General features: G+C 39.4%; 2 protein-coding genes across 4 annotated transcripts; both read left to right on the forward strand.

The window, feature by feature from the left end:
• The first annotated feature begins 1,572 nt into the window (after positions 1 to 1,572).
• Positions 1,573 to 49,238, forward strand: pcbp3 (poly(rC) binding protein 3). Of its 3 annotated transcripts, none has more exons than XM_061841877.1 (15): positions 1,573 to 1,618; positions 24,659 to 24,745; positions 26,789 to 26,913; positions 30,738 to 30,911; positions 32,044 to 32,067; positions 32,142 to 32,174; positions 33,023 to 33,139; positions 33,977 to 34,108; positions 36,483 to 36,611; positions 38,690 to 38,764; positions 38,958 to 38,999; positions 39,767 to 39,845; positions 43,744 to 43,796; positions 44,400 to 44,569; positions 45,510 to 49,238. In XM_061841877.1, exons 4-15 carry the CDS (start codon positions 30,837 to 30,839, stop codon positions 45,562 to 45,564), a joined length of 984 nt encoding a protein of 327 aa, XP_061697861.1. In that variant the 5' UTR covers positions 1,573 to 1,618; positions 24,659 to 24,745; positions 26,789 to 26,913; positions 30,738 to 30,836; the 3' UTR covers positions 45,565 to 49,238. The 3 variants fall into 3 exon arrangements, with proteins under 3 accessions (XP_061697861.1, XP_061697862.1, XP_061697859.1); XM_061841878.1 differs by lacking the exon at positions 1,573 to 1,618 and adding an exon at positions 3,891 to 4,144 and having other exon boundaries at positions 39,770 to 39,845; XM_061841875.1 differs by lacking the exon at positions 1,573 to 1,618 and adding an exon at positions 3,892 to 4,144.
• Positions 49,239 to 62,648: 13,410 nt separating this feature from the next.
• On the forward strand, positions 62,649 to 63,449 carry lrrc3 (leucine rich repeat containing 3). The gene has a single exon (XM_061842261.1). The coding sequence runs from the start codon at positions 62,649 to 62,651 to the stop codon at positions 63,447 to 63,449; it is 801 nt and encodes a 266-aa protein (XP_061698245.1).
• The last annotated feature ends 8,640 nt before the right edge of the window (positions 63,450 to 72,089 follow it).

Raw genomic sequence — 72,089 nt, forward strand, 5'->3', positions numbered from 1 at the left:
TCCATAGACGTCACATGGTGTAGAGGCCTTCAAGAGCTACTGACTAGAAAATATACGGGTTCTTTTGGGCTTAATAACTACCTATCATTGGCTACTAATTAGTTTGGAACGCTTCCAGGTCTCTTTGTTCTTGCACCAAGCACACGTTCAGTCGAAAGAGGATTTTCAGGAGTTTGGCTTTTTAATCAAGACATCACAAAAAGAACAATATAAACTTTGTCCCCGTATGCGGGGCTTTGCATGCTTTTGCAAGTGACAGGGAGTGAAGGTTTAGCTTACACTGAGTATTATTATTTTTAGCGAAAGAAAAAATCTTCCTTCCTTCCCTCCCTTCCATCCATCTTACTGGAGAGAATATAACATTGATAAAAGAGTCTGACTTATGAATCTGCCTGAAAACTAGTTTCATGGAGATGTATAATTACATTTTTATACTGCTTAAAACTGTCTACATAAAACGTTTGTGACATTTTGGGGTCAAAATACTCATAGGATAAGGAATTGCAGTCCACTTCCAGTTGCATACACTTTTCATGCCACACGTGAAATTACTCGGTCTCCGGGAGGAGTGGTTCTGTGTCATTTAACAAAGTCCAGATCTCTCACTTTTACCATGGTGACCATGGCAGAGCTCAGGCGTTGCAACTATGTGACTGGCTATTTGTTCTCAAGCAGAGCGAGAGACAGAAATATTCACTCATGGAGGAAGCAGTCCAGCACTAAAGGGTCTGTTTTTGTTGACAGCACATCTGTGGCAAAGTGCATAATTTGGCGTATCATGATTTTCTTGTAAACCCAAAGCTAATGGCACGTGTTTGATCATTTGGTGGACCAGTTTATTCCAAGTTTAGTATTCCAGCGTGGTGACGGTTTGTCCTTTGACATGTGTCCGCCAGAGAACCAACTCGGTGAAAATAAGTGGTGTAAACTGATGTCTGCTGGGACCGCATCCAATTCTTGGCGCGGCTGATCTGACAGGATTTTATTGAATTTGATTAGGGCAGAAGCAGAGCGATTCTGAGGTCAGTGCGGTGGATGTCAGACATAATCAATTCATAAATGTGAATCATTCTAGAAATGTATTAATTGGTCGCTTGATTGTTGTTATCAATATTAGTACACATTTTTAAATCTTTATTTAATCAGTCACTGGCAGATTATCGGAGGTGGGGGATAGTTTCCAAGTGCCCAGATCTGTCTATGATCTCCTCCCAAGCCAACATTTACGTCATCTGCCCATGATGATCTGCTTGCAGTTCTTCTTACTTTGCATGCTTCGACATCCTGCACTCAAGTAACTTAGTTTTTTTCTTCTGCCACATCCAAGAATTCAACTGCATTTTTAGCGTGCTGCATTTGAAGGGCGAGAGAGTATCCACTTTGATTGGAAGGGATTGGACAGGCTCTTTTGAGTGTGCTGAGGAACACGGGACACATCTACAAAATTCCCAACAGCAGGTCAGCCATACACCAGTCCATGACTGTGGATTTGTGCATGAGGGAAGCGTTATATTTCATCCACTGCCTTTCAGTTATTTACAAAAGTTGTACTGAAGACAACTGGACAAATTCTTGGTAACTCAATACTACAGAAGAACTGCTTCATGGACCATATACGGTATGATGTAATATTCCCGTACTGCTGCACTAACATCATGCTTTCTGCCTAGCTATTACTGTACTCTGTGATTGTGCTGGCTTACTGCCGAACACATTCCCCAGAGCATTCAGAGAAATGAAAGAAAGAATGGGGGTAACTCATGAGGAGCTTGGATGATAAGCTACTTAGGATGTCAACACTGACAGAGCAGAATGTCAACGAGACATTCAGTCCCAAGACCGCATCTCTGCACATAATACTAAAATAAAGAGGGCAGCGCAGCAAGCTGGATGTGGGGGTTAGAAACATCTGCCTCACAGTCAAGAGGTTCTGTGTTCAAATCCTGATCCAGGCTTTCCTGTGTGGAGTTTGCATTTTCTCCCTGTTTTTGCTTAATTATGAAGCCCAAGGTTAGGTTACCGAATACTCTGAATTTAGCCATTGGTGTAAATGTAAGTTTTACAGGTTTGTATGGCAACCAGTCTTGGGTGTACCAAGCTTCTCAAGTACTATTAGGATTGGATGAGTGGATAGATTTTTGATCATAGGGTGTCATTCAGTGAGATAGCTTTATCTTTGCGAACTGTGCACTTGTGATGCTGAATTTAATATTCTAATGTTTTTTTGTTAATTTTAGACATTGTATCTGGAAATATGATCCATATGTTTTTTTTTTCCCCCCACTTGCTGGAGACAAGCAGGAATTCGGCAGTGATGTGCTCTTCATTCTTCAACTTGACAGTTCACCATTGATCCTTCATCAATCTGGGGCTCTTACCAAAGCCATTGATCGAACTGGGTTGAAATAAAATGAGACATCTCAGAGTAAAATGACTTCTAGGTTAAGACGCGAGCTAAAATGACACAAAGAATTTGCACATTTTGTTTTTCCTGCGACTATTACTTGATATTCAACGATTTTAAAAACAGGTATTGGATAACGTGTTGTGTCTGAAGGAGATAGTCGTCCTTTGCGCCTGCATATGGAATACAGCCTTGCTGCGATCATAGACTGCGTTTCAAATTAATTAAGCACAGCAGAGGTTATTTTGATACCTTCAGGCACCTGGAAAAGCGGTCAAGTATCTCAGTTCCCAAGATTCGAGTTCAAGATAAAGAAGAAATATGTTTGCTTGCTGACTCACTTACAAATTTTTAACAGAATAATGATTTTCTTGAATTGGCCACCGTGTTGTAATTTCTTTAACATGGAACCTTTTCGACTGCTTAGATCCAAATCTTCTAAAGTAGGAGTTCACAAATGTTTGTTGCCAAGAATTCTTCATAATCCTGACACTCATTAAACATAAATACCATGTTTACCCCTAAATACTAAAGCAATTAAAAGTTGCCTCTTTCTCATAAAATAAATAAAGGCGGAATCACAAAAATCACATTGTTTACAGAAAAATAGCTGTAAATTTATGGGAATAAATCAGGAATTATCTTTTCAAGAACAAACATAATTTTGTCACAAAAAAGTCTTTTGTGTTCTTCCAAGCCGTAATATGAAAATGTCAGTTTTATGGAGGAAGAAAATATTTTGACAAAAGTGAGTTCAGAAGTACACCTTTTTTCCCGTGATAATAAGGCTTTAATTATGGAAAAGACACCTTCATTCATTACAAAAAAGGGCTTTGTATTATATTATAGTGACAGTACAGTATAATAAAATGTGCCTTTTGTCCTCCCCAGAAAAAAAAAAATCTGCAGTATAGGTTAAAAAACACCCAACACAATCTGAATCAGACTCATCTTTATTTGCTAAATATGTAAAAAATACACAAGGAATTTGTGTCCGATAGTTGGAGCCGCTCTAGTACAACAACAGAGCCATTTTGACTAAATGAATACCTTTGAGAAAGCACTAAAATGCACTACAGAGAGTCACTGAACAATGTAAAAATGCACTTTTTAAAAATGATTAGCCATAATCTTTTACTATAAATGATTTTGCGGAACCTCGGTGGCCCCAGTTTGAGAAGCTCTGTTCTAGATGTTTTGGCCAAGGGTATCAATGCCTGTTCTGTCCCAGAGAGGAGGAACTGACTTTCTCCTTGTTGCCATTATTCCAACTGGATATGAGCTATGGCACTTATTGGCCAGGGAAAGGCACCGGCTGTGCCCACTCTCGTTGGCTGCAGAGAGGGGTAGTGGGTGGGGGGGACACCTCACCGTCTGCTCCCATTGGCTGCCTGGAGGTGAGTGGGAGGGGGAGCTTGCCCCATCCTCCCCCCTGTGGCAGCGTGCGTAAATGTAAAGAATCTTTTCTGTGTCGGTGATGTGGCAACTCTGAGCGTGGAGATAAGGAGCAAGAGAGAGAGAGAGAGAGAGAGAGCGAAAACGAAAGAGAAGCAACGAGCACTTCTTCTCCCCTTTCCGTCTCCCTGCTCCTTGTCACTCCATCCTTCTTCCCCTCTCTCGGGCCGGCTTCGACGCAGGACCAGCAACCCTCCCCTCTCTCCTCCCCTCCTACCACCCAGACTGCCCCAGGACCCTTTGACTCTCCTCACTCCTGTCCCACAAACTGCCCCTTTAGACAAGGTAAGATCCCAGTTTTATGTCTAAAACTATTTTAACTCAGTCCATCTCCAAAACTGGATGTATTTAATACAGTTGGCAGTTTTGTCTTTGTTGTATGGCCTCTACTTTGTTCCTCCATACATGTTTCAAGTTCTTCTTCCAGCACCGGTGTTGTCTTGGTATAGTGTTTCAGGCGATTCTAATCAAGAAAGCACTCCTTTCGCAAACTACTATCTCTTCTTCCTGATCTCTTCATCTTATCTGATCCATGTCCAGCAATCCAGTAGCTTCTGGGCAAAGTAGTTTGCAAATCTTAATCCTTTGATACACATCCCGGAGCATAGGTGGACAAAGATAACACACCGTTTTTATGTACCATGACAAAATGCACCTTTAATTGATTTGTTATGCTCCAGCGGTAGTTGGCGAAAGCTATTTATAGATGCTGACAGGCCAGCGCGCCCCTCATTCTCCCCCCACCCCTGACTCACAGGTCACTTTCTTCCCCAACGCTGGGCTCAGGACAGAAGTGTGCCCACTGACTGGAGAAAGCATGACATTGCAGCAAGTGTAATGACTTTACAAGACATTGACCTCCTTGATTGAATCACAGGAAGGGAACTCAGCAGAGCCCATAAAACATTCCTGGTGATAGCAGAGGAGAAAACTGCTTAGTCCTCCATCTGCACATCCTGTACTTTACCAGGAAATGTGGAAGTGGAGATTGGGTGTGCGTGTGTGTGTGCGTGTGTTTCTGGGATCCATTCTGCTAAAGTGGCTGAGACATCAATACCGCCTGCCTTTAGTTTTAACGCCATTCTATCCGACAGTTGGGACTCACCATGTGTCAACAAAGTTTTTTTTTTGAACGTATTACTATTATTCTCATTATTTTGAGTAAAAAAAGTAGATATGCTGTACCCAACCCCTTCACTCCCCGACAGCATGTGTTGCAAAATCCTTCGGAAATATTTTGTCGAGGGATTAATGCATCCTTCAAGATCATGTTATAGTCCAACAAATAGAAGAGCAAATTACAGAAAATTAATTGAAAACTGGACTTTAAATTGTTCATAAGTGTGTGTGTGTGTGTGTGTGAAATGTTTTTTTCTAAATGTGGATTGTGATTGCGTGGCAATCAGTCCAGGGTGACCCCCTATTTTCTTGATGTCATTTTAGAGTTTTATTGAGAGCTCTAAATTGTTCGTAGGTCACGTTGTTCCACATTTGAGTTGTTATATCTTTTCTCAGAACTGACAAGTTCTCAACCAGCAGATGATATTTTTCATTTTTTTTCTTTTTTTTAATGCACCTACCACACACTCAGTCTTTTAGCAGAAGTTTTCAGATTGTGTGTACCAAAAATCTCCACCAGAATGAGATACTGTATTTATGAGCCTTTGGGGATGTATTTGCGTCCTCTTGCTGGTGGACTTTGGCACCCCCATAAACCCTTGTGTTAAGTCTGTTCGTTTGTGGACATGTTTGTTTGTGTGTGCGCGATTGTGTGTCAGCACCGACAATGAACGTGGCTCTGCTTCACCATGTCGTGCCAAGTTTTACACTTTCCTATCAATTGGTGCCACAGATGTGCGATGCTTGAAGATGAGGTGTGGAACTGACTGGAACAAAATTAATGAAAACACATCGCGTTTACACACTTGAGGTGTCACTGTGTGAAATGAAAGTAGACTTAGCCCCCTCCATCCCCACCACCACCTTACACACACATTCCTGAAAAATTAATACAAACAATGGTGAGTATTATTACGAGCTTTTATAGACATATGTGAAGTACTGGATTCAGGGATTATTTGAATTTCACTGGTTTGGTGAAATATTTGCACTACTTACTTTCAAAGCTGACATCAATTTGAGAGAAAACTGTACAAAGACTGTACAAATAACATACCAATAACATTAAATCTTGATTATTTTTTTTTAGCTCGTGCACATATCTAATCTTTGACAAATGTGTTGAATCAATCAATCAGTCAAAAGGTTTCATTATTTATTATGATTAGTCATCTAAGATAATGAGTGCTATTCAACAAGGTGCGTAAACAATTAACTGTGTGTTAAAATTTGCCATGGTTTGTTTCCAGGATTAAACCACGAGTTTTAAACAATATTTTAATACCATCCAGCTAGTTTAACTAATAAAGAAGAGTTTTTGGTTTTCATTGCAGTAACTACACAGACCCCCCCCCCCCCCCGCCTCCCGTTTATTGCCATTCACTTATTCCAGATTCAGTTATACCACACATAGTTCAACATATGGGATTTTGAGTGTATGCTGTATTTTTTTTGTAATAAAATAAATGCTTCCTAGCCTAAAAGATTAAATCTTGAAATACATAAATAATGTTAGTAATAACAATATTATCAAAACATTGCAAGGAAAAAAAATACTTGCAATGTTTTGATAATATTGTTATTAGTACTACTTATTATTGTTATATATTGTATTGTTATTATTACTACTGTGCATTACTCTGTTTAAGAGTTTTAAAGGTGTTTAAGACAATGCAAAGTGTTTATAAAAATAGGATTGAGCTCAATAGAAGTGTGAAGTAAAATGACAAAGAAGGTTCATATTGTCACGACCCATCGGTATGGAGGTAGGACCTAAATGCAGGAGTCGGGGGCCCAGCTGTAATTCGGGATAAACGTTTATTGTTCCACGGTCGGGGATCGGGCAGGCAGTCAGGTGCAGCAGCGGTAGTCAGGACGTCTGACGTAGAGAGCAGGTCAGCGGGCAGGCAGGAGTCGGTACACGGGAGATCGATCAAAGCAGGCAGGAGTATCAAAGGAGTCAGGCTTACGGGGTTGGTCGGAGGACAGGCGGAGGTCGGTACACACGGGAATATGATCAGAGATACGGGAGTGCTGGAACGGGGCATGACCCACAACGATCTGGTTCCGGATCCGTCGTCCCCATGGTCCTATATAAATCACCAATCAGCCAGTATGAGGCGCAGGTGTGTGCCTCCCAATCAGCGCAACCGCGCGGGCACCCACGCAGCCAGGGCTTGACCGGCAGGGTTATGACACATACATCTTTAAAATCTGTACATTAGCCTAAATACTGTAAATGTGGTCTCTAATTTGTGGATTTCACCTAGATTATTGTACATAATTTAAATCTGTGCTATTAATCTTGAATAATTTTATCTAGTGTAGCTACTGTGAGCACACAGTTGAGGTATGGTAATAATCTGGGGCTGCTTCATTACATCCGGCACAGGTTGTCTTGAATTTGTGCAGGGTACAATGAATTTTCAAGACTACCCAAGCATTGTAGAGCCAAATGTGCTGCCCAGTGTAAGAAAACTTGGTCTTTGTTATGTTCTGGGACTGTTTTTCCAACATTTGGGATTGGATGTTTGAGTCTTTATAGAGTAAATTGATTTCTCAAGATTATCAAGGCACGCTAGAGTGACAAAGGTACACAGATAGAGAACACAGTAAAAGCAGAAAATGTTTGAGATTGAAAATTCCCTGCTGCTTCCCTTGCATTCCTGTTACTGGTTATGTGTGGTCCTAAATAAGCGACCCTAGTGTGAGTGCTATTTTTGTACTTGATGAATGAATAGACATGGGCAAGCGGTAACATCGCCAGTGGTCAAGTGACAAGAAAAAACGATTGTTGCTCACAGGTTAAGTGTAGCGTTAGATCAATTTGCAGTGTAAGTACATTTTCTATGGCAAAATAGATGGAATATGTTAACTCCAGACGAGCATTTCTTCTTTTTATTTCAACTTGTCATGTTAGGGGTCGCCACAGTGTTTCATCTTTTTCCATCTAAGCCTATCTCCTGCATCCTCCTCTCTAACACCCACTGTCCTCATGTCCTCCCTCACAACATCCATCAACCTTTTCTTTATTTTTCCTCTTGTTCTTTTGCTTGGCAGCTCCATCCAAAGCACCCTTCTACATACATAGTCACTCTCTCGCCTCTGAACATGTCCAAACCATCGAAGTCTGCTCTCTCTAACCTCCAATTTTGGCTGTCCCTCTATTGTACTAATTTCTAATCCTATCCAACTGGTTCACACAAAGCGAGAACCCCAGCATCTTCATTTCTGCTACCTCCACTTCTCCTTCCTGTTGTTTCTGCAGAGACACCGTCTCTAATCCATACATCATGACCGTCCTCACCACTGTTTTATAAACTTTGCCCTTCATCCTAGCGAAGACTCTTCTGTCACATAGAACGCCCGACACCTTCCACCAACTGTTCCATCCCGCTTGGACCCGTTTCTTCACTTCCTTACCACACTTTCCATTGCTCTGTATTGACCCCAAGTATTTGAAGTCATCCACCTTCGCTATCTCTTCTCCCTGAGATTCAATCTTCCTCCTCTGCTCCTCTCATTCACGCACATATATTCCGTTTTACTTTGGCTAATTTTCATTCCTTTCCTTTCCAGTGCATACCTCCAGCTTTCTAATTGTTCCTCCGCCTGCTCCCTGCTTTCACTGTATATCACAATATCATCTGCAAGCAATATAGTCCAAGGGGATTCCAGTCTAACTTCATCTGTCAGCCAATCCATTACTACCGAAAACAGGAAGGGGCTCAAAGTGGATCCCTGACGCAGTCTCACCTACACCTTAAATTCTTCTGACACACCTACAGCACATCTCACTGCTGTTCTGCTGCCCTCATACATGTCCTGTACCATTCTAACATATTTCTCCACCACACCAGACTTGCACATGCAGTACCACAGTTCCTTTCTTAGTACTCTGTCATAGGCTTTCTCTTGGTCTACAAAGACACAATGTAGCCAGGATACTTGGGTAATTTCTGAATGTAAATAAGGAATCAAACTACAGTGAAATAAATAGTATTTGCTTTGCACATTACATTCAATGATGCAAAGTGTTACAGAAATTTAAAATGTAAATAAATCAAGTGGCGGCACAGTGGAGCAGCTGTAGAGCGTTGGCCTCACAGTTCTGAGGTCCGGGGTTCAATCCCGGCCCTACCTGTGTGGAATTTGCATGTTGTCCCCGTGCCTGTGTGGGTTTTCTCCAGGCACTCCGGTTTCCTCCCATATCCCAAAACGTACATTAATTGGAGACTCTCAATTGCCCCCAAGTGTGATTGTAAGTGTGACTGTTGTTTGTCTCTATGTGCCCTGTGATTGGTTGGCAACCAGTCAGGCTGTACCCCACCTCCTGTCTAATGACAGCTGGGATTGGCTCCAGCATTGCCACGACCCTTGTGAGGATAAGCGGCTCAGAAAGTGGATGATTGCATGGATGGCTAAATCAAGTTGGATAAATGATGTAACTTATTCCTCTCACAATGTGGAAATTTACATTTCCGCAATATATGCATGATTATATTGGAATAGAATTATGAAATTATCAGAAACGCTGAGCAGTTAAAAGATCACAAAAAATCCTTTTATAAAATTGTTTTAAGTCTCGTTAAACTGAATTTGTCAGTTTAACTGAAAAAAAAAATGAGCTATTATAGATGTAGTGTATTGAAATTGTGGGGTGACCAAGTTCATATTTAGGGTTCGAGCATGAAGGTGTTCATTAGCCATCTTGGAATCACATTTTTTGGGGGAATCAGCATGTCTTAAAACTCACTAAGTTGGGAGTTGCTTGAAACTTCAAATTGAAGACTTCAGACTGCCTGATGATTTATGACCAGGCAGTTCTACGACCTCAAAAGTAGACATATTGTTAATCATAAACATTTTTCAGTAGTCACCCAAAAAAAGTGATGATTCACTTGGAACAAAAATGCGAATGACGCGTGCATCTGTGTATATGTGTGTGTGCATTTTAGCAGCTTACAGTAAAAACATGTCAGGTGATGTCAGGAAAAAGTAGATGATATTGAAAATCTCGGTTCTTAGCGCTCACCGCTGCCTCTCAACGTTTTTACTTGATTAAAAAGCGCCCAGGAGTTTGTAAGAGCGCGGTAGGTGAGTGTGCACACCCTGACAGCTTAACATACTGATTATTCAAGCCTCTTACGCTAAGCCACGACACTCGAGTGACGAGCGTCATTTCCTCTTCCTCTGGATTCCTCTCACCTTCTCTTTTATTGTGCATTTTAAAGAGTGCAAAGCCCAGTGACAGCTTGCACAAGGCAAACCTGTTGTCTGGGAAAAGCAGAGGGGAGGGGGGGGGGGATCAGTGAGAAAGTTATTCATACACTACCATGGCTTTATTTAGACATAATCCACCCAGCGTTCCTTTCAAGTTCTTTTATGGACTTGGGGAACAGTAGACAAGAGTGCGTTGCTGTCCGACACTGTGACCACAGGGAGTGTGATGCATTAGTAGTGCTTGTCTGATACATGCATGTCCTGGCCAATGGAGCAAACCAAATCCTTTATTACAGAACACTAGTATTTTTCCTCTGTGTATAATTCTGTTTATCTCTGTTCCAAGCAAAAAAAAAAAAAAAAAAAACAGTGACAAATGAGTGCCTTGACGTGAACCTTATTTTTTTTTTTTTTTAGGTATGAACTGTCACTTGGTTGATTTTTCAGATTCCCACTGTTAGGTGGCGGTAGAAAACTTCATAACATCGAGCCAACTTCAATTCACATAGGGTTCCCAGCAGTTGAAGCACGATATCTGGTGGTGCCAGTAATGCATCATTGAGCTGTTTTCCATTGACACATAAAAATGATGTTTAAGCAATTATTTACATTTATTTTCATTTCAAGAGGCAAAGATGATTTGACATAGTACAGGCGTGGTAATTCATCTATCTATCCAGCAATTTTCTTCACCGCTTATCCTCACAAGGGTCACAGGGAGTGCTGGAGCCTATCCCAGCTGTCAACGGGCAGGAGGCAGGGTACACCCTGAATTGGTTGCCAGCCAATCGCAGGGCACATCGAGACAAACAGCGGCACTCGCAATAACACCTAGGGGCAATTTAGAGTGTCCAATTAATGTTGCATGTTTTTGGGATGTGGGAGGAAACTGGAGTGTCCGGAGAAAACACACACAGTCACGGGGAGAACATGCAAACTCCACACAAGCGGGGCTGAGATTGAACCCGGGTTCTCAGAACTGTGAAGCAATCGCTTTACCAGCTGATCCACCGTGCTGCCCAGGTTGATTGAGAATGATAATTGATAGCGATAATTCTGGAGATTTTACATTTCTATCTGACACCATAATTTTTTAGTAAATTATTTTCCACCATATGTAATTTGTATTTTGTTATAGATGACAGCAGTATCAAGAACATATACTTTCTTGCAAAACGTATTTATTCGGTGACCCTTACAAATATGAGAGTTTGGAAAGTTCCCGACTCCCAACGTTGTGGAAACTGTTCGGGGATGTCTCCTTCCTCTTCCAACATCAAATATGCTGGATTGCACAAACCAAGGTCCACAAAGACATGGATGAAAGATTTTGATGTGGATCAATTTGTTCTGTACTTGCCCTGACCTCAACCCGATAGAACACATTTACAACGTCTGACCTAGAAAATTGGCTTCTCGAAGAATGGATCAAAATACCTTTAAATACACTCCCAAACCTTGATGCAAGCCTTCTCAGAAGATTTCAAGATGCTACAAAAGGATTGACCATTGAGTTTATATTAAACCTAATGGTTAAGAATGGAACTTCACTTTAGTTCACATGCGTGTCATTACAGGTTAGCGAATACTTCGGGCAGTACAATGTATTATAGCTCATGTCGTGAAAACAGCAGTGCAAGCTGTCCCTTTCTCTATGTCTGCCTTGTGTTGTGGAGCTCTCTCAGCATGTTGGCGAGGTTGTGAAGTCTACCGCCGAGCAGCTCCTGACCAACAGATTGGCCCCAGCAGGGCCCTGATAAAGGAAACCACAAAGCCGCCAATGCTGTCCACTTGCACAGTTCAGTGCATGATGGAACTCCCATTTTCTCTGTTCCTGACCAACGCTTCCAATAGTATATTCTAAATTGTTGTCACTGACTACATTTATAGGCTCGGATTTATCGGTCACTGATTTGGTTTGGTATGTCCACTTTTTCCACACTTTTTCAAGTCCCATTTTATAAGCGCTGGGTTCGATTCTGTCTTCGGCCAAAATATGACTGACTCTTTAGACGGGATTTAAATAGCATATATATGATACACAGTGTGAGCGTATACTGCACATGCCCGAAAATGTTGCCAAACACGATCGCATGACGGTCTTTTAAATTTGCTCAGACATTTACAGATTTTTTCACAGGAGATCATTACTTTAGCGCTGATATACTAGGACAAAACAGTAAATGACTAGAATGGAGAAACGTTAACCTTTAACATGTAACGTATTTGCAATGCCGTTTGATGGTTGTAAACACCAAACAGATTGGTCTATAAAAAGGGAAAGGCATTAAGGAACCTTGGAAAATAAAATGAATATATGTAAAGTACACCAGTTGGTACTGTACTGTAGTTCTTTATTGACAGGACAGAGTGACTTTATGGAACACATGCAAGTGGGGTTGCCTCCTTCAGCTGTCAAGTACAAAGTGTGTTGGGGAAAAAAAAAATACTGAATACAAAATGACTTGTACTTATTTGGTTGGGGATGTGTCTGATATCAGATCACCAATGATTCGGGGTATGATTAATGTCAATTAATGTCATTTCCACCATTCACGTGTGTGGCGTTTTCACTCTACAGATCTGAAAATGATGTTTCAGATGTCTGCAATTCAGTTGTAACTGGAAAGCTGGGAAAGGCTCCAGTTCACCCGCAATTCTCATGAGAATACGCATTTTCGAAAATGACTGGGTGGGGTCAGACGAGCGTCATCTTTTCATCTCAATGTCCAAAGACATATCATTAATTGCTGAAATGAGTGGCTTTTTTTTCCCAATGTTCTTTCCCCCCTTTTTATTTTTAGCACCAATCAGGCTGCCAAGTCAGCAAAGAGTGCAACCGTGTGTACTTAAGCAGATGTAATAAAAGGCGGTGTGTACTTCAGGAGCTTGAGAAAATACTCTCTCTACGAGCTGCCTCTGCTGTGTAGTCAGCGAAGGAGAGCTTGAAATCCCATTAGACTTTTCCCATCCCCGCCTCCCCCTCCTCGGGTGCGCCGCCTAATTCATTAATCACTAAAAATTTCAGAGACATCGCTCTGGGGTGTGTTTAAGAAATCATGTACGTACTATCAGGAGCAAGACTTGAATGACTGAATTCACAGAAATAATTTTGGGAATCGATTGGCCAAAGATGGCCACCTTGTTGTCACACAGTTTTCTACACTTTGTGCTCTCTACCTGTTTTTTCATATCTAGTCTGTTGTTCTACAGGAAGGCAAAATATTTTTTAGCCACCAGTCTTTCCACATTAATAATTTAAAAGGCTGAAACTATGTCAGAGCAGCGACTGAGATATTGTACTAAACCCGGTGTGCAACGCAGCAGCTTTCTTCCCGACTACTTTGGAATGTATATTTTCGACCTATTCTGCGCTTTGCCATGCACTGTTAACTGTTGTATGATGTTACGGAGATGTACAGTACAGTCACATTATGTTTGGGAAAAAAAATCGACTTATATTGATGAACTTACAAATTGTAAATGAGTCATTCATGTAAATGCAAACAAGCTGTAGCTCAAACGAAGCTTGACACCAACTAATAAATGATTCTCAGGATGAGGATTTTTTTTTTTTGTTGAGGATAAAAGCATAATGTTTGCGTCATAGTGTGATAGCCATGCACTGAGATGAAACATAATCCTTCGGCTATTTCCCTCTTGTCATCCTGTAACCTGAAACTGGATGACATCAAAGCGGATGTTACTTCTTGTAATCGATAAATGTGGAAATCAATGCGGGCTGTTTATTTATCCTGGTAAGAATGACCATTGGACGGGGTCCAAGTATTCACAGAAGCTATGAACAAACCCCAATATTTCACAACTATAAGTGGAAAAAATGCTGAATGTAAAGTCCATACTTTAGAAATGAAACATCTGTATGGCGGAGGCTGTGCTAATATTTTCCTCGTCTTTGGGATTAAAAGCTTTGAGACTGCGAGACTTCAAAGCCTCGTCGTCTCTTTACTGAAGGTGTGAGGATGTCAAATGCTGCTTAGTCGAACAGGATATTAGGTTTCCCCTGACACATGGACACACACACACACACACACACACACACGCATACACAGTCACAAAATTCGCTGTAATGTTGAGGCTCATAATGACTTAGCACCTTTATGAAACCCAACCCAAGGCTTTCTCGGCGATACAACAAAACCTTATTATTTTTCTTTTTTTACAGTTTCTTTTTGCTCAACACATTTACCTCCATACTTGAATGTTTGAAGAGAATAATTTTGTGATTGCTTTCCTCACAATTTAAAACAGCTGATTTAAAACTGATAGCCCCCTGCTGAGTATGGCTTTCACTACCAAGGGAAGAGATAACAGGACGAACGAAGCAAGTGGCTTTTCCACTTGGAAACGGAAACCCGAGTGTGAAAATAAAAGAAAAACAATAACAAAAAAAATCACTTGTGGAGGCAGCACTTCATGGGCCACAATTTTAACGTGTTTTGTCTGTGAAAATTTGTATTTGACTTATTAAGATTTTGAGGGGGTTGGTAGGGGAGGCATGGTGGATCAGCTGGTAAAGCATTGGCCTCACAGCTCTGAGGACCCGGGTTCGATCCCGGCTCCGCCTGTGTGGAGTTTGCATGTTCTCCCTGCGCCTGCGTGAGTTTTCTCTTGGCACTCCGGTTTCCTCCCACATCCCAAAAACATGGAACATTAATTGGACACTCTAAATTGCCCCTAGGTGTGATTGTGAGTGTGGCTATTTGTCTCTATGTGCCCTGCGAGTGGCTGACAACCTGTTCAGGGTGTACCCTGCCTCCTGCCCGTTGACAGCTGAGATAGACTCCAGCACTCCCCGCGACCCTTGTGAGGATAAGCGGCAAAAAATGGATGGATGGATGGGGATCAGTAGGGGGGGAAAAATTTCCCGTTCAAAAACTCCCGCCTTTGGCATCTTTATTTACGACACTCAAATGAAGGTAGTCTGCAGTTAAAGGTCATCATCCACAGCACGATAAGCTTGGATGCTCAGCGTGATCTCTGCACCTTGCTTGAAAAAAAACAACAACAAAAAAGTCCTTATGAGGTCAACTGGATTATGTTGTCATTGGTGGGAAATGCTATAAACTAGATTGTTTCGCACTTTAACCCTGACTCAAGGGAACTCCAACAGCACACAATCCTCTGCATGAAACCATGCTACCTTTTTTAACATTTTTATTTTGACATGAAATGATTTGATTGATTTAGACCACCTGGCAAGTCCTACTGTGGCTAAAAAGTGGAATTTTATTTATCTGGTGGGTGGTAGTTGCTAGAAAAAAATAACTACAATTCTGGAATCAGCATCCCAACTTTAATTTCAATCAGCATTAAAATCTAACTTTTGTTTTTTTCAAAATTATTCCCCAGTGGATGATTCATTTTACCTTCCCCCATGTAGGGGAAGAGCATTTAATTGTTCTGTCTGTCACTATATTATGCTGGAATCCCTAAATGAACAAATATATAGTTGTAAATAATAAGTAATCATTTATGGGTAAATTAAGTGAGCCCCATGATTAACTCTTATGACACACTAGGGCACCATAATTTAATAACAATAATAATAATGTGAGGGCTGCTCAAGGAAAACATTTCACTTAAACTGCTAAATACTCCGCCAGTTTGACTCACTTGTAACTCAAACACTTGCATCTCAAACCATCTTTTCCACTTAACGAAAAGGCCATTAATTCCCCCCTAACCACCCACCCCCCACAAATTGTATTTTTTTTTAATAATAATACTAAAAGCACTTAAAATACTGTATTTTGCGGGAGATTAGTAATGATATAATCTTGTAAAATGAAAAGAAGTAAACAAATTTTGCCATATTTTTTCTTCAACTCAATGTGACACTGTGCTGGTCTATGTGTCTTGGACACCAAAGGTGCATTATAATCCAGCAAAACAGATACACATTGAGACAATCCCAGTTTAGGATGCAGTATTATTCATCATTATTTGTAGATATTATATGTCTGTGTCTCTACACCATTAGTGTACAAATATCTATTACTTAAAGCATTATAATTCTGCAATATTTTAATTTAATTTTAACACAATTCATTCTTAGTTTAACAGTAAATTTCAACTGAGAGAGGCAATGAAAAAATGAAGACCTACAAATTATTATCACATTGTGAACTAAATTGAGGAGATTTTACTGCACCCATACAATGCCTGAATTCCAAATTTTGGCATGCAGGTAAGAACAAAAAAAAAAACCTTCTTTGATGTATTGTAAATGAGGGCTCACATTCTTGAAAAACCCGTAAATCGGGTCACTCCAATTTATCTTAAAACACCCAGTGTGTGTTAAAAATGATACATTTTGACTGAGAGATGAACATATTACATATTAGGGAAGAGCTACATTTAGCCTGGGTTATTATTGAAATTTATTTTAGTCTTTGCTGAATGTCCATACTTTTTTCCCCCCGGTAATCGCTATGTCACTTTGGGTAATTTTGTAAGATGGGTATGAAATTGTTGTTTTGGGTTTAAACTATTAATCCAGGCAATTATAAATATATATATTTTTAGGGGGAGGAGGTGAACGGCCATTTCTGGCAGGGCTCAGATTTGATCCCCTGAGTGGGGATTTACTCTGTCCTTGTTTAGTGGGTGCCATTCAATCAAGCTCTTCACGAGCTGCCACATGAGCGACTGCGTCCCCCACAAGGCTGCTCAATGGCCCAAGACCGGCGACTAATTTAAGTGTCATTTATTTCTGGTTGTGAATTAAATTTCAAAATTAGTTTAAACAACCTTCATTGATGGTGTGTAATTTTTCTGCAGTCTTGTTATCATATAGACCCATCAGAAGCATCCATCGCTTGTCAGTAGCTTTGATGAGCATGCAGAACAATCCAGCCTCTCAAAGCATAAATATGTCCAGCGTCGAGATATATAACTGGCAATTCCATCTACTGTTGAAGCCTCGCCAATTGCTTTTCACACGTTTATTGACGTGCAATACACACAAGCGTAATCAGCGCCCTGGTGGAGATGCGTAGCGGGTGGCAATCAAAGGGTCAAAGAAGCTATATGAGCCATTTCAAAGAATGTCGAATGTCCTGAAGAAAAAAATAACTGGTAATGCAAAAAGTAACGGGTGTCAAAATGGTAAACATGAGAAAAACACATTTGTTGACCTCCAAACCACTGTTGGTGACATCAACAACATTTCCATAGGGCGAAAGTAAAGCCATCATAATAACTCATATGCAGAAGACTTCATTAACAAAAGTACAGAGGCTTCAGCGGAAAATGCCAACAGCTCATTAAATTCTGCCTGGTGAGAGAAACATTAACATTAACCAAATTGACAGTAAGTAGAAACATTTAGACAATTAAATGATCTGATCTGAAAAGTAATTTTGTACATTATTTTAAAATATATTGAAAATGTTGAATTTGGCAGCACGGTGAATCAGCTAGAAAGCATGGGCCTCACAGTTCTGAGGTCCTGGGTTCTATCCTGGACCCACCTGTGTGGAGTTTGCATGTTCTCCTCGTGCCTGCGTGGGTTTTCTCTGGGCACTCTAGTTTCCTCCCACATCCCAAAAACATGCACCATTAATTTGACAGTCTAAATTGCCCCTAGGTGTGATTGTGAGAGCGACTGTTGCCTGTCTCCATGTCCCCTGCGATTGGCTGGCAACGAGTTCAGGGTGTACCCTGCTTCCTGCCCGTTGACAGATGGGATCACAACCCTTGTGATAAGCGGCTAAGAAAATGTTACATGGATGGATAGATAAAAATGTTACATTTTGTTATTTTTAAGATGTTTTATGCCACAGAAACATTCAATACGACATTATAATTAGTTATATTGTAAATATACCACAAACTAGAATTTACTAATGTAATTTCAGACTAGGCTTGCAGCATTAAATTGAGAGAATTTGATTTTGAGTGTCTTCACAAGTTATAAAAATATTGATCAAGAAATCAGAAGAGCGTTGTCATTTATTTGGTTGAACTTGTTAACAACAATTCAGCAGAGCGGAAAACAATAATGCTGATACAGCAAAACTGATGTCAAGGAGAATGGATTTGTGTTGTTCTTTGCTGATATGAAAACTTGCTTTGAAATCCACAGTGAGGAAAGATGAACACAGAGCAGAATATTTCTGTGACAAACCTAATGAAATACAGATAATAATTTCATGTTTTGATGCCAGCTAATCTGTGGTGTGTATTATATATTAGAAGAAGAATTCCAGATTTTGAGGGAGGGTGCATATTATACTCAAGATTTATGGTGCTGGTCCCACTTGTTTTTTTTTTTTTTGTTTGTTTTTTACTAGCCAGGGATTTGGCTCTATCTTTCAGAATCATGGGTCATTACAACAACAATAACAACAAAAATGGAAATATGTAGAGGCGTGCATATGTGAAGTTAGGTTGCATCGGGAAAAAAAAACTGAGTAGGCAGAGGTTGTCTGTACTGTACTTTGAACGTGGTCTGGATTATGCCTTTATCATCTTTTGCTGAGTTTTGAGATGACTTTGAAAGCAAAAAAAATAAATAAATAATTCAAAGGCAGCATTGTAGGAGGGTGATGCACGTTAAATGCAGCATGACTAATGCCTCATCAACAACGATAAGGTCCAGTCATCTTTTGCACATTCAATCTCTTCACTCTGAATGACTTCAAAGCAAAGTCTTGGGCCACAACTCAGACTTGATTGATGGTCTCTCTGCTGCAGCCAGGGTTATGATTCTAGCGAGGCGATGTTTGCCCGGCTGGATGACTCCGGTTAAGCTCTTGAAAGTGGCCTTTGTGTGTGGAAAATGAACGCTGAACTACTGCGTGGCTTTTTCTTTCTGAGAGTGTTTGCAGACCTAATCATTTCTTCTGCCTGCTTGCCTGCTTGCTTGCTTGAGCTCAACAAGTTTGTGCAAAGATGTATTGGTGTGTGCTTGCTTGGCGTCTTGTGTAGTGTTCTTAACAGAAGACTCCATATTTATGTTTTCGTTAAACAGCATGTTTAGCTTTTTTTTTTAATTGCAATGTATGTTTTTGTACGGCTGTAATAGAGGGAAAACAGATCTCTTCCTTGAGTGACTTAATCGGTAGTGTTAAATATTTATCGATTGAAGACAGAAAAATAAGAGAAAGCAAACAGTATCGGTGCTCACATTTCCTTTTTTATGGCCAATCCTCGAACTGACCATCAAACTTTGATGCCATTAAATGGTGGGAGTCAAGAAAGATCCATAGTAAAACGTTGCAGAGGCGTTTTGCGTCTCTGCTTAAAACAAATACAAAAAAACGTGCAATTTTCTAAAAGAAAAAGAGCAAAATGGGGCATGTTGAGGGCCACAAATATGCTAATGTTTGCAAAAATAATAATAAATACACGAGTTATAGACCATGTGATGGCATCCACATTATAATATTAGACCTCCATTGTTAACAAGTGTTAAATATCAAAGGGGTAATCATAATCATCATCAGGCAGTCATCTTCATTTCAACTAGTGGCGTGAAAAAAAACAACAGCTATTTGGAATGTTTGCACCAATGGACATTAGTACTTTAAATCCCGAATACAACCTTAGATCTGTTAGAAGTTGCTGCAAAGTATGGCATGTCAGCCACCATATTGGTTTTGATGCAAAATTAGGTGTTTCAGCACATAGCCAGTGAGCAGTTTTCTGCAATTTACAGCAAAAACACAAAAATCCCCTTAGAGGACAGAAAAAAAAGAAGTTGGCCAAAAAGCCATGTGAGATCTGACAAAACTTTTATTCGTATTAAGAATTCACTTCCAAGTCAGATTGGCACTCTAACCAGGTTGTTAACAAACACAACAAAGATGGTGTAGGCGCATTCATCTGTGGGAGATGGTAAATGGAGCTGTACTTTGAAAGTGGCCTAAACTAAAAAGACATTACATTTGTGCTTGATTTAAAATTGGGACTTTGGTTTAGTGTATGGCAAAGACTTGGAAAAATATACTACATATAATAATGCTAGAATATCCAAACTGATTTGGAAGTACATTCATTCACTTTTTTCCCCCAAGCTTTAATAATTTTACTTACTTTGGGCTTCATATAAAATAGCAATTTTAAAGGTCAAATGTCATCCAAATAAACATTCTAAAATAGATATTGTAATGAAAAATACAGAAAACATTATTCATTTCAATGTCCTTAATGAAAAAATAAATATGAGCGAAGAGCGCGTCATCCATGCGCAAAGTTGAGGAAGTGGGATTCGACATCCAACTGTTCACCATATTGGCTGGATCGCCTCGCCATGACGTCACCCCGGGCATTCACCATTGAAAACACGCTGTGGCCGCTACTGTGGGAGACGATCATGCCCCTTCTGACACCGAAGCTCTTTTCGAAGAAGAGAACATCTCACAACTGAGTGAAGTGACTGGGGCAATATTACCCTATTGTTTCGAGCCATATTTAGATGATATGCGGAGCAGCGGTGATAAATGCCCAGTTGGCCTGGCGCCGCAACAAGCCACCCTGACCAACAAGGCCAGGGGTCGGCTCGGCCTTGTCGACAAGGCTGGCAACCAGCTTTGTTGACAAGGCCACGAGCGATCCACACACCTACCTGTCATTTGGAACCCAAAAAGCTCTCGTCTTTTGCACCTGTGCAATCCATTTTTCATGATGAACCAGGTCTCTTGGAAAATAATGAAGGGTAAATCCATCCTTCCGAGTGTTCGAGGAATATCCAGCAATGCAAAAAGCCAGCAATTTAGCTAACACAAAGGAACAATGAGCTACCTTCCCGCGGATAAAACTAATAGAAACAAACGAGTCCGCTAGAGGGTGCTGCTGCCCCGTACGTCACTTCCTGCTTCTTCTCAAAAACAAATCCCTCAAGAGGATTTTCATGGCGGGAGTTACCAAAAGCCATTTACATCAAAATCATGTTTTGTGGTTAAAAAAAGGCATGGGTCCATACCGGCTACCGTTTTTTCATTAATAACATACTAAAAATCATGCATTTCATGAATTGGCCCTTTAAAGAAATGTGCTGTACAAAAACAGAAACATTGTTATAAGGAAAAAAAAGTGGCTCTGGCAATTTCATTTTTTCCACCCCATTGGAGACCAAACAGTAAAAATTGCCCATCCCAACTGTCGTTTCGTCAAAATTTACACATCACAATACCAAGTTTTTGCAAAATCTAATAAAGAGGCAGTATGTTGACACGATGCATTCAAGATGGCAAAGTAGAAGTTAAATAGACGAAGTTATCAAGCTATAATTAGTTTGTGTGTCCCGTGTTTAAGGATCAATTATTTCATGCACCCCTACTCTGATCTGGGTTTGGCCTTCACAGAATACAATAGCAGTTAGAGTTGGAATCAATGTTCAAATCAGGGGGAGGCCTTGCACAACAATTAACCAGGACAACTGCAACTGGACTGCCAACCAGCTGAGGGTGCACGCCAAAAGTCAACTGGCTCCATTTTGCTGCAACAAAGTGGTGTACAGTACCTCCAAAAAGGACGTGTGGGTGACGTTCATCGACGTATTTGATTTCTGTGTACAAATGGAGGGGTCAAGTCCTTCAGAAGCTGAAAGCTGAAGTGATAATGCTGTCAGGATATTTAATGAGGATAAGAGCCCCGCTAAGGAGAATGAGCATTATTCTTTTACATCATTAAATATTAAAACTGTCAGGGGACCGCAGCAGGGGCCCTTTTCTTTGACTTTCACGCTGCGTGATAATAGAGTTTTTACCCGGAGGGATCTCGACACGCAAACCGCTCCTTTGCTGCAGTGCGAAAGCTCAGGGAAAATCAGATGGCTGCTTCTGAGGATTATCTTAATGTGTGTGTCAGGGGGTCCGAAGATTATTCACATTATTTCCTTCCTGTCTTCTACATTTAGAGGAATAGGTCACAGAGGACTATACAACTCGAAACTATACTTAAACAAGAAAGGTAATTACCCTAAGTACTTACTACTTAACCTGGGTCAATTTGACCCATTTCAAAAATCATGAAAAAAAAAAAAAACAATACTTAAAAGTATATTTGGGCTGGGTAGTTTTTTTTTCTTCTTCTTGGCTTAACAAATAAAAGCAGCAAATACAATTCAAGTAATTGAGATACATAATCAGAAATTTATCATTCCAAGCAGTAGATTTCCAAATCAAATGAAAAGAGCTAAAGTTAGTCCGTTGTACCAAATCAGGAGCAAATCCTATCACACAAAACTTGGGGCCAGTTTTATTCCTATTTCATTTCATTCAATAATTGGTTTGATTCATTTCTAGTTAAACACAATTCACATTACTCTCACGGAGTCACGATGGGTTCAGAAGAAATAGCTAAATGACACATGTAATAATTCAATCAGCCAAAGTAATACCAGATGCGAGAAACATTAGCTGAGCCACTTATCCTCACAAGGGTTGGGGGAGTGCTGGAATCTATCTCCGCGACATTCAGACATGGGGTAGGTTACACCCTGGTTGCTAGCCAATAGAGCTCGTGCACTCGCATCACCGAGGTCACGTGACTGGCCATAGTGACGGTCTAGCAAAACATACTTCAATGCTAAGTCGGTTGGAGATGGCACAAAAATATGTCTTATAATACGACGCCCAGAGTTTTGTCCAATACCGTTAAACACTTAGAAGGTGATAATAAATGAAGGTACGTGGAAAATTGAGAGACACTTGGCATAGAGGACGCATATTCAATGCCAAAGTTGATGTTTTCTCCGATAAAAAATTGGACTGTTAACCCGCTTCTGCTTGTCTTGGACAACTGGTTCTACACATGGTTCTGGTAAGTCGTGGAGACTTACACGGAAGAGTTTGGAAAGCGTAGAAAAGTCTGGACGCATACAAATACTTCATTGCTGGGTCTGTTCTCAATCAAGAATAAATCCCACATAGAGATGGAGCCACTCAGACTTTTTTCAATACAAATACGAATGCATAAATAAATGACCCCTGGTTTTACACAAACTCACATTCATTAACTATGATTGGAAAAAAAAAAGACAGCGAGTTGGCTCCTCCGTACACGAACCGTGTTGCAGCCAAACTTCGGTAAAGTTCTCCGTGACAGACTTTTTTAAATTTATTTTTAATATGCATCCTTCTCAAATGAGTCCAATTCATATTTAAAAAAAGATAATAAACCGCTGGGATAGGCTTCAGTCCCCGTACACGGAAGCGTGTTGCAGCCACACTTCATTAACCTACGTAAAGATCACTGTGACAAACGCATCGGACTCATTTGAGAACAATGCATATTAAAAAAATGCTTCCATCTACGTTGGAGATGACTCCCTGTCTTTTTTTTTTTAACACATTGTTCTCAAATGAGCCAACTTGGCATTATAAATACTTCTTGGGAATTTGAGATTGAGAAGAATAATTCCTACCTGAAATGAAGTGATCACTCCACAGGCGTATGTACTTGGTTGGGCACCATCCATCACATTTAATTACCGAAATCCATCGATCTTTTCCCGTCTTTTCAGCTCGTATTCCATTGAATGATCTCTTTGAATATCTGTCCGTGTGTTGTAATAACCAAAAGCACAATAAGTCTCGGGCATTGTGTGTATTCTGCTCCGGTTCAATGTCCCCCACACTGTCGAGCAGCTCCTTTTGACCGGCAATATGGCGCCGTGAAAATGGTGACGTCACGTGCACGAGCTTTATTGCCAGGCACCATAGACAATAAAAAACATTTAAATGATATATTTATTGAAAAGCCTTTAACACAATTAATCAGTCAGTTTTTTTTTTTTTAATTAGTACTGGAGGCAGGTTATTTGGATAGAAGACAACAATTTGTGATGATTAATAATAATTGGTGAAAATGTGTGGACAATGCTTGTGGTGTCCCTCAGGTGTCGGTGTTGAGGCCCTATTAAGATTATAATTAAGAATATTTGTAATGTACTTGAAACACTAAAACTGGCAGTCTTTGGTGATGACACAAGGATGTGTGTCAGAAAACATTCAAAATCTGGAACAGACTAGGGAAAGTAACTACACTTTGAGGCATCAACACAACTAAAATACTATACACGCGCAACCAGGAAAAGTTTTGGTTTGTCAATTTGTATGAGTACGAGTGAGGAATTAAAGCAATGTCTAAACATAAATAATTTGGGGGAAAAAAAGTAGAAAATGTGTAAATATATAAAAAATAAGTTGCACTAGGGTATGTCTAAAGGGAGGATTGATTTACACAGTATTGTATACTTTTCTCAATCACATTCTATGATGTTCAGTAGGACCTTAATGTGGGTTAAAGTGGTGCATTTCTGGTAACGTACCAACAGAGAGCAGCAACGTACTCCTGGAAAAAAATGAGGCAGTTGAGAGGAATGTCCAGCCAGACAGTATCTACACTACTGTACTTCAAAGTGTGCGGTAGATGGCGCTACAAGGGAGCATCATTTCAACCAAAATGCTTTGTTTTCATTCACAGAATCGCCTTCCCTCATTGTTCCCTCCATGTGTCGTGTGGTCTGCAGAACAGGTCTTGTACCATTTTGAACCTGACTGGCACACCAATGTAAGTACTAGTGATTGGCGTTGATACCAACAACTTGAAAACAATAACATCAATGAACTTTTTGAAATGATAACCTCCTTTTTTTTTTCACTTATTCACTGCCATTGACGGCATTTTAAGTCCAATATCTGTGTAAGCGGGAAGGGCTGGGGGTGATTTAAAGATAGTTTTCTATACTGTGTGCAAAAGGTTAACAGATGAAATGGAACCAAGCTCCGTTTACTTTGGGGAGAACGTACACACCACACTGAATGGCCATAGCTGAGGACTATTAACCACAACCCAACCCTGCTATCTCTTTCATATATACTTGATATTATATATGATCTGTACAAATCATGAAACTATTCAATAAGAATGTTTCACTTTCGAGGTTCAAATACACTGAGATTCATGATCTGAATCTTGCCCAACGATAACTTCATCTTCCACAACTATAAATACACTTATTTACTTTTATCAATCTCTACAATTCCATTTTGGCTAAGCAAAGTTTGTAACCTTTGATTAATAAACTGTTAACAACTTGTCATAAAAAAACAGAGCTGAACAAGAGAAACACATGTTTTTATTAGATTCAGCGAAGCAAATTTCTTCTGAATCAGTTGGAGAAAACTTACACTTTTTTGTTATAACCCAATATTAGCAACAATGCAGCTCTCCTTGCACGTAGAAATGTTACGAGAAAAACAAAAAATTTAGTGAGTGAAATTTGTGCATGTCAAGATTACCCCTTGTGGCGCCCATCGTAGTGATGACTGCGATCTAATCAAGGACACGCATATCATCTGCATATCACAACTCACCTTAATGCTGCTCTCCCCAGTGCACATATTTATATGCTAATGAGGCCCTCTCGTTGTCTGGATTGATAGGAAGTAACCCAACTTCCTACATTTTACACTAAATTACTTTATGTGCAGATTTGAATATCATTATGTCAGTACACATTTCCCGGCCACACTGTAAGATACGATAAGCAACCTAATGAGCTCAAGTGGACACACACACACACGCACACACACACGTACACACAAGGAGTGACTAAGAAACAGTGATGCATAAAATTAACCATGAGAAACGATGAATGATTTTAGCGCTTTAACACGTATGGGTTGGCGAAGTCAACTTCCTGGATTTATAACCTGCGGAGGTCAAAATTTTGAAACTCTGCTCAGACCTTCTGGTGTGAAACTGCATGTCCTCCCTTTGTGTAAAACAGGCTGACAGCAGGCTAATCAAAGATTCTAACTTACCCATAGTGATACCCTCTAGTGATGTTCGATATCACCGATCTCCTTTCTGTTCTGATTCTGACAAAAAGTCAAGCTGGTATCTGTGATACTGACACACACTTTGTACGATGTGTTTCACAAGGTTTGTTGTGTTGCCACAACACCATACAAACATCGCAAAGCACGTCTTGGTTGTTTGTGGAGTTTCAATGACTGGCCTTCGTCATCATTTACTGAGTGACTTAGTAAACAAGTGCTGCATGTACGCATTATGCACTCAACCCTTGTTGTAGAAAAAGTATTTCCCACCAATCTCCCATCATTTACAGATCACAATAATTAATGTTAATGATATGAAATACCACAAATGATTAAAGTATCAAAAGTATCAGTGTTTTTCATTTTAGCGCATTTAAAAAGCTGGTATTGGATAGTATCAATTGTCCAGTACCAGTATATGATATAGAAAAATGGATTCATACTCGTTTGACTTGCGAGTAACCAATTTTGGAGATACCACTTTGAAAAGTTTTGAGAAATAATGTGGACAAAAAAAGCAAGTTATGGCTGTCCAAAAGGAGAATGTTGCTGAGGTGATGGGAAGCAGAGGATCTTAAGGTTGTATATCTCACTGTGGTTAAGAGCCTGTGACAAAATCCATGTGGAGGTCGACTGTAATCCAATTAAGATTCTGATGGACAGGATTGATGTGAAATTGCTGTTTTGCTCACAAATCAATCTCAATGTTGCAAATGATGAATACGCAACAATGAACATTAGAATTGATGTCTTTGTTCCACTCCTGCAGACGTCAGCATGGGCCTGTGATCCACTTGAAAAAAAAGTCGAACAGCTGATGGACTGATCTGTGTTCAAGTGTGATCGCTCTGCTGTCCTTTATGACCTCGGAAAACATCGCCCACAGAAATTTCGGTGAGTCATGGCAGTGGTTTGATATCCTCTGCTTTGAATTGATACGTCGCTTGATTCATTCAGTGCAGTGTTAAACCTTGTTTTGAAAGCTAGGCAATTAAAACAAATATCAGAGGTTTTCATATATCTGTCACCACAGCTTCCTTCATTCTCCCGTTTAGAGAGGTAAAATAGAAACTCGATACCAGTGGTCTCAACTCAATTCACCTCGGGGGCCCCTGTGGGCGCATTCTAGCTGAGGCCGGGCCACAGCATTGGTGCATATGCACGCAATTTAAATGAGAAATTTTTAAAAATGCTTTTTTTTTTTTTTAGCACAAAATGAGATAAGCAAGGAAGCTGGTGTAAACAAGTTGTGTGCAAAACTACTCACGAAACACTCCATGGCAACACCACTGTAACTTTCACTCAATGAGAAATGTTTCTCTGCTTGCATCAAGCCTGGTCACTGTCCCGCCCCGAGAGGCGCAACGTCATTGTGATTGGTAGGTCTGTCGGCTCAGCACACAACACTGTAAAAGTGCCATTCATATAAAACCACAGGGCTGCATTATCATTTAACTTTCAGAGTATGTGGGGGCCACAAAATATCATGTTGGGGCCGCTGGCCAACAGTTTGAGACCCCTGCTCTATACAGTTATGATATTTGGTTTAAGTTTGGGAATTGACTCAACCATTGTAAAAGATTCCAATTCGTGCCCCATTTTTTTTTTTTTTTTTGTCTCCCTTGGCAGGTAAAATGCAAGCACTTTAGGGTTTCAGTTTAACTCGGTTTGTATAAAACCACCCACATCTTGCCTCTCATAAACTGTTTTGTTGTTTTGGCAGTATTTTCAGGAGAGGAAAGCTCTCCCAGTTTGGTTCTATTTTTTATTCTAAATTGACAGAAATGTTTGTGTAGATTTCTGTGCGGTATTTGCCAAAACATTCAAGTGTTACAAAGATGAAGAGGAATATTTTCATTCCAGAGGAAACCATACAAGTCCAAGTCATGGTTTTAAATGAAATGATAATAAATAGGGAATAACAAAGATATTTTAAATAACTAATTTATGAAGATTTTACTTATCCTGGTTTTCCTGAGGAAGTTTTGGAAAATCTTCACCTTGACCAAAGTTACCTCATGGGATAAGTTTTCCCACACTCAGAGTGCAGTTTCAAACAAACAGGCAAACACAAGAATAGTGTTTTTGTGGACTGAATGCTAACTTGTTATAAATCTACTAAGACTGAAGAAGTGGTGACTTTCACTGTAAATGGCGGTAAAGCGGCCTGCAGTAAATGTATAGTGTGCACGCGAGCGGCACACAAAACTGTCGTTATGATTGGTGAGTGAGCTTCGAAGGAAGTTCAAACTCATGAGTACTGGTTTCAGGCATCAACACATCAGGCGTCAGGAAGATGGATTAGCAACTGACTGTATAACCCTGACTGCATACATTGTACATTTTTTTTATACACTCACTCAAATTCTACACTAGCGTTCCTCTTTTTCCCCTCTGACAAATGTAAACCGTGCATTATCAATAAATAGAAATTTTTGGTTATCAGCCTCTGCCTGCAAGAGCTGTTTTTCATGAAAGCGCTAACTGTGAGCACCATTTATCATAGTGCAATATGAGGTTTATTGTTGGCACCAGCTCCCCAATGATTTGAAGGCCAACACAAATTACAAAACCTTCTTGAAAGAAATGAAAAAAATTGATCTTAAGAACCCGAGCCTGTCAGCATTGACTTCTTTTCAGTATATTGACTTCTTTTCAGTGTATTTTTCAGTGCACACTAAATGAGCCACTTCACTTTTTTAGAAAAAAGTGTTCATCTAGTTTTGTTTTTTTTTTATCCATTGGGGCGAATATATGACAGCAGAGTGTTTACATTTTAGGGTTAGGACAGAAGACTGAAATTAGCAACACATTATTGTGGCAAAGAGTATCTTTACTGTGTCATTTGCAAATAAATGAATTAAATGTTGCCCGGGTTGTCAAAGAGAATTCCCATGGGATTTAATTTTCTCATAAAAATTTCATCAATCTCCTGCGCATGTAATGTTTCAATCGTTTATAAGAGTGTGAAAGTGACCTAATTATCTGTGCAGGACTTTCTTCGGCCCTGGGCATCTAATGTTTCAATATGTTTTTGTCTCTTTTCTTGTATATAACAGATTTAAAGTTTGTTTTTTTTTTAAACTAAGGGAGCATGCTCATTAGAACAATCAATGCTGAGAGAGCATCACAATCAGCTTATTGTGTCGGAGAGATCATTAATGCTTCTTTTTCTGTTGCTAACAACAACGTTTTGCCTCATAAATTCCAACTCTTAGTCTCACAGAAACCAATCTGAAAGTGTGCAATCTCCTTGTGGAAGAAGCCCAGCAGACTCAGTTTGCTGTGTACAACATTGAAAGAACTGAGAATGCACTTGCGATGTGAATTGCAGGGTGGGGATTAGCTTTTTTTCCTACTTATTCCAAGAGGTATTTTGTGGTAAATCTGCTTAAACGTTGCTGCGCACAGAATATTTTGAAGCAGTGACAGCATTGTAAGGTTTCAAGATATTAGCGTCAAGGATGTTTGCCGGTTTCTTTGTGTTCAATCATGGCCAGGTGACACAACCAAGGGAAAAAGGTTAATGTACTGGCACAGACGGACACAGTCATTGTATACTGATCAAACTTTAATCAAATTTTGCCTAAAATTTAGTCATTACTGCAAATATCAGAGTTAGTGTTTACCCAAACTTCAGGGTATCTTAATTCTACAGCAAAGGTAGGTAAGGCAGCTTCCCTTGGACAAACTTGGTGCTGTTAAATTCATGAAGAAGTCAATTTACATTTCAAAAACTATTTAAAGCTTTTCAAATGGAAAAATAGAGAACATCAGTTGGGGAATGTATTATATAGGAGCACAGTGAACTAGGGGTTAGTACGTCAGCCCTCTCAGTTCTGAAGTTCAGTTTCGGATCTATGCTGCAGTAACTGTGTGGCATTTACGGAGCACTTGATACCAGTTCCTTTCCCACACTTTCAAAAAAAAGGTTGTTAAGTTATAATTCGTCAACTGCAATAAATGTAATTATCATTATTGAGTAAATTATGAACAGTAACCCAAACCCAATTGATTGCATCACTAAAATGGGAAAAATGTCATTATTATGCCGGTTCTTTTGTAGGGTGACCAGAATTCAAAGATATGAAGGTTTATTCGCCATTTGTTCTGATATGAACGAGCATTCAATAACGCATAAGGACTAATCATATCGAAAGTGAATTTTCGCTTTGTGACCCTTGATGTACTTGATTGTCATATTATTATGTCTTTTATTCTGGAAAGATGCTTTTATTTTCTAAAACTAAATAAGTGAATAAATAAAGTCACATTTACAAAAATACTTGATTTTGTTCTTGTAGTAATGCACCTTTATGATTAACAAAAAACTTGTAGGGATGTCAGAAAAATGATCAATCCACTCATATCTTATTATTTGCCTAATACTAAGGTATGGAGGTCTAAGTAGTGATTCTACATAATAATGTATTGCAATTTATTGAGCGGACCCAAAGCTATAGCTAGTAAAGCCAAAGAGGTCTGGGGACCCCAGTTTGAGAACCACTGTGTTATAATATGTATTTATGGGAACTTAACCTTAACATGCCTCCTCCATTATGTTTTAATTATCGTGAACTTTTTTTGGTTTGATTTGTACAGTTTGTGGTCAAATGATGAACACAATGAAGAAATTAAAGTCATTATTTTGGTCCTTGAAATGTTTGGGTACCAAAAATTTAAAGATGAATAATGTGTCCTTTTTTGATGCTTGGCAGGTGCCTATCTGGCTGGCATCCCATCATATTCTTTCTCCTTTTGAGGACTCCCCCCAACCTCCCATTCAGCATCATCATTCAGTCTCAGCTTCTCCTGCCATGGAGTCAACCCAAGTCCCGTCGGAGGGTGGCCTCAATGTCACTCTCACCATCCGTCTCCTCATGCATGGAAAAGTAAGCCAACACAGAGAACGGTACTGTACTTTCTTTGAATGTTGAAGGCATATGGAGGGAAATGTGTCTGCTGCATGCACGGCAGCTGCAGATCCGAACACTTATTGACAAGTGAATGCAGTGCTTCCACCATGAGTGAAAATGCTTTTTTTCATTTTACAAATTACCTTCTTTACTTACACAAAGAAAGCAAAAGAAAGAAAATATCACCTCACAGTTGAATTCTGGAAGGGCGACTCCTTCCTCTTGTGGAACTGCATACAGTACACTTTCACACCATCTTTTCACTTCTTGTGTAATCTACATAGTCATGAAATGAACAATTACGACTTACTGTTGAATGTATAGAAAAACACTAAAATACAATACAAATACAGTATCAATTACTGTATGAAATTCTCCATTGCAGATTTATAAACCTCTGTAAGAAATGAACTCACTCAGTAATTTAATTACTCCAACATAATCTACTGTATGACCAGCAAAATCAGAGAACGTGATGATTTTGCAGTGGTGTCATTCACATTTTCCCCAAAGTTACTAACATTTTAGGGACATGTGTGTCACGGTCGGGGCTTGTGAAGGCAGGGAATATTAATATTACACAAATGAATACAAAATGATGATTCTACAGTATATTTACTGTATCATTCTATTCTAGAGCTGTACAAGCTAAGCACAGACAGGAAGTGACATCGGATGGGTCCACAGCAACCGCAATTGAAACTAAAATTGAATCCAACCTGAATCCTTTTGAAAGAGGCCAAAAAAGGACGTCAAGGATAAATACTTGTCGCATAAAATGTGGTGACTGTGCGACTTTGAAAAACCTGACGCCTTTTTCATAAATATTAATATCAACTCGGGGAGCATGGCGGCATGGGGGCGTCAATTCACACCGGACGTAGGCTAACGCTCACGGTCACTGCGGAATGGACGGCCCTGGCTGTGTGTCAGCTTGCTTCTCTGCCCTTTCTTTCCCTACTATGAGCACGTGAAGAGTGTGTGGAGAGTGGTCTTCGGCTTCACTCTGTGACTGCAGTGGGGAAGGCAAAATTCATTCTTTGTGGATTGTATGGGCAAGTCTGTAATGAAACATTCTTTCATTTTTTGATGTGTGTTTTTATTGTAGGAAGTGGGAAGCATAATTGGAAAGGTACGTCATCGGTATCACGCATACACACTGGACATTTGATTTAAATGGTAATTTTGCTGTTTTCTTTAATCCAGAAAGGGGAAACAGTGAAAAAGATGCGTGAAGAGGTGAGTTTCTACAACACGACGGGATAATATTTAGTAATACGAACTTTTGGAGGCCATTCTATTGAATTAATCCCATTGGCATCTCTGGGGGATAAAATGTATAAATGCACAGTAAAATTAATTGTATTTTTTTATGAAGGAAAGTGTCCCCTACACTAAAGAAATTACATACTCTTTTTGATGGATGGTTTCTTTCGGCTTGTCCCTTTCTCAGATGAACTCACATACATGTTTGGCACAATTTTTACACCGGATGCCCTTCCTGACGCAACCCTTCTCAGGGAGAGGAGGCCCCGGTGGGATATGAACCCACAACTCCTGGTTTACCAAACTAGTGCTCTAACCACTGAGCTACGGGGCCTATACATTACGTACTCTTTTTAATCACTACAATTTAAAAGATTAATTTAACCCCCTTTTTTTAAACCCCATTGAACACTGGAAAAATAGCAGTTGTTGCTTGTCCTCACATTCTAAAATTAGCGAATAAATTATACCATTTAATATTACCAAAGTGACCATGAAATAAAATAATGATTATTTAAATACTTTAGAAATGTCGCATTTGGCACATATTTGTGGATTACTGTTCGTCCCAACTATAGCGTAGGTTTATTATCTATAAATGAACATCCACTATACAAAAAGAAATATACTTATTTCTCATCATTTTAATGGGAAAAGATGATTCAAGAGTAAAAAGTGCAGTCTTATGGCAGGAGTGTCCTGCCAAGTACTCATTTCATAAATGTACGTCTGACCATTTTGTCAGTGCTGAGATCCATTGGTGGTCTACAGGGTTAAATGACAATACGCAAAATACGCAATAATGTAGCTTTTTTTCCCAGAGTGGAGCACGGATCAACATCTCCGAAGGCAACTGCCCGGAGAGGATAGTCACCATCACTGGACCAACAGACACAATCTTCAAGGCTTTTGCCATGATTGCTTATAAATTTGAGGAGGTAAGAAAGTAGTGGGTCAAAAAAGTAATTCAAAAGTTAGTACTGCATACTGTACTTTACTTTGATAAATGGAACACAGCAAGACAATGTTTTCAATTTGTTGGCGACACCGTGTGTGTTTCTCCATTTATACGCATGGCAGCCAGAGTTTCAAGGGTATTTTTGGATGCTTGGGATGATGAGGATTGTTTTTATTTATTTATATATTTATTTATTTAGTTTTATAACATGGGAGGAAGTACTCAATAAGAAAAATCACATTTTATGCCCCTTAATGGGACATGGTGGCCATCCATCTGGACTATTCAAAGTGGCATGACATTCCTCAGTAATGAATAGAATTTGTTAATCATTAGTCTTCACGTACCAGTATGTTCGAATACCGGCTTACTGCTCATAAGTGGCAATTTAATCGGGTTTCTCTAAATAAAGTGTGTTTGCCTGACAGAAACTTGCTTTAGGGAATGGACTATTCTGCACTTTTAATCAGCAGAAAGAGCTGAAAGTAATTAAAAGTTAGTCATTCAACGGAATCTTTTTGCTTCAATAAGGCTCATCTGGGAACTCTACAATGTGTAAATACTTCGCCACACCAATTGCATGATCATTTGCAACTTGGTGTAAATTAAAAAAGTAAAAACAAAAGCAGGACTTTGTGATCTTTCAAATGATCTTTGTAACAATTGCACATCTTATCCCAAATGCTCATTTAAGTCAGCAATCGCATTAGAAACTGTTCTAAAACTGGCAGTTACAAATGACAACTTGAACGCCCTGAATTACTTAAGCCACCCAAAGACCGTGTTCATAGTGCAGGGCGAAATTCTCGTTTTCCAGGATATCATCAATTCCATGAGCAACAGCTCGGCAACCAGCAAGCCTCCGGTCACTTTACGGCTTGTGGTGCCAGCCAGCCAGTGCGGCTCTCTCATCGGAAAAGGGGGTTCCAAAATAAAAGAAATGAGAGAGGTAGGAAAATGTTTGTCCTTCTTGATGTCTCTACAAATTGTGATTCATCCATTGGAACTGGTTAGTCTGATTTATTTTTCCTTTTGCTTAATGTGTTTGTAATCTCTAATCATAAACTATACTATTAAAAATGAATACCATATTATATTGCATTTCTTTCTATTTATAAACAGTTCCCCTGTGTCCTAAAAAAAGGGCCATGACATTTTTTTTTCTTAAAATACTTAAATAATCACCGTGCATTTAAGGTCTTGACTATGTTAGAATAATACAGGACATGCATGAGGGCAGCAGAACAGTGGTGAGATGTGCCCAAGGAGTGTCAGAAGAATTTAAGGTGGAGATGGGATTGCATCAGGCATCCGCGCTGAGGCCCTTCCTGTTTGTGGTAGTAATGGCTTGGCTGACAGATGAAGTTAGACTGGAATCCCCTTGGACCATGATGCTCGCAGATGATATTGTATTATACAGTGAAAGCAGGGAGCAGGCGGAGGAACAATTAGAAAGATGGAGGTATGCACTGAAAAGGAGTGGAATGAAGATTAGCCAAAGTACAACAGAATATATGTGCGTGAATGAGAGGGGCGGAGGATGAAGAGTGAAGCTCCAGGGAGAAGAGATAGCGAGGGTTGATGACTTAAAATACTTCGACGGTAGCTCTGAAGAAACAACAGGAAGCAGAAATAGAGGTAGCAGAAATGACAATGTTGAGGTTCTCGCTCGGAGTGAGCAGGTTGGATAGGATTAGAAATGAGCTCATTAGAGTGACAACCAAAGTTGGATGTTTTGGAGACCAGGTTAAAAGAGCAGACTTCGATGGTCTGGACATGTTCAGAGGCGAGAGAGTGAGTATGTTGGTAGAAGGGTGCTGAGGATGGAGCTGCCTGGCAAAAGAGCGAGACGAAGACCAAAGAAAAGGTTGATGGATGTTGTGATGGAGGACATGAGGACAGTGGGTGTTAGAGAGGAGGATGCACGAGATAGGCTTAGATGGAAAAGATGACACGCTGTGGCAACCCCTAACTGGACAAACTGAAAAAAAAGGAAGAAGAAGAAGATTTAAGATCTTGAGTGACAGACGAGCTTTGTACTGGACTATATGTGCTGTAGACTTTGCTGCATGTACATGTACATGTGCACTTCTGGTTCATTTTTCCTGAATCAAATCATTTACATTTTACGGCAATGACTTTGGAATGCTAAACTGTTTGTGGTACACTGATGGTTTAATCTATGAACATAAATTATTATTATAGAGTGTTGGGATGTCAATTAAGCATTTTTTTTTTCATTATTCCCATCAAGGCTCAGGTCCTATTAGATGCATATGACTGGAGATTACTGTACGTGTAAGCTTAATATCAACATGGATGAAGCTTCAGTACATAATTTGGCATGTTTGTAGTGGAATGTGTGCATACCTGATATATATGTGTGTTTTGGGGGGGCGATTACTTTATTGGCCCTTCATAACTAAAATCACGAAACATGATGATTCTTAACATTAAGTTGATACTGATGCGTTACTACGGTATAGCAGTATATTGCACATACACCGTAGAGTAGTGAATAGAGACTGCTCCCAAATGTTGGTACTGTATTTCAGTGCTTGGTCAACGTAGCAAGTCTTTTCAAGGTACTTGGTTCGAGTACAAGTTTGTACGTGAACACGAGTCACTGCTATTCAAGACCAAGTCGAGTTTGAAATATTTTGTGAAGTTGAGTCAAAACGCATCAAATTTATGATGAGTCCAAGTGGTGACTTGACTCCAAGCCTGTGGAGCATACAGCCCCAGATTTATCAAAATAAAATGGGATTCATGAAAATAAGGATTGTGGATGTATTGTTTTCTGCAATATGACACTTACGGAAATTATCCTGACTGCGGCAGAAATGTTGTGTTGGATTTCTGTGGCCTACGAAATTCTAGCTGCATGGATGGCAACGTGGGCCTTCTTTGATAAAAACAACATGGGAGAATTAGCTGTTGGTCAATTATCGCTATGAAGAGCTACAGCACATTTCTCTCCCTTTGGTAAGACGGGTTCAGCAGTCTAGGAGATTTATTCCTCCCTTATCCCAGAGGCGGGATGTTGAACCTGAGGTTGCGCGGTTGTAAACGAGGTAGCAGCAATAAAATGTATTCCAAGGCAGTCACAGTCATACTCAGGAAAATACCCCCTGATAATACAAAGGCAATTCAGCTAAAGCCTTTTATATATTGCCGCTTTTACAAAACAGAACTGTATCGTAGTCATGTGCCATACCATACTGTATAAGAAGCAATAGAGGACTTGAACTTGTTCGCTTGTGAAGTCATTGGCACTGCAGTCTGCATTTGTCAACATTATAACGGGGATCATCCGTCTGTAGTCCACAGGGGCGCAAGTTCAGGTGGCAGGGGACATGCTTCCCAACTCGACAGAGCGTGCTGTGACAATCTCCGGGACCCCAGAAGCCATTATCCAGTGTGTCAAACAGATCTGCGTCGTCATGCTGGAGGTATAACGTCACAAATACAAATCAGATACTATCAAATGTATATTTATGTATATGGCACCATATATGTATAAGTTCAAGTGAAAAAGACAGACAAAAAAACGAACAAAACGGACAAAAATAGGACTCAGAACAACACACCACGCCTACTAGCAGACTGAATGAAACATGGAATAATGCCTGTCGCGGCATTGTTCCATACTGCTTTGTTCACCCCGCAAAACCAAACAAATCCTTAAATAAGGTTTTTGTTTCTGAAAATGACAAGTCCCATGCTAATTTTCATGCAGCAGACTTCATCTCCAACAAAACGAACCACAAGGCCATTTGTATTTATGTCATTATGTAGTAGGCTTCGGGTCACTCATCACATGCAGTCCGTCCTCAGAATGCATTCATGTTTTCTCATTCAGTGAATGCTAATTTAGCTTTGATTGTCCTTGCAAGGGAACATACAATATAACTTTCAAATGCATTTCCTTCGTTTAATTGCTTCAATTGAGAGATGAACAAGATGAATATTTACTGATGTACGTTTGATGAATACGTTATTTTTTTGTACAATCACAAATCCTAAATTTCAGTCCCAAGATAAATTTTTGAACCTGTTCTACGTAATCTTTGATAAATGAGAGCCCTGCTCCATCGATTCTTCGAGGAAGGCTATTACAATGTGTCCTGGTCACAGATTAGGCAATCAATGGGATTTGTGTCTCCCTTTGCCAGGGTTAGAATTAACCATGAATTTAAATTTTGGGGTTCAACAGACCGTGGTCCTGGTTCACTCACCTGTTAGTCATCGTTATTGACTAAGTATAATGTTTTTTTTCAGTCTAATTTTATTTTAGCAAATCAGCCCTTCATTTTTACATTTAACATACAAATAGCAAAATATTGACTGCCACCATGGAGACAATCTAACTCTATAGCATTAGTGTTTTTTTCTTTTTCTTTCCAGTAAGGTTGTGTTTAGAAAACCTTGTTTGTCAGAAAAATGTCCAGAATCAGACGACCTCAGATCCGCATCTGAATCATATGTGGATAAAATTGAAATGTGTGTGTGGTTGTACACAGTATGTGCCACTGTGACCGAAGTCGAACTTAATAGAGACAGAAAAAGTCCCAAAAGACCTATTCATGCACACAAACACACACTCACATTGTGTAAATCAAAAAGTGCAGGCTGATAAAGACTCAGTCAAGGCCTAATCAAATGGTTTGGAATTTTGAAAGGAGAAAATCTGTTTTTTTTTGTTTTTTTTTAACAATCTGAAACCGTTCCGAGGTGTCTTGATAAAAAGTTGCAGCAAGGGCCTCTTGTTATTACTTCCTCAGATTCTATTCCAGCCTTTTTTTTTTTAAGTGACACCTATAATCTAGTAACTTTTTATGGTGCCTTGCAATTGGCTGGCATCCAGTTCAAGGTGTATCCTGCCTCCTGCCTGATGCTATCTGGGATTGACTCCAGAAAATGGATGGATGGACTTTCTGGAAACTGGGAGTCTCCCTCCATAGTAGGAAATGTTCATCTCTCCATGTACATACTTCAAATAAATTCCCACCACTGGTTAATGGAACCGCATCTTCGATATTTGATTGGTGGCCAAGGGGGGCTGGCCCTTAGCCAATAGAATCCATCCCAGTGCTGCAAACCAAGTGTGTTCGGCCTATTGTTACAGTACCTTCATGTTGCATGCAAACCACATGGGCGTCGGAGGAAATTTGATTAAGCCTAGCACTGTCTTGAACAGCCGTGCTGCTGGCCACAACTTGATTCATCAGCTCAAGTCATTACAACAGATTGGCAAAGTACAAGTCCCATGATTCCTTTGCAACCTGCTCTCACATAAAAAAAACAAACATGGGCTGATGTGTTACACAAATATAAATGTGAGGATCATCGTGTATTGCTGGAGCCAAAGAGATGACCAAAGTGCCAGCAAGCACATCGTTAAAAGTAAAGCTGAAGGTTAGGAAGATCACTACCACATGGATATCCCCACACATGAAGACTCAGCTGAAAAACAGGGCACTCTCTCTCTCACTCTCTTTTTCTCTCACTCTCCCACTCTCTCTCCTAGTCTCCGCCCAAAGGTGCCACGATCCCCTATCGCCCAAAACCTGCTTCCACCCCTGTCATATTTTCAGGGGGCCAGGTAAGAGTCTAGCTGACCGACTTGCATTGGTTTGTACCAAGAGTCAACCCAAAGGTCTCAAGACCATCAAATTTTTATATGCTGACTCAACATTCACAAAAATAGCACTAAACACAAACACAAGAAATATTAATCAAACAGCAAAATGTTTAAATCTGTTTTAACTATGCCTATTTATCATTGTCTCCCACAGGCTTACACAATTCAGGGACAGTATGCCATTCCACACCCAGATGTGAGTTTTGAATTCTCTTCCAATAATAAAATTCTTAAATTATCCAGAAGATCGAGATCGTGAGATCAAAACAACAACAAAAAAAAAACAATCTCTAACTGACGTTCTTTAAAGTCAGTTGCAGAACTCCTACACATCTCGCGAATAACAAAAGCGTGGTCACCGTACCAAAGTGGGAGTCAGTCCCTCCCACAATTTCCCAGTTTATCGTATCGCGTCCCATTAATAATCCGCTATCATCCATCCTTGTCGTAAGAGCATCTCAAGAGCTACCTTGTGTCAGATTGAATAATTCAAAGTTAGGCAGTGATGGATGCGCTTGGAGGTAACGCATGACGGTACAATCACTCAAGAGCAGACTTGACATCCTCTTTCATACATTAAAAGTCTGAAAAAAAGGGAGAATCCGAATTGAAAGCACACACTTTCCCCCGTTTCCCAATGGAAACCAACACCGTAATCACGATAGCAAAAACTCGAGACCATCCATGGAGTTGTAACTCCAACATGCAAACAAAACTGTGACTGATTAACGTGTACAGTACAAGCGTATAATTATCTATCTTATGCACTCAAATCAGAATCTAGAGTTCCAACATCCACGTCAGAAACTTTCTCCTTTCTCTCTCCTTCTCATGTTTTTTCCAACCCCTCCACCATCATGAATGTGTTCCCACCTATCCTCACCATCTCTGCTTTTGGGTTTACTACATTTTCTTGGTGTAAACAGTAACCTGTTAGTTGTACTTTCCCTCCTAACCCTTCAGCAGCTGACCAAGCTCCACCAGCTGGCTATGCAGCAAACCCCCTTTACCCCTCTCGGACAGACCACCCCCGCTTTCCCTGGTACGTACCCACAAGACCCTGTAGATGTGTCCTTTTCTGTCGTCTGACAAACATTTTTATCCTTTCCCTTCTCTTACCTTCCACCTTATCTCCTTTTTGTTTTGATTTCAGCATGACTTGCTATCTGTACTTTTTTTTTTTAGAGACGAAAAAGAATAAACCTTTTAAAATCATAATGTACACTTACAAAATATATCCGTGATATAATAATAAAATAATTATGGCTAAGCAAGGGTGAAGCATCTGTCCTTGAAAACACTTTAGGTTATTTCATTTCCCATACACGATGAAGGTATAATCATATAGTCAATCACTTAAAAGATTTCAAGTGGACCATAGTGCATTAACGTTGATATGTGCCAAACCGTTGGCATCATCTAATGGATGGCGAAATAGCATGCGATGGCAATGATGAGGCAGTTGCCAAGGGCTGCTGTTTTATTCCCTCCATTTTCCACCCTTCAATTATTTGATATGATCTGGGAAACTTAAATTAAATTAAGGCCCCATTTAAAAAAAAAAAAAGCAAGCTTATTTTTTCTTTTTGGGATACATGTTAGCAGATGGCTACACGGTGGGTGAGTAACACATCGTGGGTGTTTAATACATCCCAAGTTCCAAAAACATGCATGTTAAGGTAACTCAAGATGAAATTATTCTTAGGTGGGAATTAATGTGCATGTGAAAGGTTGTTTATCTACTGTATATTTGTGTGTATGTGCCTGTGATTGACTGGCGACCAGTCCAATGTCCAACCCCAACTGTAAGTGAGGTAGGATGGGCTCCAGCATACCCGTGACCCTGGTGGGGATGCACAGGATAGAAAATGGATCCACAGATGGATATTAGCGCATAGTTTTTTTATTTTTTCTGGTGTGGTGGTAATTTTCCGCGCAGCTCGGGTTCTGACCAGAACAAAGCGGCCATTGAATATCACTCCAATTCTAAAGTCTTGACACTGGCTTCCAGTCAGATTTGGAGTATATTTTAAAGTCCTGCTAATGGTCTATAAATCACTAAATGTTTTAGGTCCTGAATATAGGAAAGATATGTTAATGGGATACAAACCCAGTAGGGCTCTGAGATCAACTGACTCAGGTCTAATAATGGAGTGCAGAGTCCAAAGCAAACATGATGAAGCAGCATTCAGCTATTATGCTCCACACAAATGGAATAAGTTGCCAACAGAAGTGATGTCAGCCCGAAGTGTGAACATTTCCATATCCAGGTTAAAAACTCCTCATTTTCATATGCTTTTTAGAGTATTAAATACTTCCACTGTATGCTGTTTTAATAGTACATTTTTTATTCTGTTTTAATTTGTTATTTCTTTGCTTTTAAATGGTTTTAATCATGTAAAGCACATTGTGTATGACATTCTCTACATGAATACATTTGCTTTGCTTTACATTTCATGGTATTTACATCTAGATGTGTTAAAAAAAAAAACATAAAAACCTCAGGACAAAGCAGCTTTAGTTTGAGGCCACCCACTTTTCAAGTTGAGCAATCGTATTTTAACATGTTACTCATGAATATTTCTCATTGCTGCCTCTGTGTTGCCTTTTAGATTTATTGCTTGTGCTTGTTTTTGGCCTGCATTTATTAAATAATGTCTCTTCGGCTACTTTTTACTCATTTGAAAAGTGGGTGGCTTCAGACAAAAGGTGCTCTGTCTTAAGTGGTTTAATGCATCTGGAGGTAAAACCCATTTAATAAAGTCTGGATATGTGAACTTTTATCCCATATTCATGTTTTGTTCTGAAACACAAATGTCTTCAGTATACAGCAACAACAAAAAAAGAATGCACTTTAACATTCAAATACGTTAGGAGAGGACTCTATTATGAAAACACTAAACACAAGAATTTGGTTCTCTATTTGTGGTTTCGGAGAATCAGGATGCATCAAACTGGCTGGTGAAGAATCATGATGCTTGTGGATTGGTTAAACTTGGTGGTGACCACACACATAAAGATTTAGAATTGGAAATAGTAACAGGTTTTGCAATCATTATACTGAACAGATTTGGGAGGGATAAAAAAGTCACTCATCTCACATAACAATCCGAGATAATAGTTCAGCATAATCTTTCAGAAACAGATAAAAAGGTTCTTTGCTGACTTTGATCATAAAAAGGGGACACTCAAATTCACCCCCATTGTCAGTATATGTGTACACCTGCATATTTGTATTGGTTAATGGTTGAGTTCTTTTTACCACTGTCTAATACCTGTTTGGATTTGAAGTCAATCAATTGCATATTCTGACTTTAACAGGACACTCCACTTCCTCCTTCCAGCAGCCACCCCCAACTTAATCACAAATCACACACATACACCTCCAGTGCTTCACAGTTTTGTTTTGTTTTATCTAGTAATAATCCATGGAACTGCCTTTTCTCCTGTGATTTAAAAAAAATGTTTAGTTCAGTTACCAGTACCGACTGCACTTGTGTCCTCTGAGTTGGTGTTAAAAGTTTACAATTTCCATCTGTCTGTGAGGCAGTGTAGGTGTCCCGAATGTGAATGGATAAGTCACCTGAGGCAAGGAGAAATGCACCAAAGGATGGGCGGAATGCTAAATCTATAGCAGAGAGCCTAAGCTTAATTTGGAGACAGCAGGAAAACAGTACAGTATGTATGTACAAAGTTAAACTATGCGACATTCTTTTTGTCATTTCTAGGACAATATAAAATTCCCTTGTTCCTTGTAGGATCCTCGCCATCTGGAGTAACAATGTACAAAAGTTATAAGTTGACCCAGCACTCCACTGAAGGGCTACGGGTGTGGGGGGAGTGTGCAAGTCTTCCTGAGCAACGTAATGTTTTTTGGACAGTTTCCAAATCACGTAGAGACACTTTCCCAAATAAACATCAGTTCCTGGGAGAGAAAACTCCTCAAATGTAGTCAACACGCTACAGGGACGCTGCACTGTAAAACCGTCTTTAATTGTTGCTGTTATTAATATTATTTATCATTTATTACCACAAAGGGAGTTTGGGCATGTCGTTTTCATTCATGAAGGGAATGTAATTTTTGTGAGAGCATTCAGACTTATTCCTAGCATTTTCTTTGATTACGTTAGGGAAGGTTGTTACTCACCAATTTCTTTCCAGGTCGCAGATGTTGTCAAAATACCCCAAATTACAACACACGTCACATCCCTTACCCTGCTTTGAGGAGTGGCTGCATGTTGAGCACAATCTAAAGAAAAGTGCACTCTAGATCCGCAAAGACGGGATAAACTGCCTTTTCCCTTGTGGAGACAGTATTTCATTACTAAGACACTGATTTATTAGTTATTGGTTTCTGGCACATTCAAGGACATACAGTGTCACCAAACACAAATACCCACTCACTCCCGCCAAGTCAACAATTCCACCGAGCAATATAGTATGGATGTCACTTATCAAAGCCTCATGATGTAGCTTTGCAAAGATGAATCTGCAGGGTATGTACCCACCAGAAACTCTTTTCTTAGAAAAATACAAAAGTGATCACTCACTGACATATTTTAGGAAAGATGTACTTTAGCTAACAAACCATTATATTGGTTTTTCTAATTCACACCGATGTGTGGCTCGGCACTAGAGACCTAAGCAATTACATGCAATTAATAAGACAATATTCAAAATGATGTACCCTTGAAAGCAAAGCTACACCCGTCCATTCGTGCTTTCAAGGAAATAAAGCACAGGTAAGATTATGATGATCATGTTGAAAATCAGAAAACAACTGTAAGATGCAGGCGTTTAGCAACTTCCTCTCCCTTCAAGTGGTCACAAAGCGAGACCTCCATTTTTCCTCATGATACAAGTATACTCCTACAAATGTTCAATAAGGGCTCAAAAGCTAAGGAGCTTTATCTTCTCAACTGTTGTTTTCTTTTCTTCAGGTTTGGATCCGAGTCCACCGGCCAGCACACATGAGCTCACCATTCCTAATGATGTGAGGAAGGTTTCTAAAATCTATTTTGACGAAAGTTCCACTGATGTTCTATTTGATTTACAACTTTAAGAACATTTACAGTAAACGGCCCTGTTAGTGGTTCGCAAGTTATAAATGTACATATTTGTGTTTGTGGAATCTATTGATAATTGGCTGGAACATTTACCTACTTGTGGATTTTTGTGCTCTCTCTGTCATGCTCGAAGATAACACAAGATGGTGACAAAGCACTGTCTAATGGAAAAGTAGTAATTGTTATCAAGGAAGTATTTTTGAAGTGGTTAAATAAAGTGGTCAAATGAGAGACTTAAATCTTTGTATGTTGGGAAGGAGCTCACGTTAGCCCGAGTTATGAGTGAAGATCATCTTCACACTAAGTGCATGTACAAGTCCACTTAAAGGGCTTTTTTGTATTTTTTTTTTTATCAAATGATCTGTAAGCCATTTGTAACGTATTCACATTATTTGTGTTTAGAATATGAATATAGGCATCCATAAAAATAGGGTCGTCAACTACTTGGAGTTGTACTGTAACTTCATTTGGCCACTTTCCTTGAATAATTAAACTCTGGTGACAGTCTAACCTGCCTGCTGTAATTCCAGCTCATAGGCTGCATCATTGGACGTCAAGGAACGAAAATCAACGAGATCCGACAAATGTCAGGGGCCCAGATCAAAATTGCAAACGCCATCGAAGGCTCGTCCGAGCGTCAGATCACCATCACCGGGACTCCCGCTAACATCAGCCTCGCCCAGTATCTCATCAATGCAAGGTAACCACTCGAAAACTCGATTATATTGGCTAATTTGGAAAGTAATGCAAAATTGCAAGACTAGAGTGTCCGAAGTATGGCTTGGGGAGGGGCTCTTTTAGCCGACTGCTCGTCGCATACCCAAATAATAAAATTAAAAATGATCCACATCAAAAGGTTTTAGCCAAGAACATTTAAAATATTGCGAGACGCCACACTATCCAGCACATTTATATTTATTTATATAACATCACACTGTTTGTCAGAGGATATTTTTAAAGTTAAAATTGTTACCGCATGTTTGTATTATCAGATATCACACTTCCAATATAAAATAGTTTTTTAATATAATAAAATTTAATGAAACTGTGTCTCTTATTTGTTTAGGATTGTAACAATTTGAATGTACTGATAGACATTGCATGTTCGTTAAAATGTGTTTTAAATTAAAACAAAGAAAATATTGTGTTTTTTTTTAACTTTGTAAATTGAATGTTGAAAGGTGCCATGTGTTTTTTTTATTTTTTATTTTTCTTATATCATAGTCATAGTAAAACTGTTTTGCCTTTTCACCAGTACCACCAAACTATAATTTAATTTGTATTTTTTTTACTTTTTTCTTCTGTTTAATTGCTTAACATGTGTTGACTTACAAAGGTAAATCAAATAATAAGCTAAGGAGAGTTAACCAGCTTTTGCTTCCCTTAAAAAAATACTGCAATGGTTTCTGAATTGGCAGCTGGGATAGGCTCCAGCACTCCCCCAACCCTTGTGAGGATAAGCGGCAAAGAAAATGGATGGATGAATGGATGGATGGATGGTTTCTGAATTACTTTTCCTCTTGTATTTTACAGTTTGTATGGACTATTCTTGTAAAGCTCCTCATTTGATTAGAAAGCTGCAATAAAACAGTTATTATCATCATCATCATTATTATTGTTTCCTATAACTCCAACGGCAGGTTCCGGGACGTGGCCGCCATGTGGAACGACCCCTCGTCAATGACTACATCCTGAAGTGGCCTTCCGAAAATCGGCTGTGATTTCACTTACATCCAACCACCCGCCCCAATCCTACGACAAATATTACCCCAACTATTACAAGTATTACCCCACGAAATTAGATTTACTTATATTTCCATTTGTTATATGAAGCCTGTAAGGCGCCTTTATTTGTATTTATTGCTGTTATTAGGACGAAAGTGGACCACATCTTTATTTTGTGAAACATTTGTTTTTATTTACTCATGTAAATCACCCTCTGCTGAGAAACTAAAGTAAATTAATTTGGTACCTGTTTGGAAAATTCAAATGGATTTTTGGTGTTTTATTTTAAATCCGTGAACTACTGCTGTGACCTGTGAGTTTCTTCATCAACACTGAAAACGTTTCATCATTAAAATTCAGTTTAAGAGCATTCAGTCAAAACAAATTAGAGATTGAAAGCAAAAACAAAACAAACTATGAATTGCTAAAATTGATTATAAATTGTGTAGCTAATAGTTATATAGTTAAGTAAACCTATTGTGTCTCAGGAACAACAACAATGACCCAGAGCATGTCTAATTATTATTATAATATTCAAAGTTTAGCATAAATCAGCAGACAGTATTTACATATTTTTACTAATGTTTCCATTTGTATTTTTTGCCACACTTTGTTAAATTAAAGAATTAAAAAAAAGAGCAAAAGGGGGTTGTGTGGAGAAAAAAAACAGGCACATAATGAGCTGCTGTGGTATAACCTCTCCTCCAATACACATATTCTTTCACACCTCGTGTTTATTTTTGTTTTTCATTTGTGCTGTTCCAAAGTCACTGGAATGTTCACCCTCTAATTTCTATCCATCTTGTCTGTGTGCAGCACATGGCACACCTTGAGATAATGTTACTATACCATGTTAATTGCCTACCCTGTATTAGATCGTCTTGATATTTAAGTGATATCGACATTTGCTGTAAATACAGTATGAGATTGTTTACCCCTATGTACAATCACCTTTATTTGGTCCTTAAAACGTCTTGTTTTGTAATTCACTTTCAGTATACTTTTCGTTATAACCACCTTATTTGTCACCTACATTTTAAAGGTTTTATTCTGACTTATATGTCCTGGATTTGCAATTTTTTTCAGATAAGCTGTTATTTTACTGTATGATACTGTATTGACTGTTATTTACTGTATAGAATATAATCAGAAGAAGAAAACAAAGCATAGGGATTAAAATGGGTCAGGAGGGTTAAATGATACCTGGCATTTGCTGTCATGCGGTGAAAACAGAAATCTAAATGCATGCCAACAAAAGCCAATTTGTTCACCCAATAACACAAAACACTGAGTCATGTTAGTAATGTTGAAATATGCGTATAGGAGAAAATACAGATAAGGGCTGGTGTATGTGAAGTAGAACATTTAAAGAATTCGATTTGGTGTCAAATGTCAAGCTGGTTGGAAGCAAGCAACAGTCATCTGTGGTTTTATATATTTTCTTAGGTTGATACTTGACAGCCAGAAACACGTTTAGCACAGGTGCCACACAGTTCTGAGGTCCCGAGTTCAAATCTTGCCCCGCCTGTGTGGCGTTTGCATGTTCTCCCCGGGTTTTCGCCGCATAAGCGGGTTTCCTCCCACATTCCAAAAACGTCCGCGGTAGGTTGATTGAAAACTTGAAATTTCCCCTTAAGTGTTGTTGTTTGTTTGTACTGTATGTGCTCTGCGATATGATGGCGACCAGTCCAGGGTGTGCCCCATCTCTTGCCCAGCATTGTCCGGGTTATGCTCCAACAGGCTCGTGACCTGCGTGAGGATTTTTTTTGGGGCAGACATTGATGTACAGTATTAACGTCACCGATTGAAGAGATCTATCCGATTTGGCCATTTAGTTGCAGTTGCATCAGCTGACATTTGATGATAATCAAATTTGTGTCATACACATTTTGGAGGCAGCCTGATTCCAAGCCGAAGATCCCTGGCATTTTTTTCTGTGACGCGTATCACAACTGTGCTACTTGAGAGACAAACGGAAAAAGAATATGAATCGTGTAGTTTGTACCATGCAATGTAAATCCAGTGTTACATGCCAAGAGATTATACTGCATTGTTGCAGTGATGTAAAGGCTCGTGGCGTTGTCACTGCACTTTTGCCTCAGGTAATTTGTAGGTAATTTGTCGTATTTGCACCTCAAACCCATAGAGGGCACTGTGCAGCATGTCAGGATGTTCCTATTGTAAATTCCTCCTTTCTTTTTAAAATACTCTGTGCATTAAGGATGGGATTCTGTAATCAGCAGTGAAATTAAGCTAAAATCACAAAGGAAGCGACTGTGTTTCTACAACCATGATGCAATTAAATGTAGCAGCACATGTCTCTCACAAACAAGTGGTGTGACAGAATCTGATGTCTGGGTGATTTTCGTTGACTGGCAGGGCGAATGGGGAAGGTGCTGAAGCATCACTTTGGTACCCTTTGTCCCTTTTTCGATCCACTGCAATCAGGTCAAGATCTCTGGTGACACGTACAACAGAAAAGAAGGGCAATATAGTTCAATGGAAAGCTTTCACTACGTTAACAGCCATAAATTGGACCGTTACAATGTTTTGTAAGGGTCGACTTTCAAAGTTCAAGTGGATATGTGGAATGCACCGAGGTACGTTGTACATTTTAGGACATCGAGGCCAGGTTTCAGATGTCACACTCTCAAGTTTAGTACCCTACAGCAGCATGTATAAGCTTAAAAGTGACAAGGTGCCATAAATGTCTCTGTTCATGAAAAATTGCACCACAAACCTGTCATCAAACAACACGGCCTGAGACAAAGCTTCATTTGAGGAACAGTCTCAATAATTAAATATGTTAGATTTCCAGTTGGAGGGCAGACCGGTTGTGATGCAATGATATCATTGATTGTGGCAGACATGCCTGAGGATGGGAGCAAAGAGTCTGGGACAAGGAAGAATAGGAGGAATCTGGGTGCAAAGTACACGCAAGCATGGAACAGATGCCAGAAAATGGAATTGCCAGTTGTGAGTGGGGAATAACTTGGAAATAGTAGCGACTGATTGATCAGAACATATCGGCACAATACAAAGTATTAGGCTTCTGAAGGGACTGGATTCAACAAATTGAACACAAAAATGTTATTGAACAATTTTGTGGACTCCAAAACCAGTTTAAGAGCAGGCAGCTACTAATGATTAATGATTACTCAACAAATTTGTTACTTTTGTGACCGACGATTGCACATTTTTGGGTAAATCTTACCTTGACTTCACTTTTAGTAAGCCTTAACCTTAACTCGCAATTCCATAAAGATTCAAAATTTATTATTAACACCGGGTGATTGTAAAGCTGATGTCTGTTACCAGTTGCTTTGCAGATGTGCTTTTGAAATCTGTTCCCCCCCCACCCCATCTTACAACTCCGGATGACCCAAAATGTGCATCATACACGTCTTGAGACTTAAGTCAATTTGACTAATTTGCAAAGATGTGCATTGCCTTTGCTCACCCTTTCATGTAAGTCCAACATCTTCTGCACAACTGCTGCTCTTGTCATATCTATTAAATAGGAGCAGGAAAACGTCTCGGTTGTTTGAGAAATGTCGTACGATCATGTTTTTTTTTTTAAACATCTCTGTGGATGTCTATTTATTGAGGTTGATGGATTGTTTTGTAAAGAGAAAATAAAATCGGAGTCCTTTTTTTTCCTTGACTTTGCCCTTTCCTTTCATATTCTTCTAGTTAGACAAATAAATAAATAAATAAATAAATAAATAAATAAATAGAAGGGATTAAAAGGTTGCCTTCTAAATCATGAGTAATGCTTAAAGTTACTATCCTACACAATGAATACTTTTGTACGGATGGCAATGTTCCTGAAATTATTACAGAAAAAATGAGTGAATATATATATATATAAATTTATATATATATATATATGCCACCAAGGCCAGTAGTTGTCTGTGGTACTGGTCATAATACATAACCAAACTAGTTGGTTAATACTGGACTTGACTTTTAGAATTTAATGAAAGTAATGTTTACACCTGTGATCAGAAGTTAAAAATTTCAACTACTTTTTGTTCTATACTTAAATACAAATACTTTTGTAGACACTTTTTGAGGATCTGTTCTTTACTTATGTACATTTCTGAGAATTTTTTTATTCATGCTCCCTACTTTTGAAACAGGATACTTGCTCCTTCTTGTTGAAATTTCATGTATTTTTTTTACAACTTTTGCAAATGACATCTCGATATAAAAAGGATGTAAATAGAGATTCAAAGTCAACCGTGAATGAGATTACGATTCAGATACTGGGAACTAGAACACAAAAAATAGAGAGAGAGAGAGAGAGAGAGAGAGAGTGAGAGAGAGAGAGAGAGAGAGAGAGAGAGAGAGAGAGAGAGAGAGAGCGCAGGAAGATGGAGAACCAGGGCAGATGAACAACACCAACAACCGCAGATTTAATATTACCAATCTGAGGCCTGATTTTAGAGAATTATTTGATGTTGTTATCTCATTAAAGAATTGGTTGTAAATGTGTTTTCTTCTGTTGACCTAAAAAAAAAAAAAGAAAAGCTTCTGCTGTGCAAACATCCACCTTCTAATCTGAAAAATGATAAGAAGATATATTTTTTCAGTTGTTATTATGAGCTAATTTAGCTTTTATTTTTTTTTCTCCCGAGTTCTCAACTTTAGCAAAACTATGGGAACACGTTTTATGGCTCTAAAGCGTTTGGTTTAGTAACCCCTATTCTCCTGTAAAAGTACTATGTAAGTAGTAATGAAAGCGGGAAACTCTTAAAGTGTTTGTAATGTCTAATTTCAAACACAAATTATCTTATTTAGACGAAAATATATTTTCAACTTTACCATAAAATGCAAAACCTTTTTGATGTTTTTACCAAAAAATATAAGTGTTTATGAATTAAAGTCCACGAACTTTGAACTAGTTTCCCGTGTCTGAAAAACGACTCATTTCGGGGGCAGAGCCCCGTACGTCACTCCAAGTGGACCTGCAATTGTGCGTCTGGTACTGTCTGGTTATGGCATCAGTTTACCACGTGAAATTGTATTTATAGCAAAGCAGGATATCACCAGCTATTGCTCTCAAATTAACGTCATTACATTTTAAACGGATTTCGTTCATTGAAATCCTTATTTGTGACAACTTAGACTGTGGACTATGTTATTATCTTCTGTTTGTTTTGGTGTGATGATAAACGAGCCTTGTACATGCAAATTAGTGACGCACATCGTACTGCAGATAGGTTCTCATACAAGTACAGGCAGATCCATCGCACTGTCAATGAACGGCCGGGTGGTCGCATACCTATTTACTAAATACATGGTGTTTGGATAATTTTAAAACAAGACGAAAAAATTCATAGATGCATTCAGGATATCTCAGCCTTTACTATTTATCAGTTTATGACTAACTAAACCAAACAAAAACTGCATAGATGCTTACCAGTCTTTGTTTCCAACACGAGGCATATCCTGCACAACGCGTCTGACTGCTTGCTCGGCATTTTCTTCTGCATTCAAATGTGTGTGCTGTCTAACTGGCTTAAATTGATAACCTTTAACACCTTTATAAAGCACATATTCTTCACCATCTTTGGAATTCAGAATTGTGTTCATTGCAAGAAATATCGGAAAATTCATCGTCGTTCTTACAATGTATTCCAATGCTCGCCATTGTAGACACCGGTGATGACATCACGTTCCTACTCCTTTCCGCTTCGTTTTCGTCCTTTTTCGGTGAATACAGCAATGTGGGATCATTTTAAGCCGCTAATTGAAAAATAAAGAGGTTTCCTTCACAATAGAATTCAGATTCTAACTCTGCATAAAAAAAAATATAGTATTAACAAAAGGGTGAACTGAGGATATTTGATACACTTTAAGTTTTGCATTCATTATGCTAAACGATCAAGATGGGTATCGTCAACGCTAGTTAAGTCTTAGTTTAAAGAAATAACAACCGACATGTTACTTTTATGGACTATCAACGCCACCAAGGGGTTCTTGTAAATTGACTGTGAAACTGCATTTTGACTTTGTACTTGGGTGTCCAGTATGCACATTTTAGAGTCTGGAGTATTTTACTCGTCTTTTTTTTAATCTGTTCTGAACTGAATAGAGAAGCGTGTTTGTACGATTCGTAGATAAGACAAAATAAAGAAACAAGTGTCCACCATTTCCAGCATTTGCAGGGAAACCCATTTTAACTACATAAACTGCATTTTCAGCCTCCCAAAAACAAACGTTGTTGTTATATTTTTTGAACGGTCCAACTTTAAGCAGGTTGACGTAAGAGTCAGTAAAAGATACCTTTGCTAATGGAATTGAATTTGCTTTCGCTTATTAGTGCAGCGTTGGATGTCAGTGAATGCACAAATGACAATACGACTTGGCAAGTCTTACTGCCGTTCACTAAATGAACATCTTGCAGGTCATCTTTCTGCAGCACTATTTGCCGGCTGTGGATTGTGTCCTCTTTCGAGCGGTGTCCCTGATTGCATTTAGTCTTAAATTGCCACATGATGGAAGAAGATATGTCATTTAATGATAGTTTGATGTCAGAGCCATAGTTGAAGTACACATTCAGAGAAGGATTTTCAGGATTTTGCCACGCAAGGGTAAAATGTGGACGATACACAGTCACTCACTCCCAATCTTTGCCTCATTATTGTGTTTTCAGTGAGGAACGCAGCATCTTTTTTGCTGTACTCACTCTTTTAATCGTGAAATGCTGCATTTCTGTGGGATTTCTTGATCAAATGTAGGCTTTTTGTAATGACACACTACTTTTTTTGAGTAAAACGTGTTTAAATGGCTAAATATTAAACTCCTGCGCAACTGCTGCATTTTAGTTGAAAAATACACAGTAGTTTGGAGGGGTTTTCTTTATTTATTTTTTTTCAACAAACATTCCTTTTGTGACAATATAGTCTTCAAACTGATAAATAACTCATGTTTGTGGGGAAAACGCTTTCCTAAACCGCAGTTTGCTCCTGTAGGTTTTTGTCTCAAAAGTCCCTAAAAATATGGTCTACTTCATCTGAAAAGAGTAACGAGTTATTCGGGTTGCGCAGTCCTACTTCCTTGCCTCATTACAGAGATTAATAACTGACATTGTTTACAGGTCAAGGTTAACGCTGAAGTCTCACGCCTTCTTTTATAATGATCAAGCGAAAGAAGAATAGAATAGTAGGATCGATGTGCAGGCAAAGCATAGGTTACACTTTGGAACATTTTAAGTATTATAGATGATTTCTTTTCATAATCAATTCCTGTTTAAGGATCTGGGTTGTGCGCATCGCTCCAATTTTGCGTTCATTGGACCAGCCTAATTGATCGTAATGAATGAACACATCTTATTTAGTTCTGTTCATAGTGCTCCCATCAGGTTGTGACAAGTGTTGCAGTTGAGTATTACAAGCTTCTTGAATTCAAATGGGTAAAGTGTTTGGTGGCTGCACTTGGTCGGCGTACCCACCTCTCGACAAAAGTCACCTGACATTAGCTCCACCTCCCCTAATGAGCATCATCGCTATCGCAAAATTGACGGATACACATTTTGTCACTTCTGTGCAAAACGTGTACCTATGCGCTTGACAGCTTGCAGCCACAGGGCATCAGCAGTTATTCATAGTTGTGTACGGTGCAGCTGTGCAACTAAAGAGGGACATATTTATACTTCCATTTGGTCTGTATTTGATCCATGCCAAACACTGAAGGAAACAGCTGCTGGCTCCTTGGGTGCAGGAGACCATTTAGTACTGGCCGAGCTTACTTATATTTCTTTTAAATAATTACTACAAACAAACAAAGAAAAGGCATGGATTGAAGTAATATCAACACAAAATTGTGATTTTTCATTCATCAATTGTTTTTATGTTATGCTACATAAACCAGAACAACGAAACATCAGGAATGTAATGGTACTGAAAAGGTAATATTATATCATGAAAGAAGGTTGGTATGAAAATGACTCGAATCAGATTTAACACAATATGGGGTTGAAATATTGCAGTCATTTTTAGAATTTTTAGAATGCTCAAGTAACATGGTCCAATCGAATCTATGTGATTTATAAATTAAGACATCGAGGATTGTTACATTTATTCTAAATTTAAAGAGCCCTTAACCAAAATGAGATGAAAGGAACATTTTTAAAGTGATTGTTCTTCCGATTCTTACTTTTTGTCTAATTTATTGGCCACCCTGGGTCCCTCCGTGTGGGACGCATCCAGTCCACTGAGTGACTCTCAAGAGGGCCCTGGTCCTGATCCTGCCCTCGATTGATTGGGTGGGGTCCTCAGCCTCCATCGGGGAGGCACAGCAATCACGGGACGTTCCTGTCAGTCTTTCTGCCTGTAAAATGGTGTCAATTCACTGGAATGTGTCCACAGGCACACCCCATCAGGAGTCTTTCACTAGATGTGGGGCTACTCACTTGTGGCGACAAATAACTTCTGAATGTTAAAATTATTTGTGTATCTCCCCACTTAAATGTTTCTTAAATAGAGTTCTATAATTTACTTGGGTAAACCTAACACATCTTCAATGTGTATATTGACGACCCTTTTCCTATATGATTTTGTTCCTGTCCCTGTCCTGTCCTATCTTGTCCTATCTGGTCCTGTCACGCTACAGCCCCAGACCATTTAATGTTTCTTTGTTGGTAATACGTAATGATTTATTTATTTACTGTATATAGTTTCTTTCACATTCTGTTTAGAAATCACACTTTTACTTTTGTCCTTGTTTTCTTCCTTTTCCAGAAACCTTGTGTTCAACTGATCATCACTTGTAATATGAAAAAAAACTGCAATGAAACTGAAATGAAAACTTGAAACTCCAATGTGACACATAATTGTTCCGCCAGAAAAAGTTACAGACTCTCCATTCTTTTTGACTGAACAGGACAAAAAAAATAATAATCATTTTACAAATGCTTGTATAATAAATGTAACTGTTCTTTGGGTATTTTACTGCATTGAGAAGTATTAGCTCAATTTGTAAATGAGCTAAATCTACCCATTATGAGTTACACCTGTGGACAAACAATAAATGGTGGACTAGCTTTGCATTAAAAGTGATGAGTTAATTTTTCCCATTTCTCATATTACGGGGCCTATTAGTCCAGTAATCCATACGCACAACAACTGAAAATAAATCACATTTGGCCAATTTACGTTTTACCATGCAGACAGTGTGTGTTGTTACAAGTCAACGCATCTTAAGTCTAGACTTATTAAGGCAGCTAATCAAGCTTCTCCTCTCCGCCTTACCTTCACCTCGAGTGTCTGCTGTTATTAGACCGTCTCATGCTTTCTGGGACATTGCCAGTGTGAATTAATGTTGGTAAAACTGTTACCTGCATTTAAAAGAGGACTCTTAAGAAAGGGCTAAATGAGTGTAACATATGGGCTAAGACTATTTTCTTCCCCATTAGTCTGTCTGTAACAGTACAATAAATGGCTGCTTTTCGGTATGTGTATGCTAGGTATGCTGAAACCTCTTTTTACTCAAATTCCACTGGAAGTAGGAAGTCACAGGGAGGTGTACTAGAGTGGCTCCTACTATCAGAGAAAAAAATCCTTGTTTTTACATACTTGGCAAATAAAGGTGATTCTAATTTTGATCTAACTGCGGGGAGATGCCTGGGTACACCCTGAAGTGGTCGCCAATTGCAGGGTGGAAAGTAAGCATTCACACTCAAATTCATACTTACCATGCATGTTATTAGGATATGGGAGGAAACCAGAGTGCCTGGAGAAAACCCACACAGGTTTGGGGAGAACATGCAAACTCCACAGAGGAGAGGACTGGGATAGTGGACAGAGGACTGTGCTAATTAGTGGGAAGAACCCAGGCTAAAATCCTACCTGGGATAAAAGAAATCTTAAAGCAGTCAAGATGTAACATAACATAGACAATAATTTAAGTATTCATACTTAAAACAATTACTACTTTCCTAGTAGGCAGGGCTATGGAGACATTTTGTCACATCTTAGGGTGTTACAAAAAGAAAACAAAATTATGTCTGGAAGCTCAAAATTGTTGAGGATACAGTAGGTTGTACAGAAAAAAATGAGCAAATTTGACCAGCGGAAATAATAAATAGAGTATTTTCTATGTTAAATGGAACACAAATGAGTCAACGTGTGATTGGGGCTGCAATTGGTAGTACTAAAGGACAGGACCAAATCTGTAAAGCTGTGTCCATGGCAACTGGAAATTGGCTTCCACCAATGGAAGCTATCACTAATGCGTCAATTATTTATACGCCAAAAATCAATAGCGGAAACCTCACATTGATTTGTTCGTACGCTGTTGGTGAACAACTGGACATCCATTTTGAATTGTGTTTTTCCTCATTAGGGTTACATGTCGGTCAGTTAACGTTTTGGGGGAAAAAAACTCACGAAGCACAGGGAGAATATGCAAACCAACAGATTCGGATCTGTGAACAGCAAGGCCCACATTCTTACTATTGGACCAACGTGCTGCCCCCATTGGTGGACATCACAACGGCAATATATTTATGCAGTCTTTGAGCGTAACCAGTTGGTCATACATCAGCGAGCGATCTCCCCTGGCTCTCCACTCTTGAGTTGGATGAATGTGTTTGTCTGTTTGGCGCCGTTAGTCGTCATCCCGCGGGCAATCACAGGCAAGGACCAGTCAAATCTGTTCTCAAACTGTGTATAATATAAATAAATCAGGGTCATTAGAAACACTTCACAGGGATGTTAATCACGTGACAAATGTGGAATAACTCCAGATATGGTGGGCCCCATACACACGAGTGTCATTGAAGAGGCACAAATTAAAAAAAAAAAAAAAATGACACTGTGGAAGTCCTACTGTGGCGGAATTAATCTCAATAAATGAATACATTGATGTACTTCTTGCTGATAGGCATCTAGATGCAACCTCCCAACCTTGGGGGCTTTTGTTTGTTGCGTTGAAATTTGGCCCACGTTGGTGACGGAAAAGGTTGTAGGATGTCTTTGGCGGCAAATGCGAGGAGTCTGCAATGCAACTGCAACAGATGTGTTCCACTTCCCTGACCTTCGCTCTCTTCTATCAGGCTGTGGCATGGTGTATAGCCAAAGCCGTGATCCCTGCTTTGACACCCCCACACCCTTCAAGGCAATAAGACATTGTAAAGCAGCTGATGTATCTTGAGATAAATTTCTAACTGCCGGTGGCACGTTGTGAATTTCTATTTGACTTGAAACCATATCTTATTAATAATTTCATTTTTATTTGGCCTGCTTTGGTCTGTCTTGAAGCTGACAGAGTGGATGATGGACCTAGAGGTATGTGCAAATTTGTACAAATCAAATGAAATGCACAACATTTTTGTAAGATAAAGGGGACATAGGATGGAAAAATGGAAATGGAAATGGAAAATTGACTTTGATATCTCAATAATTCGTGATGCTTTGACATCTGTATTGTTTATCAAGAAACTGCGGTAAAAACATTTTCCCCTTCTCATTCCCAATCAAAATAATCTACTAAAATAAAACAGACAAGAAATTATACTGTTTTCACTCATGTGAACCTAAGCCATATTTTTTATGTAACGTTCAGTATGTAACAGCCAGTACCAATATTGAACATTGGTATATCATCACAGCACATCACGGCTTGTTCTGATATTAAACAGTTTTTATAAGTCGCAAAGGCAAAACTTTGGTTCCAAATAGTCAACAAACCTGTGGCCACAAAGTAGCTGTGACTCCTGCTGGACTGTTAAGAAAAGCAAACTGGAAAGTGCAGCATCTCCAAAAATAGTTAGGTAGAGGTTAGTACTAAGCAAACTCAAAAGCCAATTAATTTTAAAATTTGTATGATTGACAAAGGCATTTTAGAAAGCCTGGAAACGGAAGGAGTCATAATTACTTCCAGGCATTTAAATAATACAAAAATAAACCTGACATACCCCAGTTTCCATGGAACTTGTACTTCGTTTGCTCATTTACACCTGCAAGTTGTTCATGGGAAAAAGAATGAATTCACAAATGAGTATTTTGCATATACCATAAATCTATAGTTTGCCCATAATTATTCTTTTATGACCGAAAATTTTCTGGCCAGGAATGACTTTTTTATGCAAATATTATATCCATATTATGACCACAATTGATTCTTGATTCCTGTCAAAATAATTAAATAATAATGATTAACACCAACTGGAGCAATGAGGGATGAGACTGTAACAAGAGTTCCTGGAGCTATACGAGCTGCGGCCTACTTTATAAACCCACAAGAGGTGCAAATATAATTGATGATGTCAGTGAAAATGTAATTTCACCAACCAAGATTATTCCGGCGGGTAAGCTAAAACCCGGTTATACTCACAGGTCACAATATTAGGTACACCTACACACTTAAAATAAGACCCATTGTAAAATGCTGGATTCTTGTTTCGACATTCTTTCACTTATTATTATTGCTTGATATCATCACAAAGATGAACGGAACAAAAGAATAAAAACTATTGCTAACCGGATTGTTGTATTGCTGTATGTCAACTTATGACCTGGTGACATTTTAGCAAATATTGTTGAAAATGAGCACGACGTAATGATGTAAAATGATGTGATAACCTCATCAACGTGGCCTAGCGCGATTGAGATCTTAAAATGTATGTAACTGATGAATAATAATCTAAAATGCCGTACCTGTCAATGTACATATGATAGGTACTCAGTGTTGCCAATTTAGCAAATGTGACTCTATATTAAAAAAGTTTCCAGAAACTTTTAGCAGTAGAGAGTCCCTCCAGAACATGATTTGGCCTTCTTCCTCCAGACTGCAAATGAATCATGCTAACCATAGCCATAGAAAATAGAGTTTGTCAAAAGGAGACATCACAAAAAACAAAGTTCCTCATTTTTGAAGATTGAAGTGGATACTCTCAAAGGCAAAATGGGCTAGATTTTGGAAAGCTTCAGTAGTAATTATCCATCCATTTTGTTAGCCACTTATCCACACAAGGGTCGTAGGAAGTGCTGGAGCCTATCCCAGCTGTCAACGGGCAGGAGGCAGGGTACACAGAGTACAACCTGAACTGGTTGCCAGGCAATCATAGGGCACATCGAAACAAACAGCCACACTCACAATCACACCTAGGGTTAGGGTTAGGGTTAACCCCTAACCCTAACCCTAACCCTACTGCCACTTATCCTCATGAGGGTCATGGGAGTGCTGGAGCCTATCCCAGCCGTCATCGGGCAGGAAGGGGGGTACACCCTGATCTGGTTGCCAATCAATCGTAGGGCACATGAAGACAAACAAGTCGCACTCACACTCACATACACATGCAATTTAGAGTCTCCAATTAATGCATGTTTTTGGGATGTGGGAGGAAACCGGCGTGCCCAGAGAAAACCCACGCAGGCACGGGTAGACCATGCAAATTCCACACAGGCAGGATTGAACCCAGGATCTCAGGACTGTGAGGTCAACGCTTTCAAGGTGAGCCACCATTCCTCCCAATTGTAATTAATTAGACGGAAACCCAGTCATTTCTGGAAAATGGAAAAGGCAAAGTTTCTTGAAAAGGCAGATAAGATTAACTTGGTTGTTTCACTTCCCACTTGATCGGTAGGCAGGGATTCCAAAGACCTAAATATTTGAACACGAGACATGAAATTCTCAAGTTTCTTTAGCATATCCCTTAAATAAAGAACTATTCTTGAGACGATTCTTGCAGGAATACCACATTTTATTTTTGTGCTTTTCCCCATTTGTGTTCCAGATAGATTTGATTGTTTGTTGAGTCACATCCAGACGGAAATATTCAGTTTATGGAGCGTGGAGCCCTGGAAGAGGAGTGGGGAGGGTGGGGAGTGGGGGGTGCAGGTGGGAGGGGTCTTGGAGGAGGGACCTATGCACTCCATCTGGACCGAGACGCACATTTGTGAGACGTTCAGCTGCCTGTGCGCCACCTGGAACTAAGAGCCTACTCCTCCTCTTCATCTTTCAACCAGAACGCTCATCACTGGACACATACAATCTCTAAGAAAGAGGAATAATAACTTCCAGGATGATAAATCTGCCTTTTTAAATCCTACTATAAGAACAATGTGCATATGACGATGTGACTGGTTATACTTTTGAAAATATTTTTGTTGCATGAGGAGATCTTTTTAATCTTTATATGTGAAATGACAACTTCATGACACAACCTCATTAGATGTGGATTATTTTTAAAGTAGATTTTTCATACTAAAAGAAGAAAAAGTCTCCAAATGGTGAGTACCTGTACTTCTGTGTGTGCTTATGAATGAATTTACAAGCCAAACCTAAAATGTGTCATCATAATCACATGTACTATAATTGAACATCAAATGAAACGTATTAGGACCTGGACTCAAATCATCAAACATAAATAAGATTATTATTGTTCCGTGTTTTTCGTCTAACACTCTATAAGCGATGTGTTTTCTATATGAGTTTAATTATGTGGTCATACCACAACACCCCTGTGGTGTGTGTGTGTGTGTGCCTGCGTATTTGTGAGTCACATATCCTGCTGAGTCCAGAAGAACACAAACACGAGGAGTTTTTTCATGAGCAAGGGTATGTCGGCACCTGTAAGCAACTCAATCCTGGCAAGATACACTTGGGGGGAATGAGAGTGAGACCCCTGCATGGTATGAGGTGGATGACCTCAAGCGCAGCAAGCGGTTCATTTGTGCAAGCAATTACCCAAAAAGTCTTATTGGACAGATGGAGCAATTTTTAGAACCCACTGCCAGTCTTATAATAAGCCAGTAAATGAACGTCAAGCAGCCGTCCTTGAGAAAATTGTTTTTAATCTTTAGAGCAGTAGTTCTCAAAATGAGGTCGAGTGATTCCCCCCCCCCCCCAACTCAGCACCCCACTCCCAACGCAACCAATTCCAGGAATGTACCCACATAAATTTGACATTATCCCTGGATTTTTTTTTTAAGAACAAAACTTGCACTATGACAGGGATAGAGAAGGGATTTCCTTGCATAAATCCATATACAGTACACCGACCGACAAGTTAGAACACCATGAATGTGGGCGTGGTGAAGGAATTGCCTGCTGTGGTGTTTCCAGCCTGACATATATAAATAAAGTGTTTTCTTCTGTTGCAGCCAGGTAACATTTGCATAATTTGGCTAAACTGGCTGTCCTCGCTCTGGGCCCACGATGGCAAGATGGGAATTTGAGGTATTGTCAAATCATCTTCAACCTCTTCATGTGGGGTGTAATAATTTCCCATTTTCTTGTCACTCTGATACTTAGGAACAAAACGTTTTTTAGAGTCCTGCTTGACCCTCATCACATTCAGAAATAGAAGACACAAGATTAGTGACTAATCAACTCTGAACATCATTGCGAAGTAGTACATATGACAATCCGACCAGTCTGTAGAAATTCAATGAAAAGCCAACATGTGTGTATATCCAACAAAACTCATGGCAGCTCTGCTTACCTTTTGCCTTTGACACGATAGTGTCTCAGTGTGCAGATTTCCCACGCCAATGACTTTGAAGCCACGGCCGTAGAAAAGGAGTTTAATGGTGGTGTTATGTAATGTGCAAAATTCATAATGCCCTCGTTTGTGGACAGATTTTCAGAAATACAGGGAGTCCCCGGTCTACAACTGAGATCCGTTCCTACAGTTGCGACTTAACTCAAATTTCGACTTCAGTCGGATTCAACCATTAAAGTTAGAATTTACATCAAAATACTTTGTATAGAAAACAAATACATTGAAATAAGATGATGTACTTGGCATTACTGCCTGAGAGGTGGATGGAGAAGTAGAAGGGGAGGCTGTGCTTAGCTATTGCGAAGGAACCTGGTCCTCAGTCCTCTCCATCTCGACAAGTATCAAAGAACCTTATTTTGTGATCATTGTATTAGACTTAGGAACGGAACACTTCACATGCGCTAAAATATGGGCTTTGTCTTTAATAATGTCGGTCGACCGATTGAAGCCTTGGTGCCGTTGGTGTCTCTCCTTTCGCCAATCTTTTTATGATCTTGAGCTTCATTTCCATGGGAATTGATTTTCTTTGGCTGCAGAAGCATCGCTAAAAGACACCGCTTTCTTCTTTGAGGTGGTAACGTATAAAAAGGTGGGGCAAAAAATGCAGAGATACTCCTGGCACACAAACACAGACAAGCATTAGCCTGACAAAATGGCGGACGGGGCATGGGCATTGTAAAGTCGAAACATCTTGGGTCGAGGTCATCTTAACCCGAGGACACCCTGTACTTACACAACAAAAAATGTACATGGTTGTGAAATTTCACACTTGATGGGTGGGCAGACCTGACCAGAGACCCAACTAGTTGTTTCCAAGCAAACAGAAAGTAAATGTTCCACCATGCTTAGGAAGGTACATCAAAGGATAAAGATTATTTTGTTGTTTGTTTTCTATCTACCATAGGACTGATCCACTGCCGGATTTTTGCATTAAGGGAATCTTTTCAAGGCGTTATGAGTCAACGGCAACAACACAATCACGCTTTTTTCTAATTAGATAAAAGAATCCTGCCGATGACCCATAAATATAACAAGTGCTTTGTGAAATTTGTTTTAATGAAAGTGATTTGTCCCCATAATCACATTATACATGTTGTAAACATTATGGGAATAGCGTTCTCATATGGAGTGAATTATGAAGGCAATTGCCATTTATAATCATTATAAAGAATTATCTGTACAGCATGTAGGGAAATAGAAAGCATTATGCGTCAAATGCAATCATGACTCATGTTGCATTTAAGAGCTAATGGTAATGTGTATTTTTTTTCTTGCAGCAATGATTCCAACATTACCTGGCCCCGACTCCAACGCACTATATCTATAATATTGTGACAGATTCCTGCTTGGATATTCCACATCGTGCTTGGATAAATTCTTCTGAAATCAACTCTCAACGACAACGTGAAGCTTCATCTCAGGCAAAACCACAAAAGGACTGCATCATTTAATCCACATGAAAATGAATAACTGTTTATTTCAATAAATTGTAAAATCAAATGAACGGATGAGTGCTTTGACCCTAGAGGACTTCTGAGGGATGAACATGCAGGAGTTATTGGGGCTTGGTGTGCCCGGGAAATCTCATAAAAGCAATGACTTCACAGCCATCTGGGGCTTGCTCTTAGGAACACTATTTGCCGGCGTGTCATCTTGCCCGACCGGCTGCCACTGCACAGAAAAGAGCGGCATGACAGTGGTCCAGTGCATGTCTCGAAACTTGAACATGATCCCATCTGATCTCCCCAGAGATACGGTTGCTCTAATATTGGCATTCAATCATATTACCAAGATCCCAAATCATGCTTTCAAGGAGCTAAATTACCTTCAGGAGTTGGACCTGTCCAACAATGACATAGAAACTGTGGACATTGCGGCGTTCCACGGTCTCTCAGATAACCTGGTGGTTCTTGATCTCTCAAATAATCATATCCAAAGTGTCCCTAAGGAGGCTTTCGCCCACCTCAGAGCCAAAATCAACCTCTCAAACAACCCGTGGCATTGCGAGTGTGTACTCCAGGAGGTTCTACGGGAGCTGAGGCTGGACCCGGAGTCGGTGAAAGACGTGGTGTGCCACACGGCCGTGCAGGATGAATACGCAGGACGGTCCGTTATCCAAGTTCTCGACTCGGGGATCAACTTCTGCAACTTTCACCACAAGACTACCGATGTAGCCATGTTCGTCACCATGTTTGGGTGGTTCACCATGGTGATTGGATACGTCATCTACTATGTGAGACACAACCAGGAGGATGCCAGGAGGCACTTGGAGTACCTCAAGTCTTTGCCCAGCAGCTCTCAGATCACGAAAGATTTTGACACCATCAGTACTGTTCTCTAGCAGGCAACAAAGTATGTGGGTTGTATGGTTATGAAAAAGACACAAAAAAAAGATTGTTTGGTTTTTATTAAAAGGTCAACGCTGCAATCCACAATTAACGGGTCATTGCAGCACCCAGTTAAGTCATTCACTGCCAACTGTTTTCAATAAAGAGTTCCTTGTATTTCCAGCCATTTTAGAGCAGATTGAGTTATCATTAAAGACTAACATAATATTGTCTTCTTAGAAAATACTGTATGAACAACTAATCGACCAAAAGAGTCTTTTCTTTCACTGGACAAAGAAAGTTTGTGAGTAGGTTGTGTTCTTGCTCTTTCATAATCAGTGGTAGAATGGCACAAACATGGAACAAAAAAGTAGAGAAATAAGCTAGGTTTTATTTTTGTAAAAAGTAACATCTCAAGCAAGCACTGTCTTTTGACGCTCATATTGTTTCTGCTTATTGATACCTCAAACTATAAAACAACAAAAATAAGATTATGAAAGGGCTTTTGGGAGCAAATGGTCTTTATTTACAATTACACAATAGAGAAACGTGCCACATGGCTTTAGTGTGTCATTTTTATATGGTGTTTGCTATCCACTGCGTGGACCCCATGATCACAAATCTAAAGCAATGTTATCTCCATGCATCTGTTGGTCATTAGAGTGGTTTACAAACCTACATTTCACAGACAAGGTGGGCAAGACAATCTTTTATGCCTCACCAATGAACATTGTGAACAATGTGCTGGTGGCAGTGACTAAGTTAATAATGAATCCTCAAAGTGATCAACAAACCTGGACGGTATAGGCCATCCACATTTTCATCTTAAATCTTCAAAATTTAGCCTCAACCATTTATCTATGATACCTGCTTCTGTTTTGGGCTCATTTGGCTGAATTTGCTAAAATGTCTGAATTCCTGTTCAATTGTGTGTGTGTGTGTGTGTGTGTGTGTGTGGTGTGTGTGTGTGTGTGTGTGTGTGTGTGTGTATATATATATATACACACACACACAGTACGTATGTCTGTGTGTGTGTGTATGATCGACCACAGTACATAAATCTTGACGGCACACAAACAGCGACTTAACTACCATCGCTCTCTCACTCCATTACCTGCATGTTGGTTTTACTGTGGTGTGAATGCACTTCATTTTCTATGCCCCCAGTGTAGCTTTAACTTTAATTACGGTGAATTGTCTGCAGACCAGCCTCTGCAGGTTCCACTGGGGTTTGGACTCAGCCATTGTTGACATCCATATATATGTCTATATACTGGAAATGAGCCTCCTTCTGCCACTGGCTGTTCGGACAATGAGGAGCAGTAAACTAGTCTAGTGTTTGTGCACTGTAGATAGAAATCGTGTTCTGTCACTTGGAATTGTGGGATTGTTATGAAAACTTTACCTCAATATTGTCCATCCATCCATCCATTTTCTTAGCTGCTTATTCTCACGAGGGTCGCAGGAGTGCTGGAGCCTATCTGAGCTGTCAACAGGCAGGGGGGACACCGTAACTGATTTCCACCCAATTGCAGGACACATGGAGACAAACAGTCGCATTCACAATCACACCTATGGGCAGTTTAGAGTGTCCAATTAATGTTGCATGTTTTTTTGTGATCTGGGGGGGAAACCGGAATGCCCGGAGAAAACCCACGCAGGCACGGGGAGAAATTGCAAACTCCACACAGGGGGGGCTGGGATTGAACCCGCGTCCTCTGTGAAGTTGCAAGTTGAGTTTTGCTTTCTGTCAACTTTATAAAATGCATACATACAAACATTAAATAACTATTTCTTGTACATTGCCAGATAGCGTAGTTTTTAAATTTCCTTCAACTCAACATGGCAGGAAAATGTCCATACCAACTATGATGGCTTTTTTGTTTAGTTTTATTTGTTTTGTGCCGGGAACATCTCACCAGGAAGGCATCCGAATCAAATGCCCCAGCCACCTCATCTGGCTCCTCTCAATATAGTGTTGTATTTCTGTCAAGTAAATTAAAGGGCTCAATTCTCTTTGTCTAACTGTCCTAACTGTTATTTGTATTTCAGTGGACATTGTACCAGTGTTTGTCAATAAAACATTTTCCAAGTCTTATTCTTTTTACTCATTCCAAAACCAAATGTTGTTTTAAGGTGAGAAGATTTGAAAAACTTCAAAAATCCTAAAACCAAATGGTTGTCCTCTTCTTGGTGGAGAAAAAAAAAACTTTACAAACTCACTAAAAGTCAAGCAATCATTGGACAAGAATAGGTGTGTAATTTTTATAAATTGAGAGATGAAGACAAAGACTTGAGGTACTGAAGTGCCTTCATAGGAGGCCCCGTAGCTCAGTGGTTACAGCACTGGTTTGGTAAACCAGGGGTTGTGGGTTCATATCCCACTGAGGCCTCCACTCCCTGAGAAGGGTTGCGTCAGGAAGGGCATCCAGTGTAAAAATTGTGCCAAACTTATATGTGCGTTCATCTGAGATGACACGCTGTGGCGACCCTGAAAGGGACACGCTGAAAGAAACTTGTTTACTTTTAAAGGATGATTTCATAAATGGATTTCAAGGGGTTTACTGCAAAACACTGGAAACGTTAATAAATAACAAAGATGTGATAGACTTTGCCAGAAAAATCAAAAAGATTTCCCCTTGTCGGTCTTTGGAAGGATGAAACCAAGGTTAGCCGTTGTCATTAAGATGAAAATGTGGTGAATGCAATGTAATGTCAGTGGCATGATCTCATTCTTTTATTGTGTAAAAAAGTTCAGCTTTTGGAGGACGTTGCACTAAAAATCAATTCACATCTTGAAAAAAAAGTCAGAAAGCGACAGGCAGTGGAGCACAACTCTGTAGCACAAAAAAAAAAAAGGAGATGACCTCGAGCAATATTAAAAAAATTGATTTTTAAATTGGGGACATAAAGGGCTAGGATGGCATCTAAGCTTTACTGATGTGTGTGGTGATATTAAACTGCAATTACTACTACAAAAGGACATTTATTTCAATACTAACAATCACTGAATTATTTAATATTTCTCTTACTTGAAAAATAGAAGCATGAAGTATGGGTATCTAAAAAAAAATTGCAGAGCTCACATCACATTATTATACTTTAAGTGAGCTAACGTGCTCATCCAGCAGCTGGCCAGACATACGTCATTCATCCGGTGAGGAAAGTTAAATCAAATCCATTATCTTTTTGTACCACTTTCATGTATCATAATTGCTAACCATGAAAAGACTAATACAAAAGATTTGGCCTCAGGGTGCAGAATTCGCTGAGCTTCTTTTGTATCCGCTCAAATACTCAAATACAAAGAAATGTCAAACTACCAGATTCACAATGTTTGTTGGGAGACTAAAACTTTCATGTTAGACTAAATCCCTGTTGATGGGATTAATACACTATATTAGTCGTGTCAAGATTGCTTTCACATGTACAGCAATTTTGGCCTTTGGCAGCTGGGGGGAGTTCCACTGGGGTGAAATATTTTAAGAAGATAACATTCTATGAACGTATTTACTATCATATTAAGCATATTTCAGTTATTGTCTTCCACTTCATGTCCATTAGAGCACTGTTTTTGTTTTAAAAGACAAAAACAATCATAAGTGAAAACTTACTAAATGACAACCAAAAAAAAAAAAAAACCAAAAGACATAGCTAAAGTTAACAGCAGTTTTGAAAATGAGAAGTGATTTTGTGTATGTGTGTGCATGTGTAGGTGTATGTTAGACAAACGCAGATAATTTACTGTAGTGGTTTAGTCCCAAGAATGACATGTCATGTTCTTATAGTGAAGTAATTATGTGCTTTCCTTTCAAAGTTCTTATTTGTCCTGCAGAAATTATAAAGCCATGCACTGATTGTAAAGTCATGATTTGCCCTGGCAGAAAAGACTGCACCCTGCCCAAATTCAGACTTGCTCAAGGCACACTGCTTTTTATTTAGTCGGATGACCTTGCACCATTTCACGTTTAACACGAGAATTTATCTTATCACCTCTCAGATATTTCACCCAGAGGCCAGTTTCAGATATTGTCTGGTCGGACTGTGCTTGTCGCAGTACAGTACATATTGAGATATTAACTTCATAACTTTGGCCTTCACTGAGGTCTTTTTTGTGGTGGTAAAAATTAAAACGATACAAAGATTTGGGTGAGAGGCAGGGTAAACCCTGAACTGATTGAATCGCAGGTCAACTTTTTGATCTACTTCCTTTGAAATTCAAATTACACCTTCGTATAAAGAGAAATAAAATCTCCCCATCATATCCAGTTCTTCTCCGATGTTATCAATTTACCTTTTGAGAGCCATTTTTCCTCTAAAAGAATATCAGTTTTAATGGAATTGCCCACTTTTCATGGACCTCAATGCACATTTGGTTGTTGATGAGAAAATCAACTGATCTGGTAGGATTTTCATGTAATGTATATTGTTCCCGGAAATACTATAAATATAGTTTAACCATTCCAGGCTATAGCTGTTGCCGTCAAAATACCTTTAACCGCAGAGAGTTGTGTGTTTAGTTATGTTTAACGTCACATCAGAATAGTGAGAAAGAGGGTTTGGGTGAAGAGGAAATGGTTCACCGAAGTCTTGTACACTCAAAAATATATGTCCAGTTTTTAGCTCAAATCTTTTCTTACAATGAAGTCAGCAAAGGACAGATTATCTGACAGCTCTTAAAATGATCCTTACAGATCATCCAGTAGTGTGAAGTGCGCTGAGAGGGATATTTTTCTTTTCTTCACAAATCTTCACAGAAAAAGGCAGAGGATCAAAATCCCAACTGTTTCAAACGCTCAATACTTTGATCAAAGAGTCCTTTCAGTCAGCCTTCTTCCGCAAAGAAGACGTTTGTTGATTCCTGCTATTTGTGTCCAAAAACAGTCCAACAGTCGCACCACTTCAAAACTGGCTATTCAGAGTCAATGAATCGTCCAAACTTAACATTTTTGTCAGAGCCAAATCCCAAACTGGTACTTTTAAAAGTCTCCCACTAATACACATGGAGTTTTTGAAAAGGGTTATTTGCCAGGTTGCACACAGCCCTCATCAATTCAATCTTGGGTTGGACAGTGATTAAGAAAATGTAGCTGAGTGAGAAAAGACTCAATACAAATGGCTCCGTTCCCCTATCAAATATAATTTCCCTGCTTTGACTGTCTCTCACTCTCTAACGGAGCATGTCACATATCATTTGAGTTGATATTCGAGTGTAACATTCATTGCCAAAAAGGAGGGAAAAAAAACTGGTTTTGAACTCCCAGGGCCACCTGCAGCTGTATGGCAGGATAGCAGTCTACTCATAATTTCGTTTGTCTGGTTGGGTATTTTCACAACTACCCTATTGTGTTACTGTATTTGGGGTCACATTCCGATGACTGAATGCTACAAATGTAAACATTCATGAACTATAATGCAGTGTTGTCTTGAAATACGAAAGATCCCAAATGATATACAAGTTGGGGTAAGACCAAAATTTATAAGAATAGTTGGCATGGTCATATCAAACTATGCATCCATCCATCCATTTTCTGAGCCGCTTATCCTCATGGGGGTTGTGGGAGTGCTGGAGCCTATCCCACCTGTCATCGGGCAGGAGGTGGGCTACACCCTGAACTGGTTGCCAGCCAATCACAGTGCACATGGAGACAAAAAACAATCAGACTCAAACTAGTGCACTCAAATAGGCCCGGACTGAGTTTTTCTCTAAAGGGTAAGAATTTGTTTTTATAGGCTATTTATTTTTCTCCAAAATATAGCAAATTTTTCGTTCATTCTTTCATTAGCGCCTGTGGATCAATTGATAGAGTGGGTCGACCCAAGGGAGGCTGATTCGAATCCTGGGTCTGACTGTCTGCAAGTCAAAATATCCTTAAGCAAGGAATTGAACCCTAATTTGGACCCAGTGGGCCTGGCAGTGCCTTGCATGGCAGCAGATGCCCATCGGTGTATGAATGTGCGCGTGAATGGATCAATGTGAGGCTTTGTAAAGCACTTTGGGCACTGTAGATAAAGGGCTTTTTAAGTGCACTCCATTTACCTTTCAAACGGCATCTAAGGGTATTTATATTTTATTGGCGTTCAGATTATGAGGGGGTTCTTGGAAAAATGTCTCACCTGTTTGAAAAATACATCTCTAAACTTTATCACAATAAGATTACAAAAAGACATCTTAATTTCAGTTCAATGGCAAAGTAAGTCAACATTTTAATTTCATGACAATGGGTCAGAAAATGCATTGCTTTTGCTTGACTGGTTTGCTAGTCAATGCACAATTTGGTTGTTATAATCATGGAAAAACAAAAAAAACAATGAAACACTGAAGTGTTTGTCGGGAGAAAAAAAGGTATTACAAAGTAAACGTGAGTCAAACTATAAATAAGGCTTGAGGAGATAAGATGGTCAAAGAAGACTGTCATCTCAAGAGTAAAACGATAATGACGTGCTGTCATTATTCCGTGTTGCTAGGAGAGTGTATTGATTTACCTTGATGTTCATCATCCAATCACCCCTGTGCTTTATGCAAGCTGCAGCAGCTCCACTCTTTACATACTGTTAGCAAAGCAGGCCAAAAAGGCTTTTTTAGATGACCTGCTTGCTCGACTAAAGGACATCTATTATTTTTCACGTTTTCATTTCGAAAACCTTACTTGAGCAATCACCAGATAGCATGAAGGTTTATACCTTGGGATATACCGTCAGTGGTGTAGGTGTGAAATTACAACAACTGTAGTGGATATATAGTGTTGAGAGGCGATAAAAAGGCATAATTTCAACTATCAATGCGTCACGGTTAGGGTTTGTAAAGGCGAGGGAGGCAAGGCAAAACATGGAGGACCAAGGTGCAGGGATGCGGATGGGATGAGGTAAGGCAGAAGTCCAGGAGTCTCAAAAATTGATAATGCCCAACAAAGGAAACTAAACAAAGTCCCACCAGCAAAGGAAAACCAAACAATCTCACTACTAATGACCAAAGCAACAAAGAAATTAAATAAACCCAAACTGGAAACAAGAGATGACGTGACACACAGAGACAGAAGAACTAACATGAACAATGAATAGGATGGGCAAGGACACTGACATTATCAATGTAGTGACAAGAACTGAAAGAAACCAGTGATCTAAATATACACAGACTGACAAGGCAACAACAAGGAAGACCTGGAAAAGACACGAGTGGCTGGCGGAAGGTGATTGGTCGACACAGGGGAGCGGGTTAGCGGGAACGGGTGGACGTGATCAACTGAGCACGCAAACTGAGCAAGTCTGGTAGCCCTGAAACTTTTCAGACTGATTCCATGACTTGGCTACAAGTGCAAAAGGAAAGGGGTATGGAACATGCAACGTGTTTCTGTCTTTACATGAAAAGATCTCAAGCATCAGATCATTAGTTTACAGAAACTGAGCATAAAATGAGCCCCTGTGCACTCAGTGTAACATCTTCTCATTAGGAGCAGCGGTACATTATGAGTCAGTAAGTTCAGTAGCCAAATCAATGATAAGCAGTCAATGGATTCAGTCATTTACTTTGACTGTTTAACAAGGGGCATTCTCTAGATCTACAGTGTAACAACTTGACTACAGAACTAATCGATCTTGATCATTTGAGATTATGATTACATTTACTGCCAAAAAAAGTCACTAAAATGTTTCCCCGCTCTGTAGTTGTTGACCATTTCCATCACCTGCGAGGATGTTCTTTAATGCCTCTCCACAAACATAATTGCTTTGGTGTTGAGGGCCTTGTATTTAATTTTCTATGTGGATCTTGCGACTCCGATCTCCCCATTCCAGATGAAATAGGCAATTGATTTCAGTAAACTGTCGCCAATTATAATTTGACCGACACTGCAACCCTGACTCTCACGTCCATTCGAAGCCATCTGGAGGGTTATGAATCTAAAGACACATTTAAAATGAATAACCATTTGACATTGCTGTATTAGTTCTCAGTGGTGTGGAAGTGGCCTAGAGCATACTTAAGACAATCTATAATTGGTTGTCTCTCTGATTTAGCTGCATATTAGACACAGCTTTCTGTGTGGTGCTGTGCATTGGACAAGGCTGCAAATTAAAAGAATACAGTGGAAACACTTACGTCAAGATCAATCCATTCCGAGATCCTGGTAGACCTATGATTTGGTTATAGATAAAAGCTATGAGCCCCCATTTAATGGTGGATTCTTAAAAGCATCATCAAACTCTAATGCAATGTTCAGTCTCCGTGAAATGCCATCGAGATTAAAGGTTCGGAATTTTGCTTTTACAATCTGTCAGAGATACCAATTGTGAGTATTTTCCCTAGTTGGAATTTGCCAAAGTAAGAGAGTTCCATTTTGACCAAAATGGTCAATTTTCTGTTCAATTTCTGGCATGGGTCCGTCCGACTTTTTGGCGTGAATTGTTATAATCGATAGATACACTGAATTCCATGTTAAATAGGTAAAACTAATGTCAGGAGTTCCAGGAGGTGGTCCTGCATGAGTTTTGCGAGGTATTTTTTAACAAAACAACTCCTAGAGGGCCTTTCACTGGCTGGTACTCGAAACCTGATATGATATTTTGAAGAAAATGGTGCAAATAGCCACATAAAAAAAGGTAACTTCATTGTATCCCTTAATTTTTGTTGAAGAGATCCCTAAAATTAATTAACT

This window comes from Syngnathoides biaculeatus, chromosome 14, assembly GCF_019802595.1.
Source record: "Syngnathoides biaculeatus isolate LvHL_M chromosome 14, ASM1980259v1, whole genome shotgun sequence".
Taxonomy (NCBI): Eukaryota; Metazoa; Chordata; class Actinopteri; order Syngnathiformes; family Syngnathidae; genus Syngnathoides; species Syngnathoides biaculeatus.

Excerpts from the sequence above, each read along its gene's own strand:
- pcbp3 (XM_061841877.1), top strand. The coding sequence starts at position 30,837 with ATGGAGTCAACCCAAGTCCCGTCGGAGGGTGGCCTCAATGTCACTCTC. Across the intron at positions 30,912-32,043 it reads GTCTCCTCATGCATGGAAAA|GAAGTGGGAAGCATAATTGG; the intron begins GTAAGCCAACAC and ends TTTTTATTGTAG. Across the intron at positions 36,612-38,689 it reads TCTGCGTCGTCATGCTGGAG|TCTCCGCCCAAAGGTGCCAC; the intron begins GTATAACGTCAC and ends TCTCTCTCCTAG.
- lrrc3 (XM_061842261.1), top strand. The coding sequence starts at position 62,649 with ATGAACATGCAGGAGTTATTGGGGCTTGGTGTGCCCGGGAAATCTCAT.